Source organism: Orbicella faveolata, unplaced genomic scaffold, assembly GCF_042242905.1.
Source record: "Orbicella faveolata isolate gen_17 unplaced genomic scaffold, um_ofav_v1 contig_46, whole genome shotgun sequence".
Classification (NCBI taxonomy): Eukaryota; Metazoa; Cnidaria; class Anthozoa; order Scleractinia; family Merulinidae; genus Orbicella; species Orbicella faveolata.
The window spans coordinates 3,635,271-3,706,615 of record NW_028301576.1 but is presented as its reverse complement, the minus strand read 5'-3'; the positions used below and the strand labels follow the sequence as shown (position 1 = coordinate 3,706,615).

Below are 71,345 nucleotides of genomic sequence, written 5' to 3'. Positions count from 1 at the left end.
CCCATACCCAACATGCTACTTACGTTAAAAAAGATGTCTGAAAAGTGTAATCTGTAACCTGTTTGTATACATACACATACCTGGCAGGTTTGGGTGTCATAAAACAACGTACATAAAGCAATATTTCTGTTCCAAAAATCTTTCTTTCCTACAACAAGAGTCCCACAAGAAATGTTTCCTTGTTCTTTCCGCATGTTTAGGAATCGATAGATCAGCACATTCTTTTTCATTCTCGTCCCCAGAGCCTGACGACATTTTTAAACGAGAAGCACTGGGGATGACTATGATTTCGCTCGTCCCGGCCAGGGGCCCGTTTCTCGAAGGTCCCGAAAAGTTTTCGCACCCAGAAAGCCATAGCAAAATCTCGAAGCTTATGATTATAGAGTTGTTTTATTCACCTATTCTTAATATGAACAGAGGTTCTCTTCATACAAGAAGTTTCAGGCGTATTCACTTCTCCGTTTATAGATACAGATGAACTAAAAATGGCTTTATGGGTCCGAAAAGTTTCCGGGGCTTTCTTAGAAACGAGGCCCTGGGGGCCCGTTTCTCGAAAGCCCCGGATACTTTTCGGACCCGTAAAGCCATAGCAAAATCTCGAACCTTACGATTACAGAGCTGCTTTATTCACATATTCTTAATATGAAGAGAAGTTCCCATCATACAAGAAGTTTCAGGCGTATACACTTCTCTGTTTTTAGATACAGATGGACTAAAAATGGCTTTACGGGCCCGAAAAGTTTCCAGGGCTTTCGAGAAACGGGCCCCTGGTCCTAGAGATTGGCTTCAAGTTTGAGAAAATGGAGGGAATTTCGTCGTTCATGTAAACAAGAAAATTTACGAACGTAATATGCTTTCTCATTTTCCTCGGAATTATTATAATAAGCAATTTTAGCGCGCTCATAAAGCGCTGGAGCCGCGAAAACGAGCGGCGTAGCCGCGAGCAGCCTCAAGAAGGAGGCAACTAAGAATTGCTGAATTTCCGAAAGCGAGCTATTCAACCGAAAATTCTTGAACTTTTAGCATGAAAATCAAATGGAACGGAAATTTCCCGCAAAACAAATTTTTGACAATTTGGGTATACCTCAGGGGGTTCTCTTTTTCGGAAATTATGTAAATCCGCAATTTTCTATTCAGCATTAGCTCTTTTGGCCACGATCACAGCGAGTTGTACATCCCATCTATTATAATCTTGCCGCTTGTCTGTCGATAAATACTAGCCACAGCTAAATTTGTCAAGAAAGCGTTTAATTCCATTAAAAATATAAGCCCGTGGTGTACTTGTTTGTTTTGCATATCATAGGTTGGTTAAGAAATGTACGATTTATAAAGCGCGCACAACCATTGTACCACTCATTAACCCTTTGCTTTTCGACATTTTTGCTGCGCTGTGGTTTTTATAAGTTCCCTGCTGTTATGGTCTGTAAAAAGACACGATGTTGACGTATCAGTGTTCTGTGTGCTTCTGTATCAGTTTCGCTTCAAACCTCGAAGTCATTGAAAAATTCCAGGCGAACAAAAGCGCAGCTTATCGTTTTTCACTCCGGTGCAGCGAACCGGAAAATTCTCTTCCAATCATCTCAGGAAATTTCCGGAAATTCACACCGGAATTTTGGGTCGAGTGGAAAGCGTCCCGTAACTGACCTTCAGCCTGAAATGGATCGCAGCTAATGCAACTTTGGTGGGGCTAACGCAGTTGACACCCACACAGTTATAACAATGATACTTAAACGAAGAAAATTAACTTTCAGTGCAAGCAGTGGAAGTGAATAGTACTTGCTAATCACCTCTGAGTTAACCAATCAGAGCGCGCGAAAAGATCTATTCACTTGTGTGGTATATACTAATTCCTCTTAATAAAGTAGCCAAAATATAATCTAGGCCATAGCATATTTTCGGTGGTACACTGGTGCTAGTGAATTTATATTGGTTACCTAAGCTTAGTGATGACTCTATTTTAAATGATTTTTAAAAAGACCGAGAGACCATTAACATCACATTAGTATTAAAAAGATGTTTTTGTTTTTTATGTCTTCACTTTTTTCAACTGATTTACAAAACATACAAATACCACTGAAGAGTTTTTGTTAACGATTGTTAAGAGGCAAATCGGCTGTGTTGTTACGATTTGGAGCACTGACCGCAGAACATTCTTACTACATATGCCTTAAATTCGGGCATCCGGAGAGAGTATATTATGGGATTAACTAGCGAGTTGGCCAAGTATAAAATTAACGCAGTCATATGAAAGTAGTAAAATGAGTTCCAAGAGTCACGAAGACTAATAATGATGTAAACAATAGGAAATGGCAGCCAACTCAATAAAGACACAAGCGCAGTAATAAGTAAGGTAGTCGTTAGTTTACTTTCTCTCAGACTGGCTGCACCATGATGATGACGATAACGACTGCAGCGAACTTTTATGAAGATGCAACCACAAGAGACACAAATGACAGAAAGAGAAACGAAATGATGTAAGTAGTACACCGTTAATGCCATGTTTAAGTTGAATTTTGCTGGGTAGAACTGAAAACGTAGTCGGAGACATTCCCTCGATATAGTCGTCACCCAGATGGCAGTGAGCATTACTCCATAAACCCATTTCTTAAGGGAGCAATGTCTGAATGGAAGAAAGGTCGCGTGTAGCCGTTCTAGGGAGATTACGGCTAGATTGATCATGGAAGCCAACCGGCAAAACAATCTTACGCCAATAGTTAGAAAACCTGGCAAAGTGTCATACGGAAAGTTATCCTCGAAAATACAGTCGAGAATTTCATAATAGACATTCAAAGGCCCTGAAACTTCCCCAGCTAAGAGATCCACTATGGCCCGGCAGATGAATGACCAAGTATGTACTCCGTCGCTGTAACTGACGCTGCTTTAAAAATACTATTATAGTGACGATGTTAGAATAACTATGGCCAGACATTCAGGGATGAGCACAGCAAGCCATGGATTGCATTCTGAGGCAGGAAGGCGAGCCATCATCTTGTCGTAGTTGGAGTTTGCAGTACTGTTGCTCTTACTGATATTTGCAATCATTTTGCTCCGCTCCTTCTGATACCTTCTAAAAACTAGAGCACCTAAAAATGAGGGCTGAAAGTTAAGATATCAGAGATCCATGCTGCAAAGAATACAGACTTGTGTTTTTTGCTTTTATTTTGGTTTTATGAGGATCGCCAAAGCCAAAATCCTTAAAAATATCTAGTAACTGACTAGTTCATTAAGAAGTAATTTTTTCTTTTAATTAAAGGATATATTCTATTCCCTTCAAATATTATCTGAATATGATTTTCTTTCCCTATGATCATCTTAATCAGGATCGTCTTTCCATAACAAGTTACAGTCACCTTATACTAACCTTTATACTTCCCTTCAGAATTAAGTGGTAAACCTTTTCTCGCAGAAAAACCACCTTGAGATCGAGAATGCTCCGCTCAATACTAGAAAATATAACTCAATAGACCACTTTGTAGTCGGTTTTTAAATTATATACAACTTAAATAACCCATATATACATCTCAAACAAACCACTAGACGGATGGCAATGTAACAGTTCCTTATGGAACTTTAATTTGTTCGTTTTTTCAAAGCAAACAGTCGGCAGATGTTAATTAAAACTGGCAACTGCCAGACTGTGTGCCAATATTGCGTTCTGTTGATACTTCTTCACCGCTGTCCATTTTCCATATCCGCGGTTCGTTTTGATTCACAAGCCTTCGTAATGTACAGTCTCCAGCATTACGACTACAAAACGTTCTCGGATTTCTTTGTGTAATTCTGAATACGATAGAAAAGGAGCTTATATTTACTCCTGGATATAAATTAATTAATTGTGAACGATCCACACATGCATGTCATTCGCTGATGGCCTGAATTTGCAACTAATGTTTCCACCAAGTATAACTTATTCGGAATCAACTGGCACTACGGGCGCTTTCCATTGATCAAAAATCTCCAGTTCAACTTTTCTGAATCTTTGCTGTTCGAATGCAAGGCGTTCGACCGCCTCCCAGAATTCGAGGTCATGTGCTCTGCAACACAGGCATGCTGGGTGGAATTTGTTGTGTTGAAAAATGGCGTTTTTTTTTTAACATTTTCGAGGGTTTAAAGCAGGAGGACTCTGAAACGATAGGTTGCACCATTCTCGATAACAATTACGGTCCCGCGTAGTGCGAACAGGGCCTTAACATTCCTCTGTAAAATAAAATCACAAAATTCTATGGGCCTGACCGAACGAAATGTTTAAGATTATTTTTTATGTGGTAAAAATATCAATCTTTTTGATAAGAAGAAAACGTATTTTCAACTGAAACGAAAAGCAGGGAATTTTACTATCTTTACCCTCACTTTTCATGTGTTTTACATCAATTAATTGCTAATTAGTAAAAAGCATAGTGAAATTTGCGACTTTAGATCAGTTCTGATAGAGTAATTCTAACAACAGAAGCAATATGCAAGAAAAGTGTTCCGAAACTAGTGAAAGGTACTTCCATCTGACTTTACTTTATTTAGGAACTTCTGAAACTGAATTAGAAACACATTAGTTTTGTTACTAACATTTTAAACTTTTATCCTGTACACAGATTTTTCAGAAAAGAGGTTGATCTTTAAAGATACTATAAAAAGATTAAGAGAGGCCATTAACATCGATTATATACCATCATTGGTATTAAATAAAGATCTGTTTTTGTTGAAACGACTTCACATTTTTCAACTGATTTACAACACATACAGATAGCACTGAAGAGTTTGTGTTAACGATTGTTAAGAGGCAAATCGGCTGCATTGTCACGTTTTGGAGCCTTGAAGAACATTCTTACTACACAAGCCTTGAATCCGGGCATCCGGAGAGAGTATATTATGGGATTAACCAGCGAGTAGGCCAAATATAAAATTAAAGCAGTCATGTGAAAGTAGTGAAATGAGTTCCAAGAGTATAAACGAACAGTAATTAAAATAATGAATTTATATTGGTTACTTAAGATTAGCAATGACTCTATTTTAAATGATTTTCAAAAAGACCGAGAGACCATTAACATCCTATAACCGTCACATTGGTATTAAAAAGATGTTTTTGTTTTCTATGTTTTCACTCTTTTCAACTGATTTACAAAACATACAAATACCACTGAAGAGTTTTTCTTAATGATTGTTAAGAGGCAAATCGGCTGTGTTGTCACGATTTGGAGCAGTGCGGAACATTCTTACTACACATGCCTTAAATTCGGGCATCCGGAGAGAGTATATTATGGGATTAACTAGCGAGTTGGCCAAATATAAAACTACCGCAGTCATGTGAAAGTAGTACAATAAGTTCCAAGAGTCACTAATACTAATAATGAAGTAAACAATAGAAAATGGCAGCCAACTCAATAAAGACGCAAGCGCAATGATAAGCAAAGTAGTCGTCAGTTTTCTTTCTCTCGGACTGGCTGCACCATGATGACGAGGATGACGACTGCAACGAACTTTTATGAAGATGAAACCACAAGAGACACAAATAACAAAAAGGGAAGCGAAATAATGAAAGTAGTAGAGCGTTGATGCTGTGTTTAAATCAAAGCTTGCGGGGTAGAAGTGAAGACGCGCTAGGATATATTCCCTCGATATTGTCGCTATCCAAATGGCAGCGATCATTACTCCATAAACCCATTTCTTAAGGAGGCTATGTCTGAATGGAAGAAGGGTCGCGTGTAACCGTTCTAGGGAGATAACAGATAGATTGATTAGGGAGGCCAACGGGAAGAACAACCGTACGTTATTAAGTAGATGTATTAGCCACTAGAAATACGGGATGTTGTCCTCGAAAATACAGTCGAGCATTGCACCATAGATATTCAAAGGCTCTGAAACTGTGCCAACTAAGAGATCGACTATCGTCAGATGGATGATCAAGTATGTGCTCCGCCGCTGTAGCTGACGCTGCTTCACAAATACAATAATGGTGATGATGTTTAGAATGGCTGTGGCCAGACATTCAGGGATGAGCACAACAAGCCATGGAATGCATTCTGAGGCAGGAATTAGGTGAGATATCATCTTGTCGTAGCTGTAGTTTGAAGCACTGTTGTTGTTACTAATATTTGTAGTCATTGTTGCTCCTTCTGACGTTTTCCAAAAAAAGATGATAACCTAAAACATGAGGGCGTAAAGTTGCATGTAATTATAAGATATCAAAGAACTCATGCAACGAAGCAAGACTTGTTTTTTTTCTGGCGTTGCTTTTGCTTTGTGAAGATCGCAGAGCCAAAATCCTTACAAGTCTAGTAACTCACTAATTAAATATGTAGGAAGGATACCACATCCCCCTCAGCTGGTTTTCACACAGGTCTTCTATCCTGGTCGATCGAATTGGAATTTGGATGTGTTGGTTTATATGGAGAGTTTTTCTCCCGAGAACCCGGCGAAAAACCCTCAAGGCAAGAGCCAACGACAAAATCAACCCACATATGGCATGCAATGGGCCGGAATCAAAGCCGGGCTACATTCATAGCAGGCGAGCGCTCTCAACACCGCGTCTTCCTTGCTCCCCTAAAGCGAAAGTAAGCGATACCAAGCTATTCTATTAAAGGAACTCAGTCACTGTATTCTAAGGTATTTTTTCACGTACAAAATTACCTTTAAATTGAAAGAAGCCTGAAAATAATAGTTTATTGAGATAGGAAAACACCAAAAAGCTAGTAATTAACCATAAAGGAACAAGGATAGTTAAAAGGATGGAAAAGATTGACTCGGATTACAAACGACGAACTTGAAAACTTCCGGCTAAACTTTTCAAAATGTGAAAACCGTGACGTAGCTCCTTTAAACAACATACTCCCTTCGAACATCTACTGGGCAAGATTTTCTTTCACTTTGATCACCTTAGTCATGATCTTCCCCCCATAGTAAGTTATAGTTGCCTTAATATACTAACCTTAGACTTACCTGCAGAATTAAATTAAATCCACAGACTAACTATCGTGAGGATGTTCCGTTCAGTATTTAAAAATATAGAAAACACGCAATACTGAAAACAGGGATCACTTTGCAATTGGTTTTGAAATTATATCGCAACTGAAATAACCCACATCTCAAACAAACCGCTAGACGGATGCGATATGACAGCTCCTAATGGAACTTCCAAAAGCAAACATTTGACAGATACCAATTGCAACTGCTAAGTGTCATGAGTAATCATAACAGATGAACGTTTTTCGTTATGACTCAATCAAAATCTTCACGTACTGACAATTAATGTTCTCGGCAACTATGATTCTATTGACACTTCATTTCCGCTGTCCATTTTCCATGTCCGGTTTGTAATGTATCATCTCCGGCAATACGCAAATGAGTACCCTAAATATCATTGATTCTTCTTTTCAAGAACTTCTCTATTATCATATTATTGTCACATGAAGTTGCAGGTTACTTTTATGTTACAAATACTATTGTATTTGCTACTGTTTTCTGTGTCATCCAGGGTACGATAATAGAGACGAGCAAGGGAGCCTCTGCTCCTGGATAGCAATTTATTTTTACAGGCCTTATCAGGCCATTTCCGAGTTGCAAAAACGAGCGAAACGAGGTCTTACTAGGTCTCGTAAACTTGCAGTTGAAACACATTTTAATATATAAATGGTTTCATGCACTCAAAGAATCGTTTTCACACAAATTAAAAGGGCAACTCGGAAATGACCCACTGTCAAGCGCCATTCAAATCTGACATTTTGAATCTCTCTGAGAAGACTGAGAATGATTAACTCATCTTTGTCATTCGCTGACAGCCTGAACTTGCGACTAATGTTTACACCAAGTACAACTCAGCCTGAATCTTCTGTTACTAAGTTGAGAGAACAGCAATTCCCTTGTTCCAAGTCTGACTCTTTCTTAATTAAACCTTCATATCGGACCTGTTTAGTCAGTGTTCTCATAAAAACGATTTAGATGGAAGACTTTTAAACAACCCCGACTGTATATCGCGTTGCTTTTGCTGCAAGATTGCAAAATAATAACAGCAAAGCCGCGGAAAGAGTTAGAAGGTTTGACGTTAATGCAGTGGCCCAAAGCTATTTGGAATCTTTGGGAAACAACAATAACGGCAACGGTAAATGGCTATCTAACCTTCCTTCCCTCTCTGTATTAAAAGAGACGCCGGCGCCTGATCACATGCAGGGTACGGCAAAGGCGACTGGAACATCAGGAACATGAAGCTTACAAGGAAGCTAAAACAGCGCGGTGAAATTTAAAGTGCATTACCTCTAATCCATAGAAAACAGTTCTATGAAGGAGCACTGGCCAAATAGCAACAACACAATAACTCTATTTACTGGCAAAGCCAGAAGAAGCAAGTGCTTGCACTTTTCCTGGCCTTTGTGAAATGTTAATTGCGAGAAAAACCCCGCCTTCTCACCTTAAATATGGCCTAGCTTCATATCCCCACAGTGTAAAATTTTTACAGATTTTTCAAACTCTTGACAGTTTTCTATATTTCTCTGAAAACGTTAACTGATTCCAAAAATAATTTTGCTTTTCAAATTGCCGACCAATTTCCCTAGCTTAAGCTCCCAAGGAGGGGGTAAGGGGGGGGGGGGTAAGGGATGGGAGAGCACTTCCTATAATGACCTGCACGGGGGGGCTCCGCCTATAAAGCGTACCTTTCTCATGCTTCAGGTATATTCAAAGGTAGGAATTTCACAAATTGAGGTGTATAAAAGGGAGGGAAATCGCCGGGAGTGCCTTTATTCCCACCACAACGTGACCTGGAGAAATAATACTTGTTTCCATAAATCTTCTGGTAAAGCTTGATGTTCTCCCATATCAGTAGAATTCTACTAATGCACCTGCTGCAATCTGTTGGCTGAGCTACTCGTATACTATCAGCCATTAGTATAAATCTACTAGCCTTCTATCATGGCAGAATGGCGTTTTCTGATTGGCTACGCTTCTCACTATGTTGTAGATAGTGAGTAGCATAGCTGTATGAGCTTGTAAACAAGATGACCGCCGCTTCTTTGCGTTTTCCAGGTGTCTGTGAAGAGGATTTATATAAAATTTTGAACGATTAGTAGATCTCGAGCTCATAATCTAATTGTTAATTAGAATGCAGTGGCTGGAGGTCGTCGACATGATGGCAACTTTTCCTAGTTTCTGTAATATTTTGAGGAAGATTTAAAAATAATACTGGATGATTAAATTCTCAAAAACGTTAACCATATAGAAAGGAAATTGACTCGCATGATGTGGCTTTAAAATAAAACCTTAAAATTTTCAATGAGCTGACGAGCGCGCGTGCACAAATGCAAGCTTTAAATAACATTTCAGTCCGTTCTACTAAAGCATGAAGTTTAATGCTACGTTGGGAAATTATTGAAAAATCTTTATTTGAAGGAAATTTAGTTAGAATTCTACAAAAACAATTAGATTATTCGCTCTCGATTTCTACGAGGTGATAGTTCATTCGGCCTTCGGCCCCCTTAGCTATCAACTCATAGAAATGTGACGTCACAAGTTTTATTTCCGACAATTATCCGACAATTTTCCCGACCGCTCTACGATTATGAAGGATAAAAAACAGTGATTTTAACATTACAATATCTCCGCAATGCTTCGTCCAATTCGTTTGAAACTTCAGAATATGTTTATTTTATACTTAATGAACACATTGAACTCAAATGAAAAAAGTGTCTAAATTTTGGTTCATTTGACCTTTAACTTCATTCTAGGGGATAGCAAAACGATACACTGTTCTTACACAGATCTGTGAGAGGAGTACTTTTTACATTAAAACCTTTTAAAACCTGTGAAACCAAAAAGTTCTCAGAATTTGGTTATCTCTGATAAAAACTTTTTAATTAAGGGATTTAGATAAGTTATATCGACGAAATTCTGCAGCAACTTTTAATTGTGGGGCATAGTCAGTTGAAATCACAGCCCGTTTACATTGCAGTGCTGATTGTTTTGTAAGTATATTCAAAGCTGGAAGATTCGTCCACAACAAAGCCCAATCAATATTCGAAATCGCTTACTATTTCTTAATAAACATCAAATACACTTAGAACATTTCAAAGAGTCTTTCCTTTGGAATTCTGTGCATCTTCCGAATTTGATTCGGCCATAAATTTTTTAATTCGACGAGGCATAGCTGATTTATACATCCACGATAAGTCGTTTGAATTTTTTTTTATATATTTCTACTTAATCGAAAAATAGTTGATGCGAATGCGGGAAATCTCGAATAGAAGTGAAGAGAGCGTTGATTAAGGAACACTGCCATTTCTAATCATTTTCTATGTTGACATCGCTTTTTGCAAACCAAGGTGATCATGACAGAGCTCGTGACATTGCTGTAATTCGGACTAAACTTTCAGTCTGACAAAAATAAAACTCTTGAAAAATCGCACAAAAAAGTTATTGTAAAACCCGACTTACCACAGCGGCTAATTTTGTTATTCCCCTACACATTTCATCGCCTCTTTACAAAAAGTTCGTCATAAAATCAAAACTCGAGGGACTGAAAATTCACTTCTTAAATTTTTTTTCACCGTTCAGTCTGAAATAAGCGACGGAAAAACGCTTTTCATTTTAAGAACCGCGCTCGTCTCAGGCTGCGAGACTCATAAATGAAAACACTCGTGACAGCAAAAGACCTTTGTTGGGCAATAAGGTCACGTGTTGCCGGGGTGAGCTCTTCACCAACTTAGTTATCTTTTCAACAACTTCTAGCTGAGGTTATAAATAAATGTATAGGGTAAATAAACAAGGTAAAATGTCAGAGATCAAATCATGAACAACATTCATTAGCTAGTGATAACTTTGTCTGTTCGGTGATCTATATTCTATTCACTCCACTGATCCCAAGCAGATCTCTCAGTATAGCGAGCTGCGCATTAGGCCTCCCACATTGACTGATGTAGGGAACAAGGAGAGCTAATGCATTGAACTTATCTTAGCCGGAGAGGCAGGCGCAACAGTTACTTGAAAATGACTTGAAGGTGCATTAGCTTATACTGACTCCGTATTATTACAGTACTCTCGCAGAAAATGACTTCAGAGAATTTACCTACCTTTATCCTGGTTTCGTCCGTTAGAAACAAAATGTTATGGTCATCTCTGTGCTTCTATCCACCTAGCACATGATCAAACCATACACCACATAAAACTACTAGCAGATCTAGCAAGTTTCTTATTAAACGACTCGACTAAAAAGCTTTTCTAGCACAGAAAAGGAATGCCGCATCGTGCTGGCCAACAATGAGGATCACTGCGCGCAATTTGGACAAGTTCAACGATTTGAAATTTGAATGGCCCACGGCATCACCAAGGCAATTGTTAGATTAAATCCATAACTTAGTAACAAATGTAGCACATCGGCGGCATATTAGGCGACTTTGAAGAGACGCAATTGAGCAAATTAAAATAACCATGGCAAGACCAAACCAGCCTGATATGCCGCTACAGTTGGTCAAAGAAGGTTTTCAATTGTCATTTACAATTGTCAGCCATAAAACAGGCCATATCGGGTCAGTGTCTTGATATCGCAAAATATCAGCTTACTGTTGTGCTCAACAAATTGCTAAACAGTCTAAACGGAAAATACGGCAAAAAAGCAACCAAATAAAATTGCAAGAGCCTTGGATCGTGCTTTGGACTCTAGACTGCGTATGATTTCGTTATCTTGTAAATACATCAACCAATTTAATTACAGGAAATTTTCACTATCATAAAAACTGGTTGTCTTAGAATTGTCTGAAAGTCTTGATTCTTAATCAAACAGAAACCCCAGTTCCCTTGGATATCATCGCTCAATGAAAAACACTTAAAAGCAAGTGTAGGAATCACACCATCAGCTGCCACGAAATGTAGATAAAAAGGATTCCGAAGGAGTCCAATTGTGAAATATTTCATATAAACTTTACATCGAGTCCAATTGTGGCCGTTAGGAAAAAGGGGGAGCCTGGGCCCGCCGAAATTTTCATACAGTTCAACTATCCAACTAAAGTTCCATGCATAAATAATCCAGAATACTGATCCCTGTTACCAAACAACCTATCAAGAGATTTTCCGTGTCAAGCTTGTGTGCTAAACAAACGATTTTCATTTACCCTTTTTGATACAAAAAAATGGTTTCCTGCTTTTGAGTCTTGGAAAATGACTACCTTAGATATTACACCGGGCTCCTAGAAAAGAGTCGTTTAATTCTCTTGAGCATATGACTGAAAAAAATCGGTCGAGAAACGACATAACCTTGTACAAAACAACCTGTCTATAAACCAATGTCTTCACCAAACGGGTTAAAATGAACTAAATGTTCCACGCAGTCGTTCTACAGAAATGACAGCGAAATTAGTAAGGAAGGTCATAAGAAACAAATTAAACAAATAATTCCAAGGGAACTGTTAACTACTCCGGTTGGCAAACGTTTTTTTCCTTGACCACACATACACTACTAATGAATGATGTCCAGCTAAACTCACGAGTTTTTAAACTTATGTAAATCTTGGAAAGTCCCAGAGGCGTCTCTGCATATATTTGAGTTTGCGGGACAATGCAGACTAATTTTCAAGCACTCTACATTACGACTGTACAGTAATCAACAGTAATCAATCTTTATTTGCACCCACTCTTGCTAAAGAAAAAATATTACAATTTCAATGAAAATATTATAAGTAAAAATTAGAGTACTAACTGCCTGGAATAACCGTAGGGGCTAGCGGAGCCAGGCAGCCAGTTGACAAGAGTCTAAAAGCTGAGCTACTGGATACTACAAACCAGTTAAAAAGCTTTGTAGGAATCATTTAACGACCTTGAACAATGCTCGAGACGAGACTGCTTGGAAATTCGGGGTATTCCAAAGAGTTCTAATGACACACGGGCTTATCATAATCATGTGACAGAATGAAAAGACTTACATAAAACGGCTAATTATGTAACAGGAAAAAAAGTTTAGAACATACCTTAGAGCAGGTGTAAGGAAGTCGTAGCTAGAGACAACATTATTTAAATTAGTTGCATTGCTTGCTTGGTAAATAATCTCCTAAACAAGGCTGGAAAAATGTTTTCATCGTGATTCATATTGTGAGTGTCAATTGAGACAATTGGGGCTTGACTGAAGAGAATTTCAAAGGATTAAACATTCGAGATTTTGAAATCTTTCCAAGAAACAGGAGAAAGGAAGTCGTAGCTAAAATAAAAGTTTCGCAAATTTGTTGCATTGTTTAGTAGGTAAATATAAATGGACCGAGTTGAATCACTTCATTGAAGGTTTCAACCCGTTTTGAAGGTGCTTCAGTAAGAAGAAAAACATAGGCAACAAATTTATTTTAACGTGGTAATTATATTCAAAGAACACTAAATAGCTAAAAGCACCTCACAACTTAATCATGAATATGGGAGCTTTTCGAAAGTTAGAAACAACATATAACGAGTTGTTACGAATTAATGGGCAAAATATGAAGACTGATCTCTGGCCTCTAATCAAGTATTTAGGACAGGTTTGCAAAAGCAGGAGATAAATATGACAACATTGAATTAGATTTAAATGATGCTGCGAAAGTCGAAAAATTTTTCAGAGTAGGTTTAATATCAGCTGCCAGCTGCATGTTCTCAATTAGGTTAGAAACAGGAAGTTAGACCTATTTATCACCCAACGGCTCTGGGTTTTCCGTCATCATTTATAAACTGAAACTTGTAAAGTCTACCGATTTAGTTGGTCAAGAAATTTTATTAGCTCTGGATATGTTTTATCATATTGGCCGTTTTCTCACTAGGGACGGATAACCCGTCTAAGACGGGTTATCCGTCTCTAGTGTGAAAGCTGCCGATGTTTATTAAAACCTAAACATGCCTTAAGGACATTTAACGGCCCATAATAGTTTGTGGTCTAAGTACCTTTCTTAATTACCGATGATTGTGACTTCTCGTGTGCATTCACGCGGCGGTTTGACTGCGGTCCAAAGTTAATGATTTCATGAGGCAGTTAAAGTCTGATTTTTCAACGAAAAAAGGGGAAAAGAAGATCCTCTCATCAAAACTGTCCGAGCCTTAAACGACCTAGTGTATCATGACTATCTCTGACTCAACTAAACGCAGGTTAGAGGTTTTGAAGTTTTATTAATATAAGATTTAAGGCATACTGCGACAGAATTGAAGATTTTTGGCGAAGTCTAAATTATACCATTATATCCACCAGAAAAATTCCATTACATCAGTCTGAATTATTTCCCCCAAAATTACTGTGGGGATCGGAAGGAACAAGCTTTTGTCTTTTAAAACCCTGATTTTTGACCATTTATTTCGTGTAGGAAACAAATGATGGACAAGGATTGCTCAAATTGCTGCTAACATATATTTTGATGTCGGCTCTGCAAGATTTGGAACTTTTTTTATTGGCCTAGATTACGCGAAGCCTTTTGACAAAACTCAGTTATTATCGGTTTTGCGTAAGATAAATCGATATTCAACCAAACGAAGTGTGCTGTAATTTGTCTCAGGTGAAGGTATACTAAAGAATATAAGAGAAATTACTTTTTCGAATGTTGGCGTCAAATGTTTGACCGTTGGTAACATTCGCTCTTCAAAACCGAAGGAAGTCTTCCACTCTTCAGTTTATTCGCTTCCACGTTTTTTTGAATAACATGCGGAAGGGAACTGGTCCAGTGCTAAGCAGGCAGTGGTAACATATATCAGTGAGGAACAAATTTTGTTTTCACGTCGCTGTAAACTGTCCGATATCTGAAAACACGAAATAATTACAGTGAAACCTCCATTAAGCGGACACCCTCGAGACCTTCCCAAGTGTCTGCTTAATAGAGGGTGTCCGCTTAATAAAGGTTTATAACAGTTGCGCAATGTTTGGTAACAATTAAAATTCAAGACCATTCAACGGTTCCTCTGTACTGTTATTAAGTTCCAGGTTGTTAACGAGGCTATCCAGAGTTCAGGTTAATCAGCTTTCATTATCAACTTTAATTTGTTTGTAAAAATGCCCTTTGGATACGGCAACGATAATACGGATTCCTGTGATTGTCTATTTAATCGACTATTTCCAGGACGTAGTCCAATGCCACATTGTTAATTCAGTTCGGTGTCCGCTTATTAGAGGTTTTTAACAATAGAAATTAGCCAAATACGATATATTTTAGTGTCCTCGTCTGCTTAATAGGGGTTGATTATAAAGGGAAAATCGGACGTTAATTTTGGGACCAGGCTAAGTGTCCGCTTAATAGGGGGTGTCCGCTTAATTGGGGTCCGCTTAATAGAGGTTTCACTGTAAAATGCCGCGCCCCGTGTGATCTGTTGGTGGGACTCAGCCTGAGTCAGTCAGGGTTTTCTTGCTCGCGGGGTAGGAGGTGGAAGCATCTGGCAAAGAAAAGCCTGACACAAGAGTCTTTACTGCAGTCTTCCACCTCCTCATAGCGTGACAAGCGTCAGTGTACGTATTAACCAATCAGAATCATTTCCGGCTGTCATGTCTACTCCATGCATCACAGATCACAACAGCGGGAATTTGAGCAAATAATCCAGTTTTAATTTTTCCGATTTTGTAATGGTTTCCCACAATATTTGCACAATTTGCCTTAAAAATTTTCACACAGAGCATGGAAAGTGTGTCGCCAGAGTACCGCTGTTTTCTGAAACTTCTAACAAAGAGTTTTCTAATGTTTTTTTTGTGTGTGTGAAAAACCTGTCATTCTTTGGAATTATTGCTCGAGTTGAGAATTGTTGTCATTCAAGATAGTGTGGACGGCAAAAGGTCTGTTTACAAAATATGCACTAGGAAAATAGTGAATGTTCACGGGGATACGGGAGGCATTGGCAGGTGGTAGGGCAATCGACCAGACGAACGAAAGCGCTCCATGAACTCCTTCGAGAGCCAGTCCTAGGGGAAGAATGCTACATTATTTCTACCAATAGAACACCGCCTTATATAGTGAACAATGTGCCGTAAGGTTAACTCAGGCAACATGAAACAGCGAAACAGTTTTACCTCTTAGTAACTCGACCGGCTGGAATTGAAATCGGTGATACTTCAATACGCTGTATATATGTAAATATATTTTGTTTGACCAGCGATCCCCAACTGGAGTGACTCCAAAGGCGAAGCGGCAAAAAAAAAGCACTTGTGAAAATGAAGCTGAAGGAGCTCAGCGAAGACCCTCAACAAAGAGAGTTCTGTTTTCTGACCAATACTCTGAGCTTGACGATGAAGTAACAAGCCTGATGAATATCCCGACAGAAAAGAATTTACCACCAATCAAAAAGCTTTCACTTCCAGTAGTCTGATGTTTGTTGCATTGTGTATTATCCAATCAGCGTAACATCCAGATTTAGGATGTTCGACATAAGCCAATTAAAACGTTTGTGTCAGGCCTTTCCCTGCAATTCCCCTCTACCCCTACCCTCTTGCTAAGAAAGGCCTGACACTCAGGTTAGTAGGACTAAGTATTTTATGCAATTCTTTATAGAAATAGAGAAACAGCTGCAAAATTGGACTTTTGCCTCTCGAATCTGTTGTCTCGTTAACAGAACTCGTTTAAGCTGCTAAAACGTTGAGACTAGTTAAACCAAATTGAATAAAGTCAATGAAAGCATTATCAACCACTGTCTGAAGTAAAAACGCGACAATACATTCTAAAATCGCATCATCGTTTAAAATCGTGTTACGTGGTGTCAAAAGGTTAATTTTTTTCTACTTTACCAGCATTTTCTTTTCGCAGAGTGACTGTTTTCTACTGCCGGGGTTGCCACTAAAACCACTAATCAGGAATTGAAATTTCCTATATATTTACAAGGTAAGGAACACTTTCTAAGCATTTTTCTGATAATTTATGACTAGGGTATCTAAAATATAGTAATGCTGCGGCACATTCTGTTGATAGTGACATATTTAATGCCGTGATTCATCTATCTGCGCGTTTCAAGACTTGAAGTAACTGTTATTTCTCAAAGTAGTGTCAAATCGTGGTGTCACTTAAAATCTGTCCTTGTATGCATCAACTTCAAGCATGATGACGCATCGATGGCGAGGTGTGACAAAGGATCGAGACAAAAAAGCACATTGTTATCTGAAGTATGTTTGGACATAAAACGATACACATCAGCCTCCCCTTTACCAGATCGCGAAAATCGAAAGATGTGGAAATTGTAGGAGCAGAAATCTAACTTATAAATTCTGCACTGGTACGCATTAAATATCTCTAGAACTTGACAGACTGTGTCGAGAACGTATTCATCGCGATGTGTGAAAATGCTCAAGCTTTAGCTTAAATTCATGTTTCGATGAAAAGGAATAGATTGCAGCATATATGAAATCAGCGTGTTCCACCGTTTTCGTTTGTTTTAATTATTCTACAGGCTTTAGTAACGACGATTTCTCTTCATTTAAGAATTCGACGAAGGAGGCGAGACTGCTGAGAAATGACATACTAAGATTAAGATGCCACAATTAATCGTCCAGATTTACAAACTTTCACATACCGCATAGCAAGAGTTGTAAAAGTCAAGCACGATCTCCTTCACATCGCTTTACAGGTAAATCAGAGTAAACTTTCTCAGTGGAATCCACGCGAAAAAGGACGACGGCTCGACGAGTATGACATCCTCTTGTTGTTCGAGGCGCAATGCACTCCGGTAAAAGTGGCGCAGTGCAGTCTGGTTAACTGCAATGCATTCTGGTAAAAAGTGATGAATTCGAGAATTCGTACCCCCTTCTATATATTCTTCTTAAATCCTGATTATGTTGCTGCTCGCTCGCTACGCTCGCTCCGCAGCAATTATAGTTTTATCCTCTCAGCTGGTTAAAAAAACATGCGCAATGCTATTTAAGAAATAGAAAACATGTACCGTGTTTCTATCGAGTTTTAGCAGAATTCTACTAACGTTCTATCACGAATACCGTTCTCTGATTGGCTACCCTACTCAAAATCTATTTAAACAATAGAGTGTTTCTGTCGAGGAACTATCGGCTGATAGTTGCCCCTGGGAAATTTGATGTCCTTAAAACAAATATTTGCCCGAGAAGCGAAATATGCTAGTTTTAAGAACATCAACTTTCCAAGGGGAACTATCAGACCGATATTTCGAGACATAAACCCTCTATTGTCTTTGTTGTTCACAACTAAATTTTCTTTCGCGCGCCAGTTCAAAAATCATGTTGAATTTTTCAACTTTTTTTAGATGAAAGCCGTGAAAGCCAAATGTAAAATTTGAAAAAGAAAACAAACAAAAACCCTTTTAATACAATTTCAATTGTTTACTTTCTATACGCCCGCTTGTTTACAGAAATATTTTCACGGAGGAGTACTATCCATCCAGGTATTTTCCTCGGACGGGCACCATGGGCTGATAGGGCGCTTTCCATTCGACCAAAAATTCCGGTAAGAATTTCCGGAAATTTCCATGGGCGAATGGTACAGACTTTTCCAGTGTGGAAAACGACAAGCCGCACAGTTTTGTTCGCTTGGAATTTTTCAATGACTTCGAGGTTTAAATCGCAAATGTAGAACCAAACAGAACACTAATATGTCGACATCGTGACTTTTTATAGACCACAACAGCAGGGACCTTATACAAACCACAACGGCAGTGAAAAAGTCGCAAAACAAAGGGTTTAATGAGTCGTATAATGGTTCTGCGCGCGTTATAAATCTTTGTACATTTCCTAGCCAGCCTACGCAAAACAAACAAGTACACTAAGGGGGAATTATTTTTATAAAATGTTTTCTTCACGAATTTAGCTGCAGCTAGTATTTATCGACATATAAGTGGAATGATTCTAAAGTATTTCCACTTTCGAATACGCGTCGCTGTCATCCTTGCTTGAGATGTCCATCTCGCTGTGATCGCGGCCAAAAGAACTAGCGCTGAATGGAAAATCGAGAATTTGCATAATTTCCGAAAAAAAATTAAGACAACCTCGTGAGGTATACCCAAATTTTCGAACACATTTTCCCGGAGATTTCCGTTCCATTTGATTCTCATCCCGGAATTTCCAGAATTTTGGGTTGAATGGTTCGCTTTTCGGAAATTCAACAATTTCCGGATTTCCTGGGACCTTTCCCGGGAAATTTCCGTACTATTTGCCCTCGTTTCGAAAATTTTGGAAATTTTGGTCGAATGGAAAGCGCCCATAGTGTCTCTCCGCGGATGAACACTATCGCGTAACGTGATCAATTTAAACTAATAAGAATCGGAGAAAATTTAGTGGTGAACTATAATCTGTGATAGATAGTGAGTAGCGTAACAGTGTGCCATTGTTAACAAACTGACGGCCGCTTCTTGGCGTTTTCGAAGTGTCTGTAAAGAGGATTTAGATAAAGTTTTGAACGACTAGTAGATTTATACTAAAACAATTAGATTATTCGCTCTCGATTTCTATCGTGTGATAATGACTCGGGCTGCGCCCTCGTCGGCCATCACGCGCTAGAAATCTCGAGCTCATAATCTATTTGTTTAATAGAAACACGAGTGGAAGTTTGGGAGAACGAGAAATGCCCTGGGAACAAGAGCCGCAGGCGAGTGTTTCCACAGCTTTTGCGAGTTCTCCCAATCTTTCACAAGTGTTTCTATAACTCGATAGAAACACGGAGAACATGTTTTCTATTTCTTTTAGAAAACACCGCGACGAAAAAAAGGGAAACAACTTGTTTAGTTTGATCATCAGAATGTAAATTCTCTTTGCTTGCGCCATCATTACGTCAACAGCTCGTGCTAGTTCGTTCTGTGTTTCTATCGAGTTATAGAAATGATCATTTTTTTCAGGCTTCTTCTTTCCAGTTGCTTAAATTGGAAAATTTATTGCGATGATCATTCTTCACTTTCATCTACAACCGCAGTTCAAATATAAATTATTATATGTACTTCACATCATTTCACTCCTCACGGGAACATATGAACTCAATTACTTGACCTAGCTCCCAATGTGTGGCTTCATAGCTCAGTTGGTAGAGCATCGCACCGGTATTCGCGGAGGTCACGGGTTCGAATCCCGTTGAAGCCCTGATTTTTTTCAGGCTTCTTCTTTCCAATTGCATAAATCGGAAAATTTAATCCTGCCCTATTTTCAACAAGTTAACCTGACATGAGCCCTCGATCCAATCGAAAACCCGCACTTTGTCAGCGGTCAACTTCAAAAAATACGTGACCTCGATGAGCTATAAACTTGAGCCCGCGATGTGGTCACCTGACACTGGTCAGGGGATACCTTGTTTTGGCAGGTGTCAATTGATCATAACATGGATGTCCAATATCAAAGAAGTACACGGTAAACCAAGGCTGCATGTCTCTGTCAACCTATTATTTGGAGTATGGCCGCCATGTTGCGCGACTTCGTCGTCGCCGTCGCCGTCGCCGTCGCCGTCATGCGTACGCGCCCACGAGCAATACCGCTAGTCATGATAACCATGAAAAAATTAACTCATGGGTTTCCTTTTCTTTCCTACATGAGCATGGGGCTCCACTTGGCGGCCCGCCGGAACTCCGCTATCAATAGAGTTTATGTTCGCGGAAGTAAATATGTTTTGGGCCGAACTCAGACTCATTTTAGCCCGACCTCCTAGGCGAGGGTTAAAGTGGGCGTTGAGAAGAGCCTAAAACATATTTATGTCCAAAACTATAAACTCTATTACTATTATTGTCACTTTGGGCATTCATTCGAGGCTGGGCGCTTATTAATTCTTACTGCCTTTAAGATGGGCGCTTATTCGAGGTGACGCTAATTCGAGGTTGGGCGCTTATTTGAATAAATACGGTACTTTTACTTCTTTGTTTTATATTTATACTAATGCAAAATTTTTATCTTCACTTTTAAGCTTAATTGATAATGAGCAAAGTTCGGTCGAGACGTCGCGCGACCGTTAGTTTTTACTTCAAAGTCAGTTGAACATTTCAAAACCGTGGATAGTGTTGTGCAATATTCTGGATGAATTCAGTTTACAGTTTTGTATTAGCTGCCACGTTTTCGCTGTTTTAACTCAAACTAAATAAGCTGTCAGTTTTATTTTAGGTCACAATTTATTTCTCCAGCAGCTCAGTGGTTAGAGCGTCCGGCTAGATCACGGAGGGTCGAGGGTTCAAATCTTATCTGGTATTCGGATTTTTTGCCTAGTTGAAGTCATTTCTACATTTAATAAAATTTATTTTGGTGACTGTTTTCGAAGGCGTTTTAGAAATAAAATTGATTACTGCTTAGTTTGATGATGTTTTATTTCCTAGTGCTATGATAATTGCTCCATCAGAAAGTTTTATACTAAATGCGAACTTAACGCTGATTGAAACATTTCATTATTAAGAAAAGTGTTTACTGTGTTGTGTTGGTGCAGATTTGAACAGCCTAAGACACGTTTACTTTTTCATCCCATTCAAATTTTGAAGGACGTTTAGGTGCTTGACAGAAGCAATATTATTCCACAGTAACTGAAATTTGAGAAAACAATCAATCGAAACACGTGCGGAAATTTTCTCAACCTATCAGAATCATCAAACGAATTTCGAACACGCGATTGTTGATTTAAGTGAAAAAAATTTTTGTCCTTAAACTTAATTCGACGCGATGTAAAAAGCTATTCATTAAAAAATGAAATAAATAAATATTTTGTTTTCTTCATATAGCCTCGGTTACAATTTTTGTCTGGCAGTGGCCTTGTTCAAACGATTGTACTTGCATTTTTCTATGCAATGAAGTTCGACTGACACCTCTATTCAGATCGAGGGGGGACCTTTTGAGGCCCACACCAAATTTGAAACTTTAAAAGCATCAAAATCAAACTCCAGATTTGGTGACCTTTCCATAAAATTGGTTGGCAACAACTTTTGGTATAATATGTCATCGGTAAAGGATCTTGGTGTTTTCATAGCTACTTTTGCCGATTTGGTCGATTTTGACTATGTTACTCCAAATTCCTAACGTTTCATAAAGATCATGAAATCCTTGATGACGGACTAAGATCGCAGCTCTTTAAAAAATGATGGCGTCATTTTATACTATGGTAGGTCGTCGTCCCATGTCATGGACCTCGAAGGAAATATGTTTGGACTTCCAAAAAGTCCTCCAAGCCTTTTTGCATTAACTTTCGATATTTGGGGATTACACAAATTGCTGAAAACATACAAAAAAGGCCAATTAGAAACAACAACAGACATATTGAAAACTGTTTTTGAAAATCCAAAATGACTTCCTGCACATTAATTGATGTAAGCATTGAATTCCTGTTAATTTCATGTCTTCTACAGTAAGTAAAAGAACCTGACAAAACAAAGTCACTTCCTTCCACAGGCAGACGAGTAATTACTTCTAACAGCAACAAGAAAATGACAGAGCTCTGAGATGTCTTCACCCGAGTGCATAACCTGGATGACCGTAGGCTTAGCCGAGTCTGTTGCCATAGTAACACTCAACCTCTGTACGATAATTGTTTTTATGAGGAACCGCAATCTCCGCAAACGTAGCACGTACCTGATGATAAATTTGGCAGTTACAGATTTGTTGGTTGGAGGAGCTGGCGTCTATGTTCTGTTCTATCGGTTTGGAGTAATCTGTAATGTATGGAAGGGGAAGGGGCATCTAAATGTACATTTGGTAGATTACATAGTAACCAGACTACTTATTGTTTTACCTGGTTTGTCTTTATTAAACATAGCCATTATTGCGTTAGAGCGGGCGTATGCGACATTTCGGCCTTTGAGGTATCGCCTGCTAAAAAAATGGGTGTATGGCCTATTAATTACCTTTGTTTGGGTTTTTATGGTATCATTTACTTCGGTAAATATTAGGTATTTCGGTACATCTGAATATGGAGTTCTTAATCTTTACTTAAAGATTTCATTTAGCTTGTCTCTACTTTTGATCATTTGTGTTTCTTACTCATCCATTGTTAGTAAAGTCCGTTGTGGAGCGCAGCCTCAACACCATGGTGCAGCCAGTAGGGAAAGAAAACTGACCATGACATTGTTAATTGTGACTGTTGCATCTCTTCTGTTGAATCTGCCAGCTGTTATGTTCGCTTTTCTCCTTTATAGCGGTAAATTTAAAAAGTCCTTTTCTCAGTGTATTAATATAACAGGTGCACTTTGGGTTTTAATTTATGCAAACTCCCTTGTCAATCCTATATTATACGCTATCCGCATCCCAGAATACAGATCAGCTATAGCTGCACTCTTTCGCAAAAAAACTACACTCCGTTACCGTGAAAGGCGAGCTGTAGATTTACCTCTTCGTGACTTGTAATACATTATGAAGCGCCATTGCGTTTTTCTAATAAATAGTAATAATAATAATAAAAATAAGAATAATAATATTGATAACAACAACAATGATAATAATAATAATAATAATAATAATAATAATAGCAATAGCAATAGCGATAACAATAACATTAACATTAACAATAGCAATAGCAATGGCAATAGCAATAGCAATAACAATAGCAATAGCAATAGCAATAGCAATAGCAATAGCAGTAGCAATGGCAATAGCAATAGCAATAGCGATAGCAATAGCAATAACAATTGCAACATTGTTTGGGGAAACGGAAACTGTGGGATAACTTTACACGGTTTGGCTCCAGAATATCTAAGTTCTAAATTCGAGAGGCGAGAAACCGCAAATAACCTGAGGGAGTCTGCGAACAAACTGTTTCATTGCCGCGCACAAACTATTATAAAAATAGCTTTAGCTATAGTGGCGCCATTCTTTGGAACAGCCTTTCTTGCGACTTAAGGAAAGCAGACTCCTTGAGGCAATTTAAACGCCAACTCAAATGAGATGTCTAAGGCACGGCATTCGTGGAAAGCAGCTTTTTTGTTTAATTATTCCCATTATATTAGATATTAGCTATTAAGTATATATTAGGTTTTTAAGCTGACGAATTTTAAAACCATGTTTAAATAAAGATTAATAAATAAATTAAATAAATAACACAACAACCGATGCTTTATTGTTTAAATTCCTAGTATGATATATAGTAGGTGACTAAAACCTATGTCATAATTTTTTCATCGTATAGTAGTCATTCGAATGTTAGTCATCAGAACCACTTGCCTTAGTCATGTTTTCCGTTTTTCTTTTTTTCTTTTGGAAGGGGAAAAGTCAAACACTGCTAACAAATAAATAAACAAACCAACCAACCAACCAACCAACAAACAAACTCGGTCATAACTTTTTTCTGGCCAAGGCCCTGGTCATGTTATAATATCTTGTGTGCGATTATATCCACTATTTCCTGTACTCAACATTTTTAATGATGCCAGGTTAATATCGGAGCAAAAGGTTTTTCCATGATTTGATTGAATGAATTACTGAGGCGCCTTGATGACAGAGCATCTCGTAATTGACAACCTCTTTAATTTGTGTTCTTTATTGAATAAGAACTGAATAAGAAGTTTACAAAACGAGAAATTACGAGCTGGGAGTTTCCGGTTCGGATTAAGAAAACTTCAACTTCGTCTCAGAGTGCTTTTCCCTTCGAAGATGGGAAGGACTGGAAAGGAGACACGAGGAGAACAAAGAACCTTTCCAACAGAGCTGGCAAACTGCATGTCGCGCGTAGATTACTTTATGCATGATATATCATCCATGTCAAGGGACGAATGGCAAAATCTACTCATCGACTCAAGAGCCTTCTCCCATCCTTTTTATTTTTCGAAGGGCAAAGGGTTGTAAAGCGCCCTTGGTTAAAATATGATATCATACATTTTTATGTACATTCATCTTTAGCTATGGTGAATGCAGTAAAAGTATAAGATAAATCAAAATATACTGCTGTATCAAACTGTTTAACTCTTTCATGGTGTGTTTAGAAGCCGACAGAGACGACAAATACAGGACACATTATGGGCGTGCAATGAGACGTCCCAAGAGACTGTAGAACATTTAAATTATATGCGAGTGTGTGTGGGGTGAGTTGTTGTTGCGTGTGTGTTTTTCTGTTGCTTGAAGAGTCGGATCATAAGTCTCGATGTAATACTGCCGGATTAAATTGCTATGTCCAATTCTGCAAGTGTGCGTTGTTTTACTGGGCGCGTACATTCCAAAGTTACTGTACTGTCATCTTCCGGGGCACCAGTAAGTACATCGTCGACGAACATGTTCGCACTCACTTCCTTAGCTGCCGTAGGATGGTCTTCCTCGTGTTCTTTCGCATGCTTTTGCACTGTAGCAATGAAGAGGAAAGGAGAAGGGGTATCTCCGAATGTCACTCGGGTCATGCAATAAATTTCCGGTGTTCAATAGTCGCGCCAAAACGTATGATAGACAATCCCCAACTACTGTGCATGTCATCTTAAAGGTCCAAACTTCAGCCAGGTCTCGGACATATTCTAATCAAATTTAGGAGCCATCGGATCAGTATGATAATGGTAGACATTAAGAAAGTTTTTTTTCAAATCAAGCTCAAACGTAAAGATCAGACCAGTCACAGATTCCTGTGGAAAGATCTGCATCGTCATCGAGGACCGGAAGTTTATTGCATGACCCGAGTGACATTCGGAGATACCCCTTCTCCTTTCCTCTCCATTGCCACAGTGCAAAAGCATGCGAAAGAACACGAGTAAGACCATCCTACGGTAGCTAAGGAAGTGAGTGAGAACATGTAGGTCGACGATGTACTTACTGGTGCCCCGGAAGATGACAATACAGTAAAGGTAAGGAATAAACTTTGCAATTTCCTTTCAAAAAGGGGATTTCAATTGACAAAATGGACTTCAAATTCTCAAAAGGCTATGGAAACCACGCCTCTTCGTGACAGAGCGCCAACATTTGTGCCGACCACTAAGCCCGAAAAAATGTCACACATTAAAAGCACTGGGTACTTCATGGAACACAAAGGATGACGTTCTGATGTTAAAAAACGCTTCCAGTATCTTGACAGAGAAGGACCCTTAGACAAAGAGAAGCTTGATCAGTTTGTACTTGAGAGTCTTCGATCCCATGGGCTTGTTAACTCCATTTCTAATGATTTCAAAGTTGCTATTTTAAGAATTGCGGACTCGAGGTCTAGACTGGGATCAGCCACTAGACTCAGACATCGCGAACTCTTGGGAGAGCTGAAACAGGAACTAGCAAACCTCGACCAAATCAACGTTCCAAGGTGGTTGCTACGAAATCTATCTTCAGTTGATAAAGTTGAGCTTCATGGATTTGATGACGCCAGCGAATCGAAAGAGCTTATGGGACAGCGGTTTACATCTGTGCTGAGGATAAGGATGGCCAAAGAATCTCCAACCTAGTCATGGCCACGTCAGGGTAGCACCGGTGAAACCATAGTTAGTAGAGGAGACTAACTATGGTGAAACGAATCAGTTTGTCAAGACAGGAGCTTTTTGCAGCATAAATGCATGACAGCTAAGCTACTTGACTTTTATTATTTTTTTTATTTTTTTATTTTTTATTTAACATTTCTTTATACACGGTTAAAAATCATCGGGTAATACTAATATTTAAAAATTAATACTAATAAACTACTAATAAACAGTCCATGCTAAATACTAATTAATATAAATTGAAGTAGTAAATCCTAATTTAAATATTAAACTAATCCTGTTTTCCATGAATACCGTGTCTAACTTTGCTTTTAAATGTTATTCAAGCTCTCCGAATTGTGGTGGACGCAATATATGGTTGGTCAGATGGTCAGATCACACTTGTGTGGATAAGGAGATCAAGTTCTAATTGGAGAGTATTTGTTGCAAACAGAGTTCAACATATTCACCAACGAGTGGCACCGAGCCAGTGGAAATTTTGTCCAGGAAGTCAAAATCCTGCAGACCTGGTCACAAGGGGAATTCCTGGATCTAAACTCAGAGACTGCAAGCTGTGATGGAAAGGTCCACATTGGTTGCAACAGCCGCGCAGTCACTGGCCTGTTAGTGAAGTGCTGAAAGCAGTTCCAGAGGAGTGTCTTATTGAAGCAAGGAACGAATCTGTTGGCGTAAATGACATTTTTTGTCTAGCAACGGTTTAAGAAAGCATTCCCGCACTGGCATTAAGATATGAAACCTGGAAACGCTTGGTACGAGTAACTGCATGGATCCTAAAGTGGTCACGTTTACGTGGGGAGCCAAAGAAAGGGAAGCTGTCTGTCGAGGAATTAAAGGAATCTGAATTCACTTGGCTGAGAAACAGACAAAGAATTGTTTTCTCCCTGGAAATCTAGGAACTGTGTACTAAGGGACAAGTGAATCAGAAGAGTCGCATTGTTAAGTTGGATCCACAATTTGATCAAACCAAGAAGCTACTTGTGGTTGGTGGACGTCTGTAGTTTGCACAGATTCCAGAAGAAGCCAAGCATCAAATCATAATACCACATGGCGACCCAGTTATAGAGAAATTGATCATGGACCTTCATGTCAGAGCTTGCCATGCGGGTCCAGATACGACTCTAGCCATTCTCCGTCAACGTTTTTTTAACCAACGCCATAGGAAGAGATTTGGGAAGTCCCCCTGATGCACCTCCAAGGAAAGCAGAAGTTTATCTCTCGGAGTGCTTTAGGTACCAGCAGCGACTTCAAATTCACTTTCGGTCTCGTTGGTTACGGGCTTAACTGTTCGCCAGAAGTGGACCCGTACCAAGGAAGAGATACCATTGAAACAAAGCGACGTCGTACTCATATCAGAGGACAACATACCCAGAGGGAAATGGAAGCTTGGGAAAATTGTGGACATCTTTCCTGGAAAAGATGGACGAATTCGCACATCAGTATATCAGTTATCGGAAGGCGAAAGTATTAGTTCTTTATTTACGTACTGCAGGCTCAAGTGTTTCGTTCAGTCTATACTTCACTTTTGACCAAACAAAATGATCTTGCCGTTTTTGACTACAGCGCAAGGAAGAGGTGCACAGATACATGTGATGTAAAACGTGTACGCAGGCCTGAGTTACAAACAGTTTCTTAACGTTAAACTTTTTCATTTTGCAAATTGTACAACACACTCCTGAATGGAAAAAGGCTTTAACGGCTTGTTCGAAAGCTAGACTGCCTTCACATCCCAAGTAGTTCCTTAATGAGCAATGCCTCATAACACCCTTTCATGATATATTTCCCAAGTTCAGTGGCTCACAGCCACTTTGATTATATTTAGCTTGATTTAAGTGTTTTAATATGTATTTTTAGGGATTTTTACATATATATATAGCTATAGTTTTTAAATATTTGTATCTCCATTTTTTAGTTATTTGAGGGCCACAAGTTTAGCTTTTAGCTATTTAGTGTTACCCTTACTAAGTAAAGTGTTTACTTACTTACTCACTATTAAGTGCTAAAGAGTGGTTCTAACTTTTGAGTATCACGTCTAAATTGTCTATTATGTATATTAGGTGGTACATTTACTGCGCCTTTCAATGACATGCGAACTCTAAAATTCAAAGCTCAACCGACAAATGCGTTTCTCGCTACCGTCAATCAAGTGTTCGGCGGCTCCTCCCAGCTTCCTATTACTACCGGGCGCGTCGTAATCAAATCGTTGAGCACAGTTCAGACAAAGAAACAGTGCTCGGCAGAAGTCGGAAGCTGGGAGGAGCCACCGAACATTTGATTGACGGTAGCGAAAAACGCATTTGCCGGTTGAGCTTTGAATTTCAGGGTCCGCATGTTATTGAAAGGCGCAGTAAATCAAAACAGGAGAAGGATCAGTTCTGCAACTAACCAGTACAACAGAGGGTTCACAAAAATGATGAATGTGACATGAAAAACGGGCGTTTGGCAGCTACAAATGGAGCAGATCAGTAGATAGGTTTAAGTAAACACCTTAATTTGTGACGCTACAGTAAATCTCCTCTTTTGAACTGCTCCGAAAAAATTAAATGTTATTAAAAGAAACAGTAACATTTGGTACACATATCAGTGGAGACTATGTGGAATGCTTACCTCTTTCTTTTTTGCATTTGGCTCTTCAGGTAACTGTGAGTGACAAAAATAAATGAATCATGTTATATTTCTCACGCTTGTAGTAAACCTGCATAAGTAAAAGTTGATGTTATGTCTGTCTGCTCATTATGCATTCCTCCTCCATGAAAAACTAGCTAGAGAAGCCCTCTTCACTCAATATTTCAAACGTGATTCGAAAGAAAACCGTGAGAAAAAAGAAGTGGCCGCACGGAATCCTCCTTTAGCGGGTCTCTCGCTCCCAGGATTTGTGCAGCCATTTTTATCTCGCGGGGGGGGGGGGGGGGGGGGGAGAGGCGGTTATCAGGGCCGGGGGTAGGGCAGAGGGTACGGTTTGATTGTAAATCTTAGCCCGCGGGTGGGGCTTTTGACTGAGCTTGCTTTCTCTGGGGTTGGCCCATTTGAATTTTTCTCTTCGCCCGCGGTGGGGCTGTTTTTGATGTCTGGCTGGAAGAGACTTGTACCCAGGTTACAGCTCTCGCTTCGCATATGCGATGCAGATGTGTCTTTGGAAGCATGGAGGACATCTGCATCAGATAGCTTAAAACAGAAAAGTCGGTGCAAAGAAAGCCACTATAAAACGAAAAGATAAGAAAGGCGTAAGACAAGCTAGTTCTTGTAAGGGTGTTCTGCACATAAAGACAACTCTGGAGATGTGGATAAAGAAAAACAAGACCTTTGTCAAGAGTTAACAAGGCTGTTCCCCCAGTTTTTGAAGGATAGACAATTTCGTGGATTTCATCGATGGCTGCCTCTTTTGGTGGGACGTCACTTGTCTTGGCTTCGAGAAAGATAACATTTCCGATCACGTTCACTGGCTTTGCCTAAAATGCAGTGAAATCTGGTAGCAATATATCAAACACGAGAGACAGTGTTTCATCGGGATATCCAAACACCGAGAAGAGAGTTGAAAAAACGAAGCGCGGCGGAGTATTTTGATGGAATTCGAGGTGTTTGGATAGCCGATGAAACACTGTCCGAGTGTTTGATATATCTCCTCAATCGAAACAAAAACTAAGGAGTAAAAGCTAGTAAACGGAGAAACAAAATCGTCAAAATCTATGCTAATTAAGTCCGCGTATGAGTTTGAGAAGTAATATATCAAACACCCAAGACAGTGTTTCACAACATTTACAAACACCTCGAAGTTTGTCAAAAATGCTCCGCTAACGCGTCTCATCATCAGCTCTCTTCTCGGTCTTTAGAAATGTAGTCAAACATGGTATTTCGTGTTTGATATATTACTTACCAGACGTCTTTATTCAGGGACTTTCACTAGAGGGTCTATTATAGGGGATCACACATTCCGCGAACCGCCATATTTTGTTCCTTCCAAACCACAGACCGCTTTCGTTTTCTCCTAAAAACCGAAACCGCCCTACTAGCAGGACCGATATCATCATAAAAATCTTTTAACAGTTCATAGCAAATACTTATACGATATATTGGGTCAATAATCGCATATCTCCTCACTAAAACGACATGATCTCAACAACAGAATAAATCTTTTGTTAAGGGAGAGGCTTCAAGGAAGATATAGTTGCCACTCGGTCGGCTGAGCCTCTTAACACTGTTTGAATGACCGCTACAAAAACACGCAAAAACCGACAGTACGACAAACTCAGACACTTTACTCTCACAGTGCCTCTCTCCGCCCAGGTGTATAAATGGGCACGGGTGAATTTAATGCTTGGGGGGTAACCCTGCAATGGACTAGCATCCCATCCAGGAAGGGAGTAGGAATACTCCTTGTCCCTTCATTCTACTGAAATCGGGAATAAGCTCCGGCCTGATGAGCCACTTCTCTTTTAAGGAGACTCAACCTTTACCTTACTAATTTTAGTCTAATAATAAACGACAATGCTCTTTTGTCTTTCCTTTCGTATGCTTTTCCCCCTTTTTTCTTGCATTTGTCTTCGTTTTGCATGTAGACTAATGACCTTGAAGGTAGCCAGACTTTATTAGTAGGGACCTTTACCGGCTGCAGCAAAAGAAGGAAAATTCAGCCTGAAGAAGCACTTGCGTAAATATTATGTTCATACTGCAAATTAAACGGAAATACTGAAGGGCTGTGTAAGCAGCAAGCCTGTATCCTTGTAAAGACGCGAATCAGGCCAGATCAAGAGAAGTTGTAGGTAAAACAGCTATAAAGCTCACGAACGATGAGCGAAACAAACCCGAGAACACCAGAAGTTAAACGCCTCGTCGAGTTGCAACAGGCCGTAGTCATATTTATATCGGACTTTAACTCATCTTTTTTTCGGTATCGACCAGCGTAGTTTGCAGTTTAAATTACTGCTTATCAAGGCGCGTGGAGTGAATTCAACAGATTTATCCGTAGAATCTCACCGCCTCTCGCCCTCTGAAAATATTCCTCACCCCTCCATTCAGAGTTTCCCCGTTTCCGGTCAAAATCAAGCTACAATGTTGGTTGAGAAGAAAAACGTGCTCTCATTTCGAAATCGTGTTTCAGTTTTACGTTTGCTTACGGCTTGCGCTCTACAGAGATCCCTGTAAAATTTCATGTTGAACTGGTTTGTTTTAAATTCTCAAGAAGGAAAAGTCGGCCATTTTCCTACGCCGCTCCTTCCTCGCGTGATCAGAAAACCCACTAAAAATGGAAGCCCATTGAAAACCAAAATGCTAAAATACCAATTGCCAGTTCAGAATAAGTCATTTACCGATAAATATAGGAAAGTATAGCGAGGCATCGTTCACTATTTCTGAAGAACCTGTGGTAGAAAACAAAACAAAAAAAGGAAAAAGCGAAAGACGATGAAAATTATTTTCATAAAAAGAGAAACGGTAGTGATCTTATCAGACAGGATGAAATGTAAAATAGCGAGAAACATTTAAATTGTTTACTGCACGTGAATTGAAATTCAGCACGCTACAGGTAGATCGATACAAGTACAGCTGCTCTACCTAGAGAGAGTGCATAAGATGTAAGAGAAATGCAGGACATAAGAGTATCTTGCTTGCCGAGTCAGACAGTAAACCAGCTAGTTTGCAGTTTAAATTATTGCTTATCAATTTTATACGTTTTCAAACTGATGAGGCGCGTGGAGTGACAGAGTGCAGCAGATATCCCTCACACTTCCCTTAAGAGTTTCCCCATTTACGGCCAAAAGCTACAATGTTTTCTGAGAAAAAAAAAATACTCAGTTGAAATCCCGTTTCAGTTTGGCGCTTGCCAATAAGAAAGCAAATATAATAACCTTGTTTTCTTCTATAGGCGTGGGCTCTACAGAGATCGCTGAGAAATTTCATGTTCAACTGGCTTGTTTTAAATTCACAAAAGGGAAAAACAAAATGCTAAAAACTGCCAGTTCAGAGCAAGTCATTTACCGATAAATGCAGGAAAAGTATTGCGAAGAATCGTTCACTGTTACTCTGGTATGTAACTGAATTCCTGGAATATTTTACACAACTTAACATTGTTGCTAGTAGTAATGGACGCTCATATGTGCGGTAACCAATCAGGAGCCGAGAAAGACAATAGGCTATTGTTTGGAGAACAATGGACGCTATTGTTTTCCAAATCCAAGATGGCCGCCACAAATTTCAGCCAATCAGGCGCCAAATTAAGAATTCAAGATGGCGGCGCCCACGAAAGTCGGCCATGTTGGAAAACAGCCCACCAGCCTCGACGGAGGACTGGGATCGGTCTCACGGATTTCCATGGCGACACAAATCACGCCAGGGTCACGCAAAAAAATGTCATGCAACTTCAAAATCGATACTTACAGTGTCCCGTGGTCCTAAACGACAGAGGTCCATCCAACAAGCGGCCTTGATGGAGACTGAGAGACTTGTGTCCGAGGCACTTATATACCTTTCTATTCGTTCCAAAGCATCCTGGGACGCTGACTTCATCGGGAACCAATCCTAGACTTGCCCCACTCCCTTCACAGTCGAAGGGGTAAAAATAGGGGTAAGGGGGTACTCCCCGTCCCAAAGCATCCTGGGCTGATGACCTCATCGGGAACCAATCTTAGACTTGCCCCACTCCCTTCGCAGTCGAAGGGGTAAAAATTGGGGTGAGGGGGTACTCCCCATTCCAAATCCTAGATTTGTCCCACTCCCTTCTCGCCCAAAGGGGTAAAATAGGGATAAGGGGGTACTCCCTCTTAGTCTGCTATTTAAAACCTTCACACGTTTTGAAAAGGACCAAAACAAAGTTTGTTGACTCACGAAATGGAAGTTAGAATAAGTCGAAGACTACTAGGATTGACCCCGAAGTAGATGAGTTCAAGGACAAATGTTTCATCTGTCAAGGCGACCTTGTCATTGACTCCTTGACTCGATTACCAACGCAACGAATGCCATCAATAGGTATCGGCGAGGGGGACGGCCTTATCATATTCACAATCGTAATATTGTTTCGTGGAGGACCTTGCCGTACCATGCGAATCTTTCCATCTGGTTTGAATTTTTTACAAGACTCACCATCTTCGTGCAGCAAAGGGGAAACGCTACCCTGTACATCCATGCCTATGTCAACTTGCCGTGGATGACCATTACTCAATCAATAAGACAGACGGTGTATGAAATGTTCAGTAGAAACATCCCAACGGAAGTAATGCTCTGCGTACACGAAGTAAAGTTTCGGTTATTGTTCCTGTCGTGGCTGCACTACGACGCTGAGGATCAAGTGACTATCAACAGATTAACTCTTCAGTCATCTTTTTCACCCCCTATTTACCCTGAAGACACAGCTTGGGTGTAACGTGTAACTTTTATTGTAACTCAAAAAACTCGTAAAACATAACAAAAACAAAAACAAAGAGTCTGAGTCTTTATAACGTTTATTGAATAATGATAATAAAAATAATAACATGAGCTCCGAAAGAGAATTGGTTACAATTTTTAACTCCTTAACTCTTGACCGTCGGTATTCCACAAAGTGTTGGGAACTAAACTCGTTTCCAGTTTCACAGACTCTTGGTCCCTGGCCCCAAAACGCACGATATTCTGCCCTAGTTTTCTTTGCTTTTGGTCATGAAGTCTTTGCCTGATCCGTTCCTTATTCTTGGCATAGTAACTTCTCCAATACTCGTTGATCCGTTCCCTGTTGTTTTTACAGTATTGTCTTCGATAATTTCTGATGTGCTCCTTGTTCTGTCGACAATAGGCTCTCTGGCTGCTGGCGAGTCGTTCCTTGTTGTTTTCATACCATCTTTTACGACGGGTTTTGAGAATCCCGACGTTCTCTGCACGATATCTCTTTTGTTGGGCCAGGATTCGCTGTTTGTTCTTGGCATAATATTTTTTGTGGTAGGCCTTTTTACAGACAACCCTCTGGTCATTCCCTCACAGTTGATTGGAGCAATTCATCTTGCATGTGTGGCGTCTTACAAATAATGACTAAAACCCTGGAATCACACACTCTTATAAGAGTCACATGGCTAATTCAGGTCTTAACCTCTTCTTCTACTTCCTCTTCGTCATCATCGTCGGGGAGTAACTTCTTCCGCATTAGTCTGTTTAGCAGGAATTTTCGTTTTGCCACTGCCGACTCGGCCGCTTCGTCAAAATCCATGTCGTCTTCCTCAATAAAGCGTCGAAGAGTCTTCATGACTTTACGGTGTATTGCGTCGTGTTTGATACGGTGAGTCCATTTTAGACGCTCTAAGTAAGTTCTTCGTAGCCTTCTTCTACTTACAGGTAATAGGACGTTGAAAGCAGCATTTTCGGCATAGTTTTGGGATTTTCCCTTATCCAGAAACTGCTGGACTTCCTTCAGCTAGGTTTCTTTGACGTCTTCCCCGACGTTTTGACGTAGCGGACTCCACGGATCTGGTTCATCGTCGTCCGCTTCTTCTTCCTCTTCGGGGCTGCTACTATCTTCATCTTCTTCCTGTTCCTCTTCAGGCTCCTCTTGATACACCTCTTCTTCCTCTTCAACGTTCTCATCATTGTTATCTTCCACGGGGCCAAAAATATCTGTTGAACGATCATCCATGATTCTCGTCGACCTTCACCCAAGACAACGTACTTCAAATGAACCGAGTCGATTAAACTGATGTTTAATATACCATTTTGGGCAATGATCAGACATCCTCTCTCTTTCTTCGATGCCAGCGTGGGTATCCTTCGTGCGTCATGAGGTGACTAAACACGCGTTTCCTGTCATCACTGGCGGGATGTAAATCCAGGACCGTGTACCCAAACGGTCGTTCGGTCACTTTTTGATACGCGTCCATCATGTCTTGCCAGCAAGTGGGAAAAGCTTGAAGCAGTAAATTCTTCATCCCTAATTGATCTCTCGGATTTTTGAAGGCTACGATGTAGTGGGCGTTCCTGGAAATACTCTTGGCGTATTTCCCTGGTGGAAACATGTCTTGGCACAAGTACAACACGGTGATATTTTGATGATGAGAGTGTTTAGTGAATAAGTCTAGCAACGCTTTGTCCTCACCACCCTCTGCCATCAGATCGTCCAGTACAAGTAATCCACCCTTCGGAAACCATGACTTGAGATGGTCTGACTCTGGAATCCCTTCGTGAAATTGCACACCAGCGTCTTCCATGTCTCTAAATCCGTCTTGCCACGCCCCGTAGCAATAATGAATCGTAGTGGGAGGGTTTACAAACAATTCTTCCAAGTGATCCAAGAGTAACGATTCGGTAAAACAAGTCTTGCCACAACCAGAAGGGCCCACGATCAAAATACTGGAGGGTGTCTTGAACCGAAACGCTTCTCCCATTTCTATTCTATCAGGGATCCCATGGTGCTTTTCGGTAGGAAATGTGATATTTGGGACATCTCGTGTCTTTTCTGATCCACTGCTTTTACAACTATGTTTTTCGTGACGAATTCTACTGTCTGCACGGGAGAATAGTCTATGACAATATCGACAGTAAAGGGACATGACTCCTTGCTAGTTTGACTCAAAATGAATTGAGGCAGTTAATGCCTTAGTTTTATACATGATTAATGATCGAGTTGACGAGTGTGGTGGAGGCGGTGGCGGTGGTGGTGGTGGTAGTGGTGGTGATGGTGGATGTGGTGGTGGTGAATGTGGTGAATGTGGTGGTGGTGGTGGATGTGGAGGTGGTGGATTCGGTGGTGGTGGTGTAGGTAATGGATGTGGCTGTGGTGGTAAATGTGGTGGATGTGGCGGTGGTGGCGGTGGTGGTGAATGTGGTTTTGGTGGCGGTGGTAAATGTGGTTGTGGTGTAGGTGGTGGTGGTGGTGGTGGATGTGGTGGTGTTGGCGGTGGTAAATGTGGTGGCGGTGGTAAATGTGGTGGTGGTGGTGGTGGTGGTAAGTGTGGTGGTGGTGGTGGATGCAGTGGTGGTGGTGTAGGTGGTGGATGTGGTGGTGGTGGTGAATGTGGTGGTGGTGGCAAATGTGGTGGATGTGGCAGTGGTGGTGGTGAGTGTGGTGGTGGTGGCGGTGGAGGTGGATGTGGTGGGAAATTTGGTGGTGGTGGTGTAGGTGGTGGTGGTGGTGGTGTAGGTGGTGGATGTGGCTGTGGTGATGAATGTGGTGGATGCGGCGGTGGTGGTACATGTGGTGGTGATATAGGAGGTGGTGGTGGTGAATATGGTGGTTGTGATGGTGCATGTGGTGGTGGTGGTGAATGTGGCGGTGGTAGTGAATGTGGTGGTGGTGGCGGTGGTGGCAGTGGTGGTGAATGTGGTGGTGGTGGTAAATGTGGTGGTGGTGGTGGTGGTAGTGAATGTGGTGGTGGTAAATGTGGTGGTGGTGTAGGTGGTGGTGGTAAATGTGGGGGTAGTGGATGAGGTGGTGGTGGTGTCGTAAAACATGGTATCAAAACAAGGAACGGATCAACGAGTATTGGAGAAGTTACTATGCCAAGAATAAGGATGGGTACACGGTCCTGGATTTACATCCCGCCAGTGATGACAGGAAACGCGTGTTTAGTCACCTCATGACGCACGAAGGATACCCACGCTGGCATCGAAGAAAGAGAGAGGATGTCTGATCATTGCCCAAAATGGTATATTAAACATCAGTTTAATCGACTCGGTTCATTTGAAGTACGTTGTCTTGGGTGAAGGTCGACGAGAATCATGGATGATCGTTCAACAGATATTTTTGGCCCCGTGGAAGATAACAATGATGAGAACGTTGAAGAGGAAGAAGAGGTGGATGAAGAGGAGCCTGAAGAGGAACAGGAAGAAGATGAAGATAGTAGCAGCTCCGAAGAGGAAGAAGAAGCGGACGACGATGAACCAGATCCGTGAAGTCCGCTACGTCAAAACGTCGGGGAAGACGTCAAAGAAACCTAGCTGAAGGAAGTCCAGCAGTTTCTGGATAAGGGAAAATCCCAAAACTATGCCGAAAATGCTGCTTTCAACGTCCTATTACCTGTAAGTAGAAGAAGGCTACGAAGAACTTACTTAGAGCGTCTAAAATGGACTCACCGTATCAAACACGACGCAATACACCGTAAAGTCATGAAGACTCTTCGACGCTTTATTGAGGAAGACGACATGGATTTTGACGAAGCGGCCGAGTCGGCAGTGGCAAAACGAAAATTCCTGCTAAACAGACTAATGCGGAAGAAGTTACTCCCCGACGATGATGACGAAGAGGAAGTAGAAGAAGAGGTTAAGACCTGAATTAGCCATGTGACTCTTATAAGAGTGTGTGATTCCAGGGTTTTAGTCATTATTTGTAAGACGCCACACATGCAAGATGAATTGCTCCAATCAACTGTGAGGGAATGACCAGAGGGTTGTCTGTAAAAAGGCCTACCACAAAAAATATTATGCCAAGAACAAACAGCGAATCCTGGCCCAACAAAAGAGATATCGTGCAGAGAACGTCGGGATTCTCAAAACCCGTCGTAAAAGATGGTATGAAAACAACAAGGAACGACTCGCCAGCAGCCAGAGAGCCTATTGTCGACAGAACAAGGAGCACATCAGAAATTATCGAAGACAATACTGTAAAAACAACAGGGAACGGATCAACGAGTATTGGAGAAGTTACTATGCCAAGAATAAGGAACGGATCAGGCAAAGACTTCATGACCAAAAGCAAAGAAAACTAGGGCAGAATATCGTGCGTTTTGGGGCCAGGGACCAAGAGTCTGTGAAACTGGAAACGAGTTTAGTTCCCAACACTTTGTGGAATACCGACGGTCAAGAGTTAAGGAGTTAAAAATTGTAACCAATTCTCTTTCGGAGCTCATGTTATTATTTTTATTATCATTATTCAATAAACGTTATAAAGACTCAGACTCTTTGTTTTTGTTTTTGTTATGTTTTACGAGTTTTTTGAGTTACAATAAAAGTTACACGTTACACCCAAGCTGTGTCTTCAGGGTAAATAGGGGGTGAAAAAGATGACTGAAGAGTTAATCTGTTGATAGTCACTTGATCCTCAGCGTCGTAGTGCAGCCACGACAGGAACAATAACCGAAACTTTACTTCGTGTACGCAGAGCATTACTTCCGTTGGGATGTTTCTACTGAACATTTCATACACCGTCTGTCTTATTGATTGAGTAATGGTCATCCACGGCAAGTTGACATAGGCATGGATGTACAGGGTAGCGTTTCCCCTTTGCTGCACGAAGATGGTGAGTCTTGTAAAAAATTCAAACCAGATGGAAAGATTCGCATGGTACGGCAAGGTCCTCCACGAAACAATATTACGATTGTGAATATGATAAGGCCGTCCCCCTCGCCGATACCTATTGATGGCATTCGTTGCGTTGGTAATCGAGTCAAGGAGTCAATGACAAGGTCGCCTTGACAGATGAAACATTTGTCCTTGAACTCATCTACTTCGGGGTCAATCCTAGTAGTCTTCGACTTCTTCTAACTTCCATTTCGTGAGTCAACAAACTTTGTTTTGGTCCTTTTCAAAACGTGTGAAGGTTTTAAATAGCAGACTAAGAGGGAGTACCCCCTTATCCCTATTTTACCCCTTTGGGCGAGAAGGGAGTGGGACAAATCTAGGATTTGGAATGGGGAGTACCCCCTCACCCCAATTTTTACCCCTTCGACTGCGAAGGGAGTGGGGCAAGTCTAAGATTGGTTCCTGATGAGGTCATCAGCCCAGGATGCTTTGGAACGGGGAGTACCCCCTTACCCCTATTTTTACCCCTTCGACTGTGAAGGGAGTGGGGCAAGTCTAGGATTGGTTCCCGATGAAGTCAGCGTCCCAGGATGCTTTGGAACGAATAGAAAGGTATATAAGTGCCTCGGACACAAGTCTCTCAGTCTCCATCATGGCCGCTTGTTGGATGGACCTCTGTCGTTTAGGACCACAGGACACTGTAAGTATCGATTTTGAAGTTGCATGACATTTTTTTGCGTGACCCTGGCGTGATTTGTGTCGCCATGGAAATCCGTGAGACCGATCCCAGTCCTCCGTCGAGGCTGGTGGGCTGTTTTCCAACATGGCCGACTTTCGTGGGCGCCGCCATCTTGAATTCTTAATTTGGCGCCTGATTGGCTGAAATTTGTGGCGGCCATCTTGGATTTGGAAAACAATAGCGTCCATTGTTCTCCAAACAATAGCCTATTGTCTTTCTCGGCTCCTGATTGGTTACCGCACATATGAGCGTCCTATACTACTGTTGCTGACTGAATGTTACGGAAGACATTGAATTTCAGCCGTCCCTTTGAGTCGCACACTAAAGAAAATTTAGGCTAATATGTGAGGGATCTGCACATCCTGGTAACCATGCAATTGGGTTTTCCGCTTTCCAAACGTTTTCACACACCTGTTTTCGGTCTCACGAGATTTAGCGTATTTGGATTAATCACGTCTACTCGGATTTCAGGCAGCTTTCCATGTGATCGATCGCTACAAAAAAAAGTAGAGCGAACCTCACTAATCGGATTTCCACAGCTCGCCACGAAAGTGAAAATAAAATTTAAGTCTGTCTCGCTGCAGAGTGGTTTCCATATAATTACAACGATCGCTGAACCTTTTTGGCAGTGATCGTAAAGTCTATACAAAAACCAGCCTTTAAGGGCTATTTCCTAAAATGCTACCACGAGAAAGAAAACAACAACAACAACAACAAAGAAAAAGAAACGCTAGAAACTTTGCAATTTTAACTACTTTCATGTTGGAAAATAAAATGCACGTTTTTACACTGTTTACAAAATTACTGTTCATCTTGGAACTACGACGCACGTATTTCTCAACTAAGCTCGACTAAACACTTCATTCTCGCTTTTTTCCTGATTTACGCGATGCACTTTCAAGTGAATTAGCTTGAAGCACCCTTTTTATCTTATTTATAGAGGATATCATATAATTTGTTAATTCAATAATGTGAGAGTCCAAAAATTAAACAACAAAAATCGTGACTTGCTATTTGATAGAAAGCCATTTACGCGCTCCAAAAAAAGTTCACTTATTTCACTGAATGTCCGATTTAGATAACAATTAAAAATTGTTGAGAATTACATTCTGAAAGTAGGTTACGGTGTTTACACGAGTAGCTCGAGAAACAGTGGTATCGCCTGTTATTGTCAGATGTTGCTCTATGACCTCAAGTAATGTCAGTTTGTACGTGGTGCAGGGACGAGCAGTTTAAGTCACGTGACACTGAAGACAATCAGTCCTTCTGCCACAATTCACTGAGTGGATGAACCTGGTATTACCAATAGTCAAGATGAACCTGAGGTAGTGCTTGTTGCACAAAGGATAGTACCTCGTCCCTGGAACCCAGTGGATTGAAGCGTAGAATCAGTTCCTTCAGATTAGGAATGGATCTTAAGCTATCCAGCAGACCATGTAAGTCACGTTCATCCATTATTTAAGCTCCAAAGACCTAAATATGTCAAGTTGGGAAAGAACTGAACGCGCTTGGTGAGTGGAGCAAGGCTACCCTTTGCGTTGAAATCATGAAGCTCAACTGAAGCCATTGTAAAGCTGGGAATGTTTTGTTCATTCCTCCAAACAGCGCCTCCATTTCCTACTCTTGCAAAATGCTTCCTTCCACCCCAAATAAATGGAGTGCTTCTAAAACGGCCACATTCTAGGAAGTAACCAACCGAGCGCCGCGGCTGCAGCTGGAGCCAGGCGGCTAGAAACAAGTTTGTTTACTGCTGCAGCTCAGCAATCAAGTAACCTAAGTTTACGAGCGGTGATGTTGATAAATCGTGGTGACACAGCCATTGTTGCTGGTTGCAGTGATGTCAATGAACCCTGTGACAGTGGACCACCAATGTTCACATAGCACGTGCTGGGATTTGGTACTTGTTCCAGCAGTTCACGCATACCTTCTCCGCATTTACCAAATTCAATGGTTTTCAATTGTTTACAGTTTCTGATAACTGCACCAAGATCCTTCAATGTCTGCGCGTTCACAATTTCATTACAGTCAAGAGATCTTAAGAATTTCAAACATGACTGTTTTGAACACGAAATTTCGGAGCAAGATGGAGTAGAAATGGTAATAGTCTCAGTAAACAGTCTCGCATGGTTATCACAGTACAGCCATAACCCTGTTACGTAAAACTGAGCTTTCTTATTATGGACACGAATGACACAATTAAAACAACACCTTTCGCATTCAACAGTCTTGAACTGCGTTAAAAAATCTCCAATCAAGACAGCAGCAGAGTTCTCGGTTATTCTCATTGGGACATGTAAGCAATCGAAAACCTCCAGCACCCCATATAGCCTTGACATCCAGTCTCTGTCATCACCACGAAATAAACGACAATAACGAGCATCGTGAAAAAATAAAGCTTTACAGGAAGAATCTTCATTTAGAATTGTCATCTTTAGTATATGTTCAGGAAATGGCCTTGTAGGGGTAACCAGGATGACACCAGCTAAGCAATCCAACCAATGTCTCGCCAGTGCAGCTTTTGATTGAACTTCTTTGAAAGAATCGTCAACCAAGTTTCTGAAACTCTCATGCCTGCCAGTGACGTCACACAGTGGCTCGTCTGTCTCGCTTCCTACATCTGGTATTGTCTTTGACAAATCCAGTGTTGCGTTAGAGATCCTGACTGATGCTAAGTGCTGAAAAACGTTCACTGCTCCATCGTCAGACAAACCGCAAACGAACTGGAAAACATTTTCCCAGGCTTTACAATTCTCCAAGGTACGTGTGTGCTGTTCAATTCCACCGAGATTTCCTTCAGGGACACATCTGGAAGAGATGAACCACGCTGCCAAAAATTCTTGAATGCTCTTGTGGATGAAGGATACCCTCCCTCCTGGTCGAAGATTTTCTGCGTACTCGGTAACTTGAAGCAAGCCAGTAATGAGACTTTCGTCACAAAGAACGGCATCAGACAATTGATCATACTCGAACACATGATCGTCCTTCAAAAGACATTCTAAGGCCACCTTTCCGATTTCTGCGAGGACCTCTTTGAAATCGTGAACTTTGCCAAAGCGAGCAGGAGAATGTTTCCCTTGATTGTGATCCAAAACGTACTGGACAATCGCCAAATACAATTTTGTTTTGTTTTCAGGAAAGCTCTTCGACTTGCCCTTTTTCCATAAGGTGCAAAAGAAAAGAAGTAGCAACGGAACTCTCGCTAGGTCCTTCAGACGTTTCACCGAAAGATGACGGAACAGCTTTAATGTTTCTGCTTTGCCACCAAGCATTCTGCACACAAAGGCCTCTCTGTCCTCTTCACTAAACCCGGTGATCTCAGCATGCATGTCTTTAAACGCTCGTAGCTCGTCAGCTTTGGAAATTCGAGTTGTTATCAGGACACAACAGTTCCTCAGTTCGTTTCCTCTGAATATCTCGTAGATTTCAGAGTTGCTTCCGCAGCGATATTCGTCATATCCATCAAACACCAGCAAAACCTTGTCTTGATTGTTGGTGATGTAATTCAGTAGGCTATCTGTAAGATATTTCTCCTCCCGAGCGAAAATAAATGAGCGACTTATAACATCCTTGAGACTTTGGCATTTTGACACTTCTTTAAGATTAACGACAACTAAAAGCTCGAAAGTCTTCAGGATATCTTTCTGTTTGTCTCCAGTTGTCGCGTCATCAAGTTCAGCCCAGTCCACAGCCAGTTTCTTGACGAAAGTGCTCTTCCCAATACCCGTCTGCCCTTGCACGAGTATTCTCTTTGGTACAACACCATTCTTGTTGGCAGCGAACAGATCCGTGTAACGTTCCAGTTCAGACCGTGATGACCCAGCCGGGGTTTGTTCCTCTTTCACCCAGGACAGTCGAGTGTAGATCTGGTGAATGTCCACGGGGGATTTTTTAGACCAGGCAGAGGTGGGCACTGTGGCGGTTCTCTTGTAATGCTCTGCCAGTTTAGTTCGACAGGATTTCACATCAAGAATGTCCTCCGCAGATGCTTCTGAATCAGTAACTGTAATGATAACGAATTAGCACTTTAATAAAATAATCACATAGCGTGCAAGCCGCGTCATCACACTCAATACACGTACGCTTGTTGAAAAATTCACAGTAATTTGACAAGAATTTTTTTTTTCTCGCGCGAGTAGTCGTGGTCGTTCATTTACTTTTACTGGCAATGTTAGAAAACAATTGATTAATGCATTTAGCTGAAACTGAACAGAAACACATGGGAAAACAATGTAACATCTTTCATGTATATACTAATGCTACATCAACAAATATTGGAATTTACAGAGTCTATAATCATACATCCTGTCCTTAATGTGTTTTCCACTAGGACATCTTTTTGACTCAAAGATTGATTTCACAGTGTAAAATCTTCGCAGCTTTTGTGTTTTCTCAACTTGTCGTAAACGCATGTCAACGATCGTCCCATAATGCATTGCAAGTACAAATAATCCTAGCAGAACCTACTTGAAATTTCGCGCATGTGCACTAACAAATTAAAGAATTTTGTCTTCAAATCGTTTGTTTAACTCAATAGAAACTGCTATTTTTGGGTTCAAAGTGAGGGTAAAGCTTTCCTTACGTCTATTTCGGTCACTTTTTTTTCTCACAAATAATTTTTCCAAGCACTTGCCGAGTGGTTTACATTTGACCACAAGGTAAAGATTAAATCCACTGATTGTACTTCATACAAGCTGTAGGTGAGCAAGGTTCCCGCCATGCTTTGCATTGTGTATGCGACATACAACGAGGCTGGTGCTGACATTAAATTTTGCCTCCAAAACTTCTACAGTGCGTAAGAATAAGTACTTAATGACTGGCCCCTCGGGAAACAGTGAGTTTTTTTTCCCCGAGACCATCAAACACTGAGGCCGAGGGGAAACAAAACTCACTGTTTCCCGAGGGGCCAGTCATTAAGTGTTTTGTTATACCTTCCGACTCAAAAATAGAAAAACCGCGAAAAAGTGATTCTTGACGCCTACGGTGGCTGTGCTTGCAGTACGAGTGGCAGTCAAACAGAACTGTTCTACCGAAACGACACGATAACAGTCTTTTTCTTCGAAGCTAACAAAAATAAAGACAATACTTAAGTTGCTTTGCCTTCTTTTAATGCGTAACTCGAGAATTCTGGGTTTGATTTGACGAGAAACAGCATATTTTGTTGTAAATGACACAACTATTTTCCTACCTGGCGAGTGGCGACAGTGATCGAAGAGCGAGTTGCCGAACGCGGGCGACCTATTTTTTGGCGCCAAATTAAAAGCTTTAAGACCCAAAAAGTTCATATTTTCCCCTTTGTTGCATGACCTGATCACGTGCGAGTCGAAAGTTCAAGTTGTTGTTTCCCTAGGGAGTTAATGAGTTTTGTTCGCCCTAGGGAGTTAGTGAGTTTTGACCCATGACACGTGACACGTTCTCCTCCAATCAGAAAACCTATCTGAGTTGGGAGATATAACAATGCTGTTTGAACTTGCCTATATTTTCCCAGAAACCTAGGGGAATGCTCCCGTAACCCCTTCAACAAAGTCACCTTTAGGGTCCCTCCTTAACTCAATCCGTAGCTATGAACTCGATTTCAAAGCATTTAAAAAAAGCATGGCTTCGCATTATATGTAAGCGAAAACTATTGTCAGTTGACAGTACTGTGGCAAATGTATCAAGATTAAAAATACTGTCTTGTAGATTGTGAGGAGACCCTATCCCCGGCTATTTTTTTACATTTCCCCAACTGGTTCAAGTAGTCACACTGTAACAAAGTGCGTCATGCAGTTTCCTTACCACAAAATTCTCTGGCCACGTTATTGAGACCAACTCCCTGATGACACAAAGCATAGTAGAGGTCACGATAAAGTGTAGCCGAAGCTGTTGTGTTTCTCCAGTGAAGTAACATCTCATATGGTCTATCTTCTTCATTAGTCTTTATTTCGTCCAGTACATTCTGACTAATGTTCAGGCGAAGTCCCAGCTTCTGCCACTTTGTACAAATCTTTCCCGCCAGATCATTTAGTTCAAGGTCACTAGGTTTGCCTTCTTTAAAAGCAACTGTATGAGAAAGAGTAGAAGCTTGGCGTTAAGCAATGATGCAATTTGTTACATATCAATTGAAAGTTGTGATAAAAACATCATCTCTCTTTTCACTGAAACAACAAATTTATTCCTGACACCTCAAGCCAGCATAAAATACTACTGGTAAAAACTGCAATTGAAAAATTTATTCTTAACTGTTCAAAAACGTTTAGAGATAAAAACAAAAGGGAACGTCGATGAGAGGTTTGGCTGTATGCTCTTATCGCTAAGCTTATCTTTTTCTTTGTAATCTTTAACTGTGTGAAGTGTCGGCTTGGCAGAGTTGCCACTCTTTAGTAGAGTAGCTTTTAACTTTTTGTTTAAAAGGATTTTTTTCACGGATTCTCGAGCTAACTTAATCTCACTTGACACTTTCTTAAAAATCTTTATAAACGTGTAAATAATGGCATTCTAATGGTGAACAACACAGCCATAATATAAACACACAACAAGGCATGGGCCTCCTTTGAAGAGGAGCATATATTCCCAAAGTTTAAAGCAATTTATCAGTTATTTATTTATTTAATATTTATTTCTGTTAGTTATTTATTTTCTCACTGATTTCATAGGGAGTCAGTAGTGCTGTTGGGAGGTGTGGTGGCCTCATGGTTAGTGGGCTCGCCTCTAGATTGAGTGGTCCAGGTTCAAGCACTGGCCAGTGACAGTGTGTGTGCTTAGGCAGGACACTTTACTCTCACATTGCCTCTCTCCACCCAGCACCCCATCCAGGAAGGGGGCGGGGAGTAGAATTACTCCTGGTTGCTTCATGCTACAGAAACCAGGATATGCTCCGACCTGATAGGCCACTTGGGTCAGTAAGGAGTCTGTAAGGGGGTCAGTAGGGGGACAATAGGGGAGTCAGTAGGGGGGTCAGTACGGGATCAGTCGGGGAGACAGTAGGGGTTCAGAAGGGGGTCAGTGTTCTGTCGATACCCTACCGCACTGGCAATAATTAGGGACCTTAAGATACGCTACGGCGAGCTGCTACTACGGCTACTTTGGCCGTGAGGGACTAGGCTGACAACGGTGTTTTACCTGCCAAACTCAAATGATTAAGATTTTGCTGTACGGCAACGGTATGTGCAGTCTCTACGTGTCTTTACAAAAATAACTACTTTCAAGGACACCAGAGATTATTCTACTTTCATACGAAATAGGCTTGATCAATGACAATGATTTCCTTCTCCTGTATCCGTCTTACATCTCCCAGAACTCAGATTTGCCTTTTAGAACTTGATAGAACCGCCTGTAATTCTGACCACAAAACAAAATATAAACTCTGATATAAAAAAGCTAGATTTCAACACGGACAGGTTGTTCGTACAACGATTACGTGATAAGCCCGAAAATACAAAACTTTCGATTACAATAAAATACATTTTGAATAGTAATAAACAATTATAACTCAGATTAGAACATACGAAGCTTTCTTATCTTCGGCCGTTCAGCCCAATACTAATATGACTGAATTGATCATCTCGCGGTAGGTGTTAAAATCGTTTAAATTTTCTGTACAAATGACAAAGAAACAATGATCTTAGAACTGATTTTTATGATTGAGAACTTTATCTTCAAACTAAGTTGTTCAAACAGCAAAAAAGCGTTAAAATGAGAAGTAAACAGCAGGCTTATACTCACGTAGTGAAGAGTACGTGAAACCAGCGCTTTCCCGTAGTAGAAAGCAAGGCTACGGCGGGAAAGCCGTACTGGTACGCGCGTCATGACGTCACCGGAAGCGATCTTCACTATCTGCCGCCGTACTACAGCCTAGCCGTACAGTATCTTAAAGTCCCTAATATTAGAGTCTCTGGTGACCTGGTGCCTGTTAGGCTGCAGCGTTGGAATATGAAACTATTCATCAACTAATTTATTGATTTTTAATTCACTAGCTGGGCTCAGTTACATACACTCTTATTCTGATATTAAAAGTGCAAGGGCCGGGGTCACCAAATCATGCTGTGTTGCAAGTGAAATGAAAAAATAAAAATACATCAAATAACTTGGAATTAATGTAGAGGCACATCCCCAAATAGAATTGTAATTTTAATGGATTTAAGGTGGCCGAACACAGTTTTCAAGTGCCTATGCCTAATTCACCTTTACTTTTAAACTATTTATGCTTTGGCGCCCGTTTTTTGCAAGAGTTAAGGTCAACCACGGAAGGGTTTATTCTCGCATTTTGGCCAAAGTTTGTGCTGTTGCCATGGCAACGAAGCTGGCTAAAAACAAGGCTTAAAAAATGGTTTTTGTTTATTTAAAAAAAAGTCCAGTCGTCAGATTTTTTTCATTATTTGCCCACTGCGAATTGACATTAAAGCCCTTCTGTCAACACTGTTGTAATAAAATTTTGACATAGACGATTTTCGTAATTCGCCGTAAATCGTTTTCACTGCATGTTCTGTATTATTAAAAATTCCCTATGTTAAAATTCAGATTTTTTGTGATAGATCATTTACGTGATTTCTGAACTATTTTTTTGGCCAAATTTCTTGAAATTTTAACGACTGGATCGTTAGAAATCGGCAAGTTTCTGCAAAAGGAATCGCTCTCAATTTTTCGAGCAGCTGCGCATGCGCTACATTTAACTGGGTTCTTTCGGTAACAAAGCAAAAGCTGAGAATTGCTGGGTTCTTTGCTTATCTTTGTAATAAAAGACTTGAACAATCAATACACTGCATTCAATAATAGAGAAAAATAGCACAGATAGTGCGGGTGTTGAGTAAATAAAATGATTGCTCTATTGACGGCATGTTTGTTTTTTAAATCCTTGTGCGCACTCTGAATTGCAACAGTAAAAGCGCGCGCGAAAACTGTGTTCGGTACGGTCACCTTAAGTGACCTGGTTTTTGTGGAGATAGCAAAAATATAGAAGCTGGCAAAGACCCTCAGAGCAAGAAAGGAGAACCAACAACCACAGGCAGCCCAAGCTCTCTCTGTGAACCACACAAGCAACACAATATGGCATCGAATTATAAGGGTTTATATGGGATTTTCTACAAGATATCCATGGAGGTAGTTACAAGTGAAAATTCTCAATAAAAATGCCTTACCTTATTCAATACGTGTGTTGTTTGCTCCTGGTGTGGTTATTTTACCGATTGAACTTGATTTAAGTGACTTTTTTGAATTCCGATTTTCCCTTTATCTAGATCTCTTTATAAAGGGAAAATCGGAATGAACTTGATTTAAGCGACGTTTTTGAATTCCGACTTTCCCTTTATCTAGATCTCTTTATAAAGGGAAAATCGGAATTCAAAAAAGTTGCTTAAATCAAGTTCAATCGGTAAAATAACCACACCAGGAGCAAACAACACACGTATTGAATAAGGTAAGGCATTTTTATTGAGAATTTTCACTTTTAACTACCTCCATGGATATCTTGTAGAAAATCCCATATAAACCCTTATAATTCGATGCAATATTGTGTTGCTTGTGTGGTTCATAGAGAGAGCTTGGGCTGCCTGTGCAACAACAAACTCAGCCCATGTATGATGCTGAACCCAGAACTGAGACCCAGGACACACTGGCTAGAAGTGAGGGCCCAGCTGTTACCACTGTATCACCCTGCTCTGGCAAAGTGCCATTAAAGACCTCATTAATACATGCATTTCACAGGTTGAGCACAAAAGAATTTATTTGTTTGTATATTAAATATCTTAATTGCCTAAATGGTGAAAAAAAAAAAAAGGTTTGCTCAGTTCTCTGGACATGATCAGGTGAGGCCAAGGGTTTTAAACCTGAGAGAACACTGCTGCTGTTGATTAGTAAGCCATGCTGTACATCATGTACTTCTGAGAGTGAAGAAGGCTTGAGTATTAAAAAAAAAAAATAAGCCTGTGCATTCCTTGGCTAGGTTTGTTCTATGTTATACTGAAGGCATATAATAAAGTAACCTGTTTTGTCCACATGTGTGAGTTTGACTTGTTTAGGATCTGGGGTACTCCAACTGGGTGATAGCCTTCTTTTGCCCTTTCCTGATTTACCTGATTTATCTGCAGAAACAAAATAAGGTAGTGACACTACTGTATCTCCTTGATTTATGCACAGCATACATTAGTAAAGTCACCAACATTGTTCTCAAGACATCTTCACTGTGCATAATAATTACAGTCCCTCAATAATTCACACACTAAAAGAATGAAGAAGGCTTGAATATTAAAAAAAAAATAAGCCTGTGCATTCCTTGGCTAGGTTTGTTCTATGTTATACTGAAGGTATATAATAAAGTAACCTGTCTTGTCCACATGTGTGAGTTTGACTTGTTTAGGATCTGGGGTACTCCAACTGGGTGACAGCCTTCTTTTCCCTTTTCCTGATTTTTCTGATGTATCTGCAGAAACAAAATAAGATGGTGACACTATCTCCTTGATTTATGCACAGCATACATTCGTAAAGTCACCATTGTTCTCAAGACATATTCACTGTGCATAATAATTACAGTCCCTCAATAATTCACACACTAAAGGAAATCCTTCACTAAAATGTGTTTCTTGTGGGTGGAAAAAAGCACACCTTAATTACATGTAACTGCATACGTCAGCATGTAGATAACAAGATTAGGAACTCAAGATTCATCAGGATAAATATATGAAATTAGACTAATAATTATTGACGTGCGTTGGTAGCATTGATTAAATCTAATAACAAATGGGAAGAGAAATTAAAAAAAAAAAATTATACAAACATGTAAATAAGTAGTAAAAAATGAATATTAATCTCAATTCTCATCTACATTGAGTAAATGTAATCTTGTACATATAGAGGGAAAAAAATTAGAAGTTCATACCATGTGTTATTGTGAAATAATAATATTAATTAAGGGGAAAAATGAGATGTGAATGTCAGAAAAGTACTGTAATTTTGCAAGTAACCAGTATTGTAAATACGGTAAGTAATGCAACTATGTAATTAGCCATAAGTGATATAGTGTATTGTTATTAGTGTAAGTAAGCAGTATTGTAAGTAATGTATTGTATTGCATTGTACTGTTGAGTATTGTAAAATGCATTATCATTGAAAGAAAAAACATTCTCAGTGTGTCTGTTCATTTACAGCAACTACTGTTTCCAGATTAAACTGGAATTTAGACATGTTGGCTTCTGTGGATCAGGGATAAAATTGAAAGGGGAGCACCAAGAGATAACTACGTGTATTAACTCCAGGAGGTGGCGCTAGAATCAACAACAAAATCAACCCACATAACACTGTATTTAGGATTCAAACTACGGTGACGGATTTCAATTGGGGTTGACTGACATTCCCTCGACAGTTAAGCAAGGCTGCTGCCTAACGGGCGCCCGGTCGCCTGAGGCGCCTAAGTTACGAGTGTGGGCGACTAAAGTTTCGTTAAAGGAGCCCGAGTGGGCGCGTAAACATGGAGTTTTCATTCCCATCTAATCTGTCCGATGACTTCAATCTTCTCATGAAATCGGCCAAAAGATCATTCACACAGTAAATTAAACGGAAAACAACAGCTACTCTGGTCCTGTTTTACTTTTAACACGAGAAATATGGGCCAAAACACGGCAACAAAGTCTCTCTCCGCTCACAAAACAACCGAAAACAGCCATAGTTGAAAATCGCCCTACAATGCATTGCAAGCTCAGTATTGAATAAATGCATGTCATGTATGCCAATGGATTGTGTCTCTGTTGATGCCCTACTGATTCCAGTTGCAAAATAACTACTTAGTCTTTGATTAACAAATATTTTTGGAATTGGAGTGATGCTGCTGCTGACATTATATTTAGATTTGAATAAGGATAAATTCTTGGGCTTTTTTTTTTTTTCTCCAATACTTTGGAAAACTTTACTTAGCTGTACTGAATGAATTTCTGTAGTTTCTGAAAGGATATTTATGACTTAAAAGTCGAAATATTCAAGTAGCTACAAGCCAGCAAAAAGAAAACAGCATTGCAATTCTTTTTGCATACCAGGGTTTTATATTTTAAATTATCAAACCAATTGTCATGGCTCTGCCCAATATACGAGAATATATTTTCTCCAAAGCAGCAGCCAATATAATGCAGTAATGCTACCTAAAAAATGCACCTTTTGTTTATACTTATGTCCCTGAAGCCCCGGGAAGGAAAGCACATTTCAGTGAGGCCAAATTCAAACGCCCCAAATGCATATTTCATTTTTATTTGTTTTCATTTGCAGCTTGCATTTCATGATTTGTTTAGAATTGCTAAACTCAAAAACGAAAGAGGCAATATAAATTTTTGTAAAAAAAGCTGCAGCACTTGCATGGATACACCAATTATTGAATTTGCTTGACCACAAATAGTATTCTCTCTCAGTGATGACCTGATCACTTTGCTGAACACTTTATTTCAAAAATTTGATTGATAAAACAGACCATATTAGTGTCTCATGGAAAATCTCTGCCTCCGGACCCCTCCCTTAAATTTCCAAATTCACTCCACCCCCCCCCCCCCCCTCCGTCTTCCCCAGTCTCGCCAACCCCCCAGATTTACCACGGCAAATTTATTCTGGGCTCCTAAAAAAGTGGCTTGGGCTCCTAACTTTTGAAGTTAGGAGCCCAAAGGGCTCCTTAAAAATTTCCTTAGGCAACAGTCTTGAGTTAAGTATCTAGACATACTCAATGGTGTTGAATTACTGCCACTGTTGGATTGAGTCGAGACTGTGATTGGCAGTGGAAGCCTGGGAGAAGGATGATATGAACTGCAAGGCTGCATCAGAGAGAACAAAAAAAAACAACCTGTTAGTTAAAAAAAGGGTTATCAGTGACACTCCTAGCTAAAATAAATGCACCTGAGTACAGTAGGAGCAATGCCTGCATTTTTAATGTAACAAAACATTAATACAAAGGGGAAATTAAAGATGATTTCCAGTACTACCCAGTCTCAGCACCCTTATGTTTATAAACATTACAAATCTTACTTGATGGAATACGAATCAATGTTATTCATTACGAACCACACCTTCTACATCTACGTTTATTAAGTCCATAAAATCATAGAGACATTGCACCAACTAAATTATAAAAGTTGATTAAAAAGTTAAGTTGAAAGTTGAAAGTTAAACTTCTTTGCTTATAATGCCAAATGATACCTTGACTGATAAAAACATTGCCAATCTATCCTTAACACTCTAACTGATACGAAAACTAAAAGAGAAGACGAGAACTCTGGCGCCTTCTGAAAGGGAGTTTGCCCCGCTGCGAGAACCTCGCCTTATGTCTTGGTCTCTTTCCACTTTTGTTATCACATTCATGGCAAAATTACAACCACAGCCTGTATCCTGGGCCTGTATCCTGTATCCTGCGTTACCTTTGAGGCCGTTCAAATATTTTTGCAACAGCTTCAATGATTTTTACATCCACAAAGTTGTTTCATCAAGTGATATGAGAAAGAACGAAGCATAAAGCTTCAACCACTTTGCATCCATAATGGCAGTTGTTTGAAACTTTGAATTTACTTTATGTTAAATTAAATTTAGTAGTTGCAAAATATTTACATTTTGTGATGTCTTACATCATACAAAACAAAAAAATGCAAATTCTTGAGAATGCACAGTATGGACTGCAAATCATCTTAGTTTAAATTTTTGATTGGGTGTTTCTCAGAAGTTATTGTTTGTAAATTGCGATCAACAAATGTCTCAAACAGAGAAACAAACATTTTGAGTCAGTGCCAGACACTGAAAATGAATGCTCTGTGTATCTCAGTAGTGCAACCAGAGTGTTTTCACAAATCATTTCAAAATCTAACCATGAATGTGATTAAGTGCACTTTGGTTTAATTGGCATTTGGTGCACTTGCTAATAATTTGTTAAAAAGAGACATGCAACATATTAAATATTGTATGAAATGGCAACCTTATTAGCCAATCAGCTGCTAAAACCAATTAACCGATCATAAGTTGGATTTAATGCTGGCCATCACACATGTATGCAATACTTGCAACTTCAATTTCATGACTTTGATTTGAACTCTGATTGGTTTATTTGTAGCTGACAAAACTGTACAATTAACAACTGCAATAATTGTGCTTGTGTAAAAACGAAACATGATTTATATAGAATAATGTTTGAATACTTGATAGATTTAGGTCAAGCATCAAATAGCCAGAGCTCAAGAGCTTCTAGACCAATCACAATGCAGGAATCTTTTCCCTGCCTCTACTGAAAATTATTCACTTAAACTAAATCACACAAAATTTAACAAAAAATATTACAGTCTAACATACATATATACATACATGTACTCTATATATTCATTATATTACCTCATTACTCTTGTGAAAATCCATAAGGTCTGCAGGTGACTGCGAATAATCACCAACTCTTGATGCTGAAGAACTGCAAGGTGCATACCAAGTGGATGGAGTAGCTCGTCTAACTACTTGTGATGAAGAAAAAGCAGCTGGTGTTTCTGTTAGATAATAAGGTCTGCATGATGCAGTCTCTGAGCTGTCACTGGCAGTTGACTCGCCTGATGTCTTTCTTTCCCTCCTGTTGTCCATTTGTAGCAGTAGTTTTTTATCTGATCACTCAGCATTTGCTGGAAGCCTTAATTGAGGAAGATCGACAACTGTGAGTGTCTTATTATTACTTACAACAAAAATAATTGTCCTAATCCTATCTCACACACTCTTACATGTAGCCAATCAAATCCGAGGATTTAGGATTCCGGCCCGCTCAGATGCTTGAGAAAAAAATAAATTGCTCTTATCATATTTTCTAATAATTTGTGTCACCCACACTGTTTTATATATTACGCATGTTGGACTATTTTCTTTGCTTTTCCTGACAATGCCGTAGATCGGCGAAAGTTTGGAATTGAAAAAATAACAGCAGCTCAAAGGCCTCAGTCGATTCCCACACCGAACATGCTACTTACGTTAAAAATATGCCTGAAAAATGTAATTTGTACCCTGTTTGTATACATACACATACCTGGCAGGTTTGGATCTCATAAAACAACGTACATAAAGGAATCTTTCTGCTCCAAAAATCTTTCTTTCCTAGAACAAGTGTCCGACAAGAAATGATTCCTTGTTCTTTCCACATGTTCAGAAATGATTTGATCAGCGCATTCTTATTTCACCTCGTCCCCAGAGCCTGACGACATCTTCCCACGAGAAGAACTGAGGACGGCTATGGTTTCGCTCGTCCCGGCCAGGGGCCTGTTTCTCGAAAGCCCCGGAAACTCTTCGGGCCCGTAAAGCCATTTTTAGTTCATCTGTATCTACAAACGGAGAAGTGCATACGCCTGAAACTTCTTGTATGAAGGGAACCTCTGTTCATATTAAGAATGCGTGAATAAAACAGTTCTGTAATCGTAAGGTTCGAGATTTTGCTACGGCTTTCCGGGCCCGAAATGTTTCCGGGCTTTCGAGAAACGGGCCCCTGGTCACAGATATTGGCTTCAAGTTTGAAAAAATTGAGCGAATTTCGTCCTTCATGTAAACAAAAAAATTTACGAACGTAATATGTTTTCTCAATGTCCTCGGCATGATTGTGATAAGGAATTTTAGCGCGCTCACAAAAGCGCTCGAAAACGAGTGGCGTAGCCGCGAGCAGCCTGGGAAGGAGGCAACTAAGAAACCCACTAAACCAAAAATTCCGGAAATTTGGAAAGCAGAAACTGCAAAGCAGACGCAGCTTCGAGGGAATTCAACATGCGCACAGAGTGGATGCTTCGGAAGGATGTCTTTCGGGACATAGCACATCACTTCTATGTTCCGGAGGTAGACCTGTTCACGTCGCGTTTGAACCATAAGCTGCCTCTTTATTTGTCGCGACTTCCCAACCCCAGTGCTTCAGCGGTGGCTGCCTTTCAACAGGACTGGAGCCAGTGGAAGAGTTTCATCCACCCACCAGTGGTGCCACTACCTCGAATTCTTGAGAAAGTGAGAAGTGACAAAGCAACCGCCCTACTAGTAGCCCCAGACTGGCCAGGTCAACCATGGTATGTTCAGATTCAGCTGATGCTGACAGGTACACCGTACCCACTTCCCAAGGGGAAGTCACTGCTGTCTCTGCCTTTCGACCAAGAGGCAGTTCACCCGCTGTGGCAGTCTCTCAGTCTGACTGTATGGCCGATATCGGGTCAGCCTACCAGGCGGCAGGTTTCCCTGAAGAGGTAACTAATGTCCTCCTAGCGTCATGGTCCCAGTCAACCAAGAAGCGTTACCAGGGTCCTTGGCGGGCATGGTCCAATTGGTGTTCTTCCAGGGGCTTGTGCCCCCACTCAGCACCAGTCACAGATGTATTGACCTGTTTGACAGAGACAGTGACAAATCAGTCCCTAGAATATAGAACTCTGGCAGTGTATAAGTCTGCTATTTCACAGGGATACCTGCCTGTGGGTCAGACTAAGCTTGGAGACCTTCCAGTGGTGTCTCGTTTTATGAGGAGAATTTTTCGCATGAAGTCACCAACTCCTAGATTGAGCTCAACCTGGGATGTTAAGCGCTTGCTCGAGTTTCTCGCAACCCTGGATCCACCTGCTGGCCTTACACTAAAAATGCTATCCCTGAAATTAGCAGCATTACTGGCCTTGACTTCTTCTGCTTGTGCAAATGAATTGATTAAACTGGATCTGGACTTTGTCTCCATCAAGAGTAATTCCAGGGAATTCTCTTTGGCTAAATACTCAAAGGTGTCAAGACCTGGTCACCCGGCTAGGAAAATTTATCAGCCTGCCTTCCCAGACAGTCCTAAGTTTTGCATAGTTAAAAACTTACAGGAGTATCGATCCAGGACGGAGACCAGGCGGCAATCTTCTCGCCTCCTGATTTCATTTGTCAGACCGTTTAAACTCATCTCAAGTCAGACTTTGTCCAAATGGCTGAGAAAAACTATGCAGCTAGCAGAGATTGCTTGCCACTCCACTAGGAGTGCCTCTACCTCTGCAGCTGCACGAGCAGGTGTCCCTTTGGTTACTATTAAGCCTGGTTTATGTTGAGGATTATGGTTCTCATGTCAGTGACCCTTAAAGTCTGCACAAGTATTGTGAGTATCAGTCGTAGAGGGGGTGAAGAAGAAATTATATTTCCCCGGAGGGAAGGTACTTACCTGACATGGAGATGTAGTTCTTCAAACTCACTCGGAGACTGATATGAGCAATACTGTTCCCCTACCAGTGTCGGTTTTCTGTTCCTCCCCTCCCTGTTACTGTCATTCGGGACCTTCGCACTACTCTCTCAGAGGAAGCAAGGAATGCCTTGAACTTTTTAAAATTGTGGTACCCAGACTGCGCGCGGCCGCGCTCTGCAGAAGTGTTGCTCGTATCAGTCTCGGAGGGAGTTTGAAGAACTACATCTCCCAGTGAGGTAAGTACCTTTCCTCCGGGGAAATATGATTTCCTTTTTCATCGTTGACGCAAATCGACAAAAATGACAATCAATCAATCAATCAATCAATCAGTCAATCAATCAATTAATCAATAACCTTTATTTATGATTGAAATGTCACTGCGTGAGCTATGTTTGGAAGCGCATAGAAGATGACCTGAGTTTGACAGGAGTAAAATTACCGTAATTTTACACGGACCACTTGCTAGCTCGATTCTTGATCGACCATATTTTTGCTATACCAGTTCATACCAAAGAGTCAAATAATGTCACCGCTAGCAGTGAACAGCCACAACAGCATTTCATAAATTATTGCTTAACTCACCCAGGAAACTTTTGATGTCCAGTAGACTGTTTTCTTTAACTTAATGCACCTATCAATGTTATGCCGCTGGGGGGGGGGGGGGGGGGGGAGGCCAGGCAGAGGCGGGGGATTTGAACTCTGATCATCTTTTCAGTTCAAATACCCGACCCCAGGGAAATTAACCTTGATCAAAAGAGTGCAAATGCCCCATCCCAGAGAGTGTTAGTCAAAAGAATGCAAATTCTCCACCTCTATCTAGAAAAAGGCATAGGTCTGTCAAAAAAGAATTAAACATCAAAAAGTTGTAAATAAAAGGCTACAAAGCAACAACTTCAAAATGCGTCTGTATAATATAGAAATGTCACCTAATTTATATTAAAATTATGACAACTGCCTAAACGCATACGACTAAACAAGACTAGTGTAGACATGGAAATTCTTATCATGACTAATGTCCTACGTACACCATTGTGACATTTTAACTACTTACATTTTAAACAGAAACGATGGAAAATGTTAACCTCTATCTGTAGTAGAGAAATATGAAAAAAGCCCCATAAGAGGACTCAAGATCTTAGATGTATTCACTAATTCATAATAATACACTGCACATGGTAGGCTCGTAAAGATGAAGTTCAATAATTCAATTTCATTTCAGTACTAAAATGATAACCATGCTTAGAAACAACATGCATTGCAAATTCAATGAATGTATGAAGGTGAATACAGAACACTATCCTGTAAAATGTTTCATAATTTCAATTCATTTGAGCTTAAATTAAAAACAGTCTTTTGTTATGTAGGATTCGGAAATTTGTTTCCATGCACAACTTTCAAAATACAAATCAATGTTGTTTAGCAATGGAGTTAACCTTTAACTAAGGAAAAACTAAGATCTGTAACAAAGGCCTTGTTTACGGAATGTCTGCAACAATGTTCAGTTCAACACCAAACTTCTGAGCATCTCATACACAGCCAGCGATCTGGAACATTGTTTTCTTCCAATTCTGCACAGTTTGTTTTCAGTCATTCTTGGTCATCCAAGATGGTCAATTTTGCGGATATCCAAGATGGCGTCAATAGGACCCAGTCTACTAACGGTTGAAGTCAAAAGTTCCGACCCCGGGACTCGGCAAATGATCAGAAGTCCCAGCCACGGGCAGACTTGTTACGTCAAACCCCCCCCCCCCTATGCCCGGCCTCCCCCCCAGCAGCTTAACATTGATAGGTGCATAACTATTTAAGACAATATTGCAACTCATTTGCTACTATGTCTGATCATGTTGTCTTTAGTGACATATTTACCTTAAATACAGTTTTGTGCGATTTTTCTTATCCAACAGACTAACCAATCAATTTGTACCTTGTGACATTACAATTGTAAAGGAGACAAGTATATTGTGTACAAACACAGTCACAGTTTCTTGAGTACTTCCTACAGTGATTTCTATATGACTGATCTAACTGACTACTCATGGCAGTTTACTGTAACTGCAGCACAATTCATTCTAATGTTATGCTCACAAGCCGACGCATCCCACAGAATCGCCTTTAGGCATCTTGTTTTATGATTGTTACTGTCAACCGATTACAACACTTGATGAATGAAATTTTTATTTTGACTTGTAATTATATATATATAATTTAACCCACTGGGAAGCCACACCATAAGTATGTTTAACTGTTCATTTGTTTACCTGTTAAATACACACTAGACAGAGAGGTTATTTACTGCCAATCTTTCATTGTTATCTTTTCTTTTCCAATCACATTTTGACAGACCTGTTCTATGTCCCATGCCCAGAAACTGAAAAGAATTTTGCATTCACTCATCTTTGAAAGATCTCCATTCTGAAAAGGTAAATGTATCTGATCTTCCCAATTGTTAGATTTCATAATAATAATAATGATAATGAAAATCACAATTGCATCGATGACAGAAAGAGAATTTGAAATAGCTCAAATTTAATTAGATTATAATTAATGGAAGTTCCAGTGCTGCAGCTGTGCTGGCTCTCATTCTCTCTAGCCAGGCCCTAGACTGAAAAGTCCTTCTCAAAAACTTGGTATGTTTATGATAAATTTGGTTTGCTTTTGGCTGCATGTACCTTAACTTAACTAATCCATACATTACTACTTACATTCAACTGGACTGAATGCTTATGACCAGTTGAAACATAAGCAAGCTAGCTTTTAACATTTGATTTATGGAATAAGTCATTTTTTAAAATATACTCTGTAACAAAAGCTAATGATAAAAGTGAATTATGTTGGGATGCAAGTTACACAGTAGGACTTCCAAAACAAAGGAACTCGTACCAGTCCAGCCTGACTTTCCTTTGTTTTGGAAGTCCCACTGTGCAACTTGCGTCCCTGCATAATTAATTCCGTACCATGTGACCGGATCCTGCAAAGGGCCTATATATTAAACCAAGGACTTGAACTTGAAAATGGCTGATGGTTGGTTGAAATGCCATTCACTTTTATCTTAAGCTTTTATCACTTTTAATGTTTGTAGATATAAAGCAATTTAGCTACAACTTTGTGAGCACTGAAGCTGTCCTCAACAAATATTAAACAAACTCAGGTGCCACTTCTTTCAAACTTGTGGCATACTAATAGCCACTGTACATGTGTCAATTTCTTGATCTAGTAAATGATACTGCATGGTAAAACCATTGACTTGCTTAGTGATTATGGTATATATCCTATGCTGTTTGGCTGATTCTTGTTGACAATGTTCTGCTTTTTTTTTGTTCTGCAGATTCAACCCCGCCCAGTGACACTTGAGGATTTCCTTAATGTTTTGTCACATAACACGAGCACAGTAACACAGGAAGATATAAAGAGATTTGAGCATTTTACAGTAAATCTTGGATGCACAGGATAAACAGTTATTGAAACTGTATGAACTGCAGAAACTATGTAGCATCTTTTGAATTCCTCATTGCAGGACCAAAATATGAATTTGTTTAATTTATACCTCAAAATCAGTGGTTAAAATTATGCCAGCATTATCAACCTTGAGATGCCGGGGCTGACAGTTAGTCAAGTCACAAGTGTAGCACCAAGCATTCTAGCCTGCATGGCAGGCACTAGAAAAGGGAAGGGAAAGGGGGAAATCAAGCGTGAGTGCACAAAGCAAGGGGAAAGAGCATGCAGCCCTCCACGCCCAATTCTCCCTTTCCTTCCCCTTTCTAGTGCCCACCATGTGGGCTTGAAGCACTCTTATCCTATGTTTTGCTGTTTTTAGCATCTCCAGGCTTTTTGGGCCAGGCATAAACTATGTGGAAAAATGCCTGTATTTAATGAGGAGGCGAGGAGGCACCATCCTTAAGTATGTGATCAGCATTGACTGCTTTTGCTGGCATGTTTCCTCGTGCATCATATTGTAGAGTGTACCTGTTTTCTTCTGGTTAAAGGCCTACTTTACCTGGACTACTACACCTCAAAATGTTCACTTTGTTAACAGGTACATGGCAAGAGAAATGGCATGTCATTACAATATTTTATTACATTTTTAAAGAGTTTTTGGCTTGCCAGTCTCCTGTATTGAAATGTGAGAGTCCTCTTCTAGTCCAGTTTCGGTACAAACTTCACTTTGCTCAGATGGCTGCTTGGCAAGAAACATTTCCCTTCTATCTTGTGCTGATGCATGTCCATTCTCGTGTAACGCGGGACCATAGATTCCTGACGGCAACGACTCTTGCTGAGGCTCAGAACAAGGACTGCTTTGAAATCTTGGATGTGTTGGCTGTGGTCGAAAAAAGGATTGACCCATTGCAGCAGGCGTGGGCTGGTAGGTGGGGTGAACCATTCCAGCAGGCATGGGCTGGTAGGTGGGGTAACCCATTCCAGCAGGTGTGGGCTGGCAAGTGGGATGACCGATTCCAGCAGGCATGGGCTGGTAGGTGGAGTAACCCATTCCAGCAGACATGGGGTGGTAGGTGGGATGACCAATTCCAACAGGCATGGGCTGGTAGGTGGGTGCCATGGGCATTCCATAATATGAAACCCCTCCATTGGCTGAAATGTTCATGTTAACAGCTGGATTTGCAGGCACTCCATTGTTGGGCAGAATAACAGCACCAACCTGGTTTGCCATGAATACTTGCCCTGGGTTAACACCTCCCCTTAGCTGTGGAGTATTTACTGCTTTTTGCATGTTAGGCTGTTGAAGATTAACCCCACTCCTGGTGAATTCAAGTTGGAAATAATCCACTGAATTACCTGGTTCGACAGTGACAATGAACTCCAGCTGTCCTATTTTAAGTCTGTCATTGGTGTTCAGGACTGTCTCCCCAGCCTGCTTGTGTAAGGGACTTCCATTGATATAAACTGGCTTGGTACTGCTTACAGTCTTAACAACAAACACATTTTCACTAGTAGCAGGGTTTGTTTGCAAGAAGAGTTTCATGTGTTCTCGTGAAGCTTCCTCATCATTCAAAAACACCCCCACTCCATGACCACGCCCAAACAGAACTTGATTGTCCAATGGTTGACATATAGGCTCATTTGGAATTCCTTTAAGAAGTGCACTGTGGTTTGGTGCAGGTTCTCTTACACAGAATATGATTTTTGGTGGACTGGACACTGTTGCCTTGTCCCTGTTGGCTAAACCTACAACAAACATAGATTATGTGTGTGTGTAGTTGCACTGTATAAACAACTAGAGATAATCATTTTCAAGCACAGAAGTTGGTAGAAATCACCAATAAATTGTTCAAAAACAGCTAATGTTTTTCTTTTTAATTCAAATGTTGATCCATGGATATTATTGCCATTTAGTCTCAAAATAATGAACTTCATCAAGTTTTTTAGCCAAGGATTCAGTAAATTCAATTTATCACTTAAATTGATTGTCTGTGGGCCAAAAACTAGACCTTCAGCCAAGTACTTCTCTGTAACTGTTAAGCTGTGACAAGAGCTTGGAAACACATTGCAGTGATTGGGAAACCTAGCGAAATATTCCATACCATCTGTTGATTCTACAGTGACACACTCTTGGTTAACTATTCCTTCTTCCTCAAACTCTTTTGTGCTTGCTTTTCTATCAACTTGATTCATTTTATAGTATCTGCAAAAGGCAAATTATATTGTTTCACCCCTGGCAAAACTAGTTTTCTGAGTTCTGGGAAAGTTTAATACATGTTGACTAAAAAAAGAATCTGTAAAGTAGCCATAAATCTTTGAAAAATGTCATAAATTAAAACTCAATGACAAGGTAAGCATTTTCTAGAGGTGCCCCTTTTTCAGTGAATGGTGAAAGGACAAAACACACACCTAATTTCTAGAAAAAGGAATGGTGTGACAGAACACAAGAATAAGGGCTCAATTGACAACCAGTGAAATGTGACTTCTCAACCAAATCAAAAACTAAACCCTTCCAAAGCATTTTTTCCCACACCACCCCACTCCCCTACCCCTCTCCCTCTGTAAGGTTTTCTTGGAATCCTTCTGAATCAGTGAATAAATGACGGGGCACTTTTGAGAAAAACATCCGAGGCTAATACATATCCCCTCTTCCCCAAAACACCATACCATCTTTAGGGTGGTGTGTTCCAACCAGATTTTTCAATAAGTGAAACAAAAGCAAGGGAAAAACTAATTTTAAGTTTTAAGGACGGTGCCTACTTTTGTTAGTGTGCACACGTTCTGCACATCACGCGAGGCAGGTTTAAGTGCCACACGCACGCTGGGGTTGTCACTGACGCAATTAACTACACTACCAAGTACATGACTGAAATGAAAGCAAAATTTTCCCACTGTGACCAAATCAAGTTTAATGAACCTGTACTTAAACCAGCAACACCAGAATAGCAGCATATCGCTAACCACTAACTGTTAATGTCTTCCAGCTGAAAGACTAGCTGTTATCTGTTGAAAATTGCACTGAAATCCAACTGTAAACATGTACCTGCAGATGGCCTAGTGCGCGCGCAAAACAAGTTCAAGATAAGCAAATGTTTTACTTACTGGGGAGGTGACAGGAAAATATGTAACGGGCAACATAAAATTTTTCAAAAAAGATCAATAACTTTAAAAAAACACATAGCTACCCCTACATTTTATGTTGTGAAATGGAAGTGACAAGCCTATTCAACACGTGATTAGTTTCTGGTTGTGAGCAAAAGGTATTTAGACTGTATTTTAGCTGAACCAGAGGAAGGCTGTGAGAGATCTCAAAAGTGCCATTGCAACAATTTTGTTATTAAAAACATACTAAAAATGGTATTTATGTTACCATTTACCATGTAGCTTTAAGATCTTTATAAATCTGTTTGCTTTTCTGTCTGTAAAGGCGAATTCTAAGGAAATCTGTGAAGAAATATCCTTTCCTTCTTTTTTCAGAAAAATGCTGATGTCAGCATTCTTGTTGAGATTTAAGGCTAATTATCTCGAAAAATGCATGGCTACCCCAATTTTTCTTCGGGGATTCCAGTAGCCCTTTCAAAGATCTACGTTTTCCGCGTGGTCCTAACCTGGCGAAAAAACCGTTGTATTTAGTACGCACCGTCCTTAAAACTAAAAACTGAAAAGTTACTATCGGCCACGTAAGAGCCCTCCGCCGCCGCTGCAATCGTAGGCTAATCAACTTCAAAGTTTATCTAATTTTCAGTGCTTGTACGGTTTATTTATTGACATCCTCCGTTTAATATTGCTGTCACTTGACAATAGCACAACAACCGTTTAAAAAAAACGCTGCTGTTCGCCTGACAGAAATACTAGGGAGTTTACGAAACCGCGATGCCGACGCCGAGGACAACGTCGATTAAAAAATGAATTTATATTTTACCTACGAATCTCGCGATACTCTTAAGTCACTTACTTTGTTTATCACTGTCAAAACTATCGCAGAACTAAATCCGGAACACAGCGATAAATTTGAAACAGAAATTTAAAAAAATTAGCCGTCGTAGTTCACGTTCTCCAGACAACGCAAAATTTCGTCATTTCACGTTGTTTTGCTGAGGACGGCAAAGAAATGTACCAAGAATTATACCGCACGTGCACAGCCATTGTACTGCTCATTAATTCTTTTGTTCAGTGACGTTCCCGTTACCGTTGCCGTCGTGGTTTCGTAAACTCCCTTCTGTGGCGAGAAAACACGCTCTGATTCATCGATACCGTATTGTCAAACAGATCACTATTATATTTACAACTTACGTTGACAATGGTTGAGAGCAAGAAATCATTACCATAACAGGATTTTAAAAAAGCACTACAGACCAGATCAAGTAGAAACTCGCTGGGCAAACATAAACTTATATAGCCACCTACCTATTGTGTTTTTCGAAATAATTTTATACTGTGGATTTCTGAACGATCACCCAGAACTTATCCGTCCCAAGGCACTTCCACTTGTTCTGAACTGTTGGCTCGTCGCTCTGTGTGATCGCCTCAACCAACTTCAGAAACTTCTGAGTTGAGCAAAAAAGCTTGTTGAATCTCAGCTTTTTACAGTGTAAAAGCTGTTCTTAGAAACTTATTTCAAATAGATGTAGCAACCCAAACAGGAAGATACATCTTCCCCTTCCGCCTCTCCCCTATTTTTCGTCGAAATGTGTAATGTACTCTGCTTAGTAGCCACCCCTTCTTTCACTATCACGAGTGGACGACAAGTTTTGCGGCGTCGATAGATCACGGATCGCATCACGGATCGGATCACGGATCGGATCACGGACCGGATCACGGATCGGATCACGGATCGGATCACAGAAAAAAAAACAAACAAAGTTTTAAAGAAAAAAAAAATCAAAAACAAAAATCAAACCGTTTATAAGATAATAAATAGAAAATAAAAGTGGAAAACTAAAATATGTTAAATGAAAATAAGAATCCTGAATTTGACGCAATGACATGTTAATTACAGAGAATGACAAGAGGTCATTTAAAAAGCCACATAAGCGCCTAATTTACGACGAATTTAAATTGTAATGAACAGGCAGATGTAGTTACATTTGAACGTTAGTTGGCTCGAAGCTTGCGTGAACCTCCCATTCTCGTTTTTGAAATTGTTATCAGTGGCTAATTCTCGGCTACATCTTCGTGTCAGATGTGAGCGTTACAGTTGGCGTTACAGTTAATGAGAAAACTTACGTACGAAAGCTTAAGGACACGACTTGCTTTGAAGGAGCTACGTCACGATTTGCACATCTTGAAAAAACTAGCCTAGTTTTTCAAGTTCGTCATTTGCAATCCCCGTTAATCTTTGCCATCCTTAAGGATCCTCATTCCGTTTTGATTTGTTCTTACCTCTTAAGTGTTTTCTATCCTAGAACACGATCATTTTAAGGTTTTATTCTATTTAAAGGCGACTCTTTACGACCCTAAAAATAACTCTAAAACTCGTGACGTAACTCCTAAAATGTTGTTTATTCTCGAGTTGCGTTATCGTTCACACTATCGATGTCATTCCTAGAATTTTTTGTAAAACAGCTATATTTCCTTGAAATACAAATGGTTTGTTTCGTTTTATTCCAGTGCGAAATATCGTATTCCAAACTCACATCTTGTAAAAGTATAGACTTGTCTCAAAAACGGAAATTGTTTGAAATCATCAGGTGTTTAATTTTTTTGTGTTTCTATTCATACGTTCGTCCTATTATTACCATACTGACTCGTTTTATGACAGTTTACCTTTGATGCAAGTGAATACACGAAATATCATTTATCTGAACTGCGGAGAAAGATATGAAGACATGATTGATCATCGCAGTCAAAACCCAACAGCCTGAAAAAAATTCATCTGTGACCAGCTCCCGGTTGGCTTGATATTATGAAAGAATAAAGGAATATCACACCTGAATTAAATAAAACTTTCTGCTCACAGTAGTCACTCTAGTGCAATTTGCTCAACAAAATTTTGAATTTTTTTCCTTGATCCGATCCGTGATCCGATCCGTGATCCGGTTCGTGATCCGATCCGTGATCCGGTCCGGTCCGATCCAGGTTTTGTCGACGCCGACAAGTTTTGTCTCAAAGCCGCAGACAATTCTCAGGTTTATTTCCATTGTAAATACTTGGTTAGATCATTCCTTTGTTTTATATGGAACAACCCGCACGGTGATTAATAATGGTAATTGAACTGAGTAGAGTGCAATTTGGTCTGAAATCATACGCGTGATTTCAAAATCGAACTCGCGCTGCGCGCGAGTTCGATTTGAAATCACAAGTATGATTTCAGACCAAAATTGCACTCCACTCAGTTCAATTGCCACTTTATTAGATCCATTTTGAAATCGCACAATTATATTGCCTTAAATCTTGGATTTTTGGTGTAGTGTTCCAGTTGCCGGTTTGTTAAAAAAAAAGAGGAACCGGAAACGCCTTTACGTCTCATTTAGTATGCAAAACGATGTCATGTGACGAAAACTCATTCGAGCATGACAAAGAAACAAGCAGTTCTGAAGTCAAAACGAAAATAGTCTACTTCAGGTACAAAAGTTGAACTCTCGTCGCCTGAATCAATTATGGAAAGCCTTCCTTTCTTCTGTGGTTGAAGCTGAGACTGTTCATTGTCTTTGGAGAAAGAATTTGAAGGTGCATATCCTGTGTAATTCTGCGATCGATTTCTTTTGAGTTGTGAAACTCCCTCGAGTGCCCGATGCCCAGTGGATAGTACGTTTTTTTCTTGTAAATACCGTTCAGTGACATGATTTTAAGGGAGCCCAGCTCGTTATCATCTCCGTTTCTTTTTGTGACCTCGACGCAGGACTCAATACTCAGGACCTTGTCAAGTTGTCTTGCGGCGGCATTTGTTTTAAGATATTTTCAAGATGGCGGGATTGGCACCGGCTTCGTAAGACGTTCGTTCATTCACTATTTTGTGCAGTGTGGCATATTTTGGCTATGTTTATTCACAGCAACAGAGTTGAGCTCTTTTGTTGCTTAGTTTGAAACTACCAGAAACCTGGAAACATCTACCTTCTTGAGATGGCTCTGAATTTGTTGTTGTGTGGTTTTCGTTTGTTTATGTTTTACTGGACTCGGTATCATACGGATCTTGAGCAGATGTTGAAGAAAAATCACCAAAATATTCGTCAATATGGACACTGAAAGTTGCAAACTTCCCTTAAAGTAGGTCTTCGGCCTGAAGGAGCTCATAATCGTCATTCAGGAACTGTAATTAATTAAATTCGTCAATTTTGGGGGGAAAAAAACTACAATAACAACAAAGTTTTGGCAATAGTAGTTGCAAAATTCTCCACACAATGGCTTTTTGCCTTTCATTTTCCTGAAATTTTATTGATTACTTTAAACTAATCTTGAAATCTGATTGGTTGTTTTGTTTTACTGCCGTTCTCATTGGCTGAGAAAAAGATGCGATTTAGAACAAAAAATAGTGCGATTCGTGAATAAATCGCACCACTGAGAGCCAATCAGATTGCAAGGATGAGCAGTGATTTCAAAATGGATTTAATAAAAAGTGTAGTTGAAAGAAAGTCGCATTTCTGTCTGGTTCTTATGTACGTGTAAATGAAGCTGTTTGTAGCGGAAATATCATTTATAGAAGAGGAAGTTTTGAAACATTGTGCTGTCAATGATTGGTCGAATATTATTGTGTCACTAAATGCTAATAAGTTTGTGCTTCCTAAGTTCCGGTAGCAAGATCAAAGTTCGATTTCCTTTTTGCTACAGTTGTAAGACAGATTTTTCACAAACTAAGAAAATGTGAAATCAAAAATAGCTCAACATCTGTCTTACAGATTTTTATTTTACTTTGCATGAATGTTACATGGAAATCAGAGCCAATTTCTTATTCCTCAAGTTTTGAGGTGGGGTCGTCATACGGGTAGATTTTGAGAAAAACGTGATTTAACTTACTATTGCCCAGTCTCTCTTTAGGCACTCGGTCGTTCATTTTGGCCATTTGTTGATGTTTAATTGTCCATGTTCTACACAGAATGGTGAAAGACTTAAGTAAACAGTAAATAGAGAAAGGAAAAACATCTTGGAACATTTTTGAAGAGTTAGAAGGGCTGTTATAATCCATCAAAACTGTAGGAAGCCAACAAAACCTGAGCCAACAGGTAATCAAGTGCATTATTCTTTGAATCCCGTGGTCTTGTACCAATTGCGTGGCTGCATTTATTTTCAGGCTGGACTAAGTGTCGCGGCATATTCCCAGTACCGTCACCTGCTAACAGAGTTTGAGTACTCCACAGATAATCTGTCAGGTGGCACCTACTCGTCCCCTTATGCCTCATTCCCAACCTCACAAGGCCTAGGGGGTCCATTTCAGGCCAAACCTTTCTCTAATCCACCGGCTGACAATGTTCCAGGGGAGGAGAACTCTGAAAAGTGTTGGCCTCCACCATACTAACTGAGGAGTCTAATAAATAAGGAACTGTTTGTACTTCAGGTCTTTCTCTAGCAGCCTTGCGACTTACCAGTACACTAACAAAACTAGTGAGACAATCTCAGATAGTGCAGAGCGCAATTGATAGCTCTGGTACAGTAGTCCCATAAGTACTCACCCCTACTCGATTCACTTCCGGTTTGTGTCTATCTTGGTAGTCTGCTACGGCTTTTCCCCTTTGCAGTGTGTATGTTTCAAGGTTGTATTTTCATTCAAGGTCCAAACATTACGCACAAATTAATTACTACTGGTGCTTTAAGTTGATTTTCGTTCATTTTAAATTCAACAATACGCTGAAGCAGCAAACGTGACAATTTAGCTCTTCACGCCAACTTTGTAACTTGATACTTTTGTTTTCCTCGCAAAGCCATGTAATATGAAACCCCTGTTTTCTCCAAAACATACGGAAGATGTCCTTGTTTTTTGGAGATAAATGAAAGAAAGTTAAATATCTGATGTAGTGATGAAGAAACGGAACAGAGACGATGTTTTACTAAAAATGCAAATTTTTACCGATGAACAAGAACTAATTTAATTATCAGATAGTCACGAAATACCACTTTCTTTTTCTGTTGCCACCTTTGTTGTTAACAATAAAACAATTCAAAATTAACACACAACGATATTGATGGCTGAGAAGCTTTTCAACGAAAAGTATTGAAGATAAACAGCGCTACTTGGCCGATATGAATGAGTCTCCTCACAGACTGATTAAATTAATTTGCGCTTTCATTAGGTGCCACGGCGTCTGCAGCAATATTTGAGCATTTTCCTGGTTTCTTTTGTTACAAATTCACAATTTGCGGAGTATTAACGCCACTAACTTGAGAACTTTTTGGTCTCTCTTACAGACACAATTAAGGCAAGAAATAAACAAGTCGCTAAGGAGAAGCAATATATTTGAACTCTGACAAGCACACTATTGTAGATTGAAAACAGCAGATGATATCTGTTGAACCGACCTGTTTGTAATTCTAAAAGCTACGCAGCCACAGTAACGTTTCACTTTTGCAATAAAAAGGGACAACTGGCGCTACCTGAAAAATAACTGCCGTCCTTGGTCACATGACACGATATATAAAATACTGCGTGTAAAGATAGTGTATAACACTAACAATGCTAGAACGCATGCGTCTTACATGTTGAGCTCTACCATAAGGAAAACCACTCAACATTTGTGCGTGATTCCGTATGCAATGTATCCTTCACCTAATATAGAGGCCACGAACCCTAACTAATCTACGAATGCGTTTAGGGCAAATTAGTTTTGTTCTAAGGAGAATGGTACCACAAGGAGAGCAAGGGGTTACCTGAAACAAATATATAGCTTTGCGATGTTCAAAGTTAAGCGACGGCGATGGAATGTGTTTTACGTAGAGTACACATGTACCTTTCCCACCCTACTCCCACTACTTCCCTGCCTCTAGACTAATTAATTAATTGAAATTAATTAATTAAACAAACATTAAAGTTCACACCTTAGCGCCATAGGGCCATAGTGCCATAGCGCCATAGCGCCATAGCGCCATAGCGCCATAGCGCCTTAGTTCCTTAGCGGCAGGCAACCCCCATAACCATCCCAATAGTGCACTCTGCACTAAAAATGGTTCTTGCGTAAAATGCTGACTCTTATAATCATTACAATTTCTAAGTTTTCTAATGGCGATCCTTAGCTAGATGATTTCTACTAATTTTCTCTAAAAAAAAAATGGTCATATCATTCACTTCTCCTCCTGCATATATTTTGGTTGTTTGAAGTGCAAGAGGAAGATACCATGGCCAGTTCTACAATCTTGTGTTCTATTATTGACCCCTGATCTGACTTTTGCACTTCACTTTCACAACTCACTGTGATCCAGTTGTTGTTCTGTCTTTGTAAGAGAATCACTGATCATTTTTCCATACAGCAGTTCGTAATGATAATATTGAGACTATTTGATGTCTATCCCGCGACCTGACCTCGGTTGGAATAAGTACACCACAATATAAGAATCTATTATAAGCAAGTGTCTAAACCTCAATAATCGAGGAATTCCAATTAGAGCTAACTGAAAATATATCTTACATGACACCAGTCACGTAATACATGTAGCGTGTTTAATCTATGTAACTTTGAACTTATATTTTGGGGCTTTTTCTATAGCTTTTTTGTATCTTGCGTGAAATAATGAAACAATGTTGTAATAACGACATGGATCAACTCTCTTTTTGTATATTTCCCACAAAGCATGGCCCACAAATGGAACAAAAACAGACTATAGTGCTCAACAGTAGAGTTCTTTGAACATACTGCATTATGCAAATTTTAGCAGAGACTGTCGCGAACTTTTGCATTTTACCTGTGTGAACCTTGATTGCCCAGAATTTTTTTTTCCATATTATCATAGTACAAACAACACTCTTTTGCACAGTACTTGTTTTAGCTCCATATCGGACATACCAAGATGCGTTTTAAGCCCGTAAAAGTACGCAATTTTTGCCGTTTGCGAAGACTTTAAATTCTAAGAAAATCGGAATAATATTTTCAAAGGTGGCTCCCTAAAAGCGTTCTCTAGGCAAAGTTTCAGGATTTACGATTTTTTTAACCTGGGCAGCCATTCTCGATATTTCCAGTCAGTGACTCTTAATAGTTCAAGTAGAAAGTGAATATTATGGACTTTTCAGTTTTGCTGCATTCATCAATATTCTCTCAAAGAATTAACAGTTGGAATTTTTATGTTATCTTGCAGGGAGTCCCTGCTTTACTGCTTAACAATTAAGGTAATTTGATTCTTGTTAGCTCCACCTATCTGTGCCCCCTCCCCTGAACGGAGGATTTTTATTGGGGTACCTGTGCCCCAGTTATAAAATTTTCCCTTTCTTCTATTTCTGCTTAAATACTAAATTTACTAGTCAAGAGTTGGCTCAAAGGAACTCTCTGATTTGTGCTGCTGTTCGCTCTACTGATGCAAAAAAGAATTCAAAGAGGAGCGCGCCTTCCGGCTTATCCCCTCCCGGGGGGATACTTTGGGAATTTCTGGGTGGGGATGTGCCGCTGGGACCCTGGAACCCTTAGCCTATACCAGAGCTCGTTCAGCTGAATTTTGTTACCTTATACTAGAGTAAACTTTTCAAATCCCCTCATCTATCGA

At 40.0% G+C, this 71,345-nt stretch overlaps 7 protein-coding genes and 3 pseudogenes across 7 annotated transcripts in view; 4 read left to right on the top strand and 6 right to left on the bottom strand.

Moving 5' to 3' along the window:
• Nucleotides 1-239, bottom strand: part of LOC149098002 (uncharacterized) — a 21,974-nt gene extending 21,735 nt beyond the window's left edge. The window contains exon 1 of the mRNA XM_089277099.1: nt 81-239. The gene's annotated coding sequence lies outside the window, so the exon portion shown is untranslated. The remainder of the gene's footprint in view (nt 1-80) is intronic.
• A 4,396-nt stretch (nt 240-4,635) lies between these two features.
• Nucleotides 4,636-6,129, bottom strand: LOC149098001 (histamine H2 receptor-like; annotated as a pseudogene).
• Nucleotides 6,130-22,216: 16,087 nt separating this feature from the next.
• On the top strand, nt 22,217-23,241 carry LOC149098000 (histamine H2 receptor-like). The gene has a single exon (XM_089277108.1). The coding sequence runs from the start codon at nt 22,307-22,309 to the stop codon at nt 23,204-23,206; it is 900 nt and encodes a 299-aa protein (XP_089133234.1). The 5' UTR covers nt 22,217-22,306; the 3' UTR covers nt 23,207-23,241.
• Nucleotides 23,242-33,711: 10,470 nt separating this feature from the next.
• LOC149097999 (uncharacterized) lies at nt 33,712-34,825 on the bottom strand (annotated as a pseudogene).
• LOC149097998 (uncharacterized) lies at nt 34,770-35,820 on the bottom strand. Its single transcript, XM_089277112.1, has one exon. It carries the CDS (start codon nt 35,733-35,735, stop codon nt 34,914-34,916), a length of 822 nt encoding a protein of 273 aa, XP_089133238.1. The 5' UTR covers nt 35,736-35,820; the 3' UTR covers nt 34,770-34,913.
• A 775-nt stretch (nt 35,821-36,595) lies between these two features.
• On the top strand, nt 36,596-38,017 carry LOC149097997 (uncharacterized; annotated as a pseudogene).
• A 2,599-nt stretch (nt 38,018-40,616) lies between these two features.
• LOC110050923 (uncharacterized) lies at nt 40,617-54,586 on the bottom strand. The gene is made up of 7 exons (XM_089277100.1): nt 54,147-54,586; nt 53,477-53,759; nt 51,828-51,918; nt 49,455-49,553; nt 49,117-49,215; nt 44,936-45,199; nt 40,617-43,160 (listed from the first exon to the last, which is right to left on the bottom strand). The coding sequence occupies exons 2-7, from the start codon at nt 53,711-53,713 to the stop codon at nt 40,918-40,920; spliced, it is 3,033 nt and encodes a 1,010-aa protein (XP_089133226.1). The 5' UTR covers nt 53,714-53,759; nt 54,147-54,586; the 3' UTR covers nt 40,617-40,917.
• Nucleotides 54,587-54,742: 156 nt separating this feature from the next.
• Nucleotides 54,743-56,948, top strand: LOC149097996 (uncharacterized). The gene has a single exon (XM_089277106.1). It carries the CDS (start codon nt 55,159-55,161, stop codon nt 56,158-56,160), a length of 1,002 nt encoding a protein of 333 aa, XP_089133232.1. The 5' UTR covers nt 54,743-55,158; the 3' UTR covers nt 56,161-56,948.
• Nucleotides 56,949-58,449: 1,501 nt separating this feature from the next.
• On the bottom strand, nt 58,450-64,462 carry LOC110045389 (uncharacterized). The gene is made up of 3 exons (XM_020750992.2): nt 64,134-64,462; nt 61,829-61,929; nt 58,450-61,472 (listed from the first exon to the last, which is right to left on the bottom strand). The coding sequence occupies exons 2-3, from the start codon at nt 61,917-61,919 to the stop codon at nt 60,373-60,375; spliced, it is 1,191 nt and encodes a 396-aa protein (XP_020606651.2). The 5' UTR covers nt 61,920-61,929; nt 64,134-64,462; the 3' UTR covers nt 58,450-60,372.
• Nucleotides 64,463-70,949: 6,487 nt separating this feature from the next.
• Nucleotides 70,950-71,345, top strand: part of LOC110045391 (uncharacterized) — a 16,796-nt gene continuing 16,400 nt past the window's right edge. Inside the window, exon 1 of the mRNA XM_089277458.1 lies at nt 70,950-70,974. The gene's annotated coding sequence lies outside the window, so the exon portion shown is untranslated. The remainder of the gene's footprint in view (nt 70,975-71,345) is intronic.

Bases quoted from the DNA above. Each gene is read 5' to 3' on its own strand.
- LOC149098000 (XM_089277108.1), top strand. From the start codon at position 22,307: ATGTCTTCACCCGAGTGCATAACCTGGATGACCGTAGGCTTAGCCGAG.
- LOC149097998 (XM_089277112.1), bottom strand. From the start codon at position 35,735: ATGTCCCTTTACTGTCGATATTGTCATAGACTATTCTCCCGTGCAGAC.
- LOC110050923 (XM_089277100.1), bottom strand. From the start codon at position 53,713: ATGGACAACAGGAGGGAAAGAAAGACATCAGGCGAGTCAACTGCCAGT. The intron at 51,919-53,476 runs GTAATATAATGA...TCTCTGATGCAG, and splicing joins ATTTTCACAAGAGTAATGAG to CCTTGCAGTTCATATCATCC. The intron at 45,200-49,116 runs GTTACTTTATTA...TTTCTCATACAG, and splicing joins CACACATGTGGACAAAACAG to TTGCTTTTAAAGAAGGCAAA.
- LOC149097996 (XM_089277106.1), top strand. From the start codon at position 55,159: ATGGTATGTTCAGATTCAGCTGATGCTGACAGGTACACCGTACCCACT.
- LOC110045389 (XM_020750992.2), bottom strand. From the start codon at position 61,919: ATGAATCAAGTTGATAGAAAAGCAAGCACAAAAGAGTTTGAGGAAGAA. The intron at 61,473-61,828 runs GTATGGAATATT...TGTTTGTTGTAG, and splicing joins CACTGTAGAATCAACAGATG to GTTTAGCCAACAGGGACAAG.